The 72,089-nt window shown below is 32.3% G+C and overlaps 1 protein-coding gene across 1 annotated transcript; it reads left to right on the top strand.

Moving 5' to 3' along the window:
* The first annotated feature begins 46,029 nt into the window (after positions 1–46,029).
* Positions 46,030–48,077, top strand: LOC100250113 (RING-H2 finger protein ATL13). Its single transcript, XM_002269575.5, has one exon. The coding sequence runs from the start codon at positions 46,184–46,186 to the stop codon at positions 47,813–47,815; it is 1,632 nt and encodes a 543-aa protein (XP_002269611.1). The 5' UTR covers positions 46,030–46,183; the 3' UTR covers positions 47,816–48,077.
* The last annotated feature ends 24,012 nt before the right edge of the window (positions 48,078–72,089 follow it).

The raw sequence follows: 72,089 nt of genomic DNA, 5'->3' as shown, positions 1-72,089 counted from the left end.
AAAAGGCATAATTAATTTTTTTTTGTAAAATAAGTAATAATAATTTAAAATAATAATGACTAATAAGATTTTATTTAAAATGAATTTTTAAAAAAACAAAGTTTAATCCTTTTCAATATTTAAATAAGCCTAATTAATTCCGTATTTAGTTACAAAAAAAGTATTTTAGACTAATTTTGTTTTAGTATGTAATTAATCCTTTAATTTTTTTTAATTTCAAATTATTCTTAAAAATTAGTAAATTTAAGATAGAAATGACAACGGTTGGATTTGGGACAAGTTGATCCCATCCAAATCCCACCCCATTTATTCACATTAATTCTCATCCTCAGGTGGAATAGGAGAGGATGGGTGTGCAAATTTCTCATAGTTGCCCCACTTAACTTATTTTTTGAATTTTTTTTAATTATATAAAAATAAATATATTTTATAAATAATTAAAATATTATAATTTTTATAATTTATTTTATTAAAAAGTGTTTTATTATTATTATTATTATGTTAAAAATAGAAAAATAAATTTAATTTTATATATAATCGGGGTGGGGTGGGGTGGAATAAGGTAATACCTGAACCCACCCCGAACCCATCCCCCCATTTTAAAGAAAAATCTCAAATCTAGGTTCTAAAATAAATTTCAAATTCTTCTCAAATCCATTTATTAAAATTTCAAATTCATCTTAATAGGGGTAAGGCGAGGTGAAAACCCAAAAATACGCGCCTCATTACTATGCCTAGTTCTCATCAAGAATCTCCTAGCTTACAAGCTGAGGTTTAATAATTTAAGATAAAACAAGAATCGAAGGTGCACTAAATATCTCTTTTAAGGCTCATCCTACATTGGTTTTTCCTTTTTTTGTTTTTGTTTTTGTTTTTTAAATGAAGTGTGGGAGCCATTTACAAAGATTTTGAGCAGAAACTAGTGGTTGGACAGAATTTAGTATTCATTGAGGGCTTAATGTAAGTTAGAGGTGATCATTACAAGCCAACCTGCTCCCTTGTCGACCACTAGGACAGTTGAGTGCAAGCTTGCTAGACATTCTCAAAAGTGGGTATTTTTGAGCTATCGTCGTCAATATTACGATCAGTTCACTACTTGGTAGACTGCCCAAGCATCCATGACTAAAAACAGATGCTCTCGATGGTCCTAAGCTAAATGTAATTCATGTCTTTGTGCTTAAGTCATTTTTAAAAACTTTTTAAGCATGGTTTCCATTTATAAAGATTTTTTTTGTCCAATTTTAAAAAGATTTAAAATAAAGTTTGAATTTAATTGGATGAGATTTGGAGTGTTGAGGTTTTAATAAAGATAAGCATGCAATCCTAAATTAGTACGACCACGATGTTACAATAAAATAACCAAAATATAATTTTGATAAATTTGTTATTTTTTTATTTTCTTTTTACTTCATGCAGGTTCTTCTTTCAAGGAAAATTTCTTACCTATGATACTCAAAAATAAATGTTAGATTTAAGTCTTGTTTTGTAGTCATCAAAAGTTAGAATTACCCTCCATATGAAATAATATAAATAATTTGAAAATGTATAAATTTTTAATTAATTTTAATTATATTATATTATATTTTATTTTATTTTACATATTTTTTATAATAAAATCAAATATAATATTTTTCATATTATATTTGGTTAAGGATTTTGGGAACAAATTAAAAAAATATTCAATAAAATTTTGTTTGATGAATCAAATGTTAAAAATAGTTTTTTGATTTATTTTTACCAAAGGTACTAAGTACTTATATAAAGTATTATATTTTAAATTATTTTTAAAATATTTAAAAATATTTCATTTTTTTTTTTAATAAAAAAACTTGTTTCGCGGCAGACACATAATTTTTAAAAATCGTTTTCAAAAAAAAAAAAATTTATCATCAAACATTTTTTTTTAAAAAAAATATATTTTATTTTATAAAGAATGTAAAATTGTTTTCAGGGATGATTTATCCACAACAAAAAAAATCACTTTTTGTCAAATTTCACTTGACTTTGGCTGGGCCTGTTCTAGTGGAGGCAGGCTCAAGCCTGAATTACGGCCCGACCCACCGAGCCCCAACTTTACAGCTCTAGAGACCGTAATGATTTAAATAACTCCTAAAAGTAAGGTTGCAATTGATAATTTGTATATTCTACGGTTGAATTCTGAAATCAACAAAATAGGAGAAATTGGATTATGATGACGGGGCTGCGATTGATTATTGTTATGTGGGAATGCGAAGAATGGCAAATAATGAAGTCATGCATTCATCAAATTATTGGTGCAACAGGTGGGGAATGGCACATTAATTATGTATTCCAATCTCCATTATTCCTTTCTCTCCACTCAACCCTCAGTTTTATTATGACTCTTAATTTACAATAATTCAGTGGATGATGCATCACCTGTAGCATTCATATTCTCTCTCAAAAAATAAAATAAAATAAATTGGTTAAAAGGGATGAAATTCTCTTATATTTACGAATTCATCCCATCCTATGTTTTTATTTGAAGAGTAACTCGTTTTTTTTATATAAATATTTTTAACTATTTCAAGGATATTTACAGTGTGTTTTAAAAGAAATGATTATTTTTACAAGAAAATAATAAGAATATTTTTGTCAAAATGAGATTAAAATAAATAAAATGAAATGTTAGATTTTCAAAATTGAGTTTTTAATAACCCTTTTAATCAAATAACCATAAAAAAATAAAAAAATAATCATAATTTTATTCTTTGAAACCATGAAGTATGACTTTATTGGACAAAAGTAATGTTTAAATATATTTATTTTTTTAAAATGGGTTAATTTCATTCATCTCCTCTAAAATTTTGATTAAATACATTTGGTTCCGTAGATTTGGAATTTCATCAAATACCTTTCTTATTTTTTATTTTTTATTTCTATTTTCATTCAAAATAAGAAAGGTAAATGATGAAATTTCAAATTTTAGGGACTAGAAGTATTCGATTAAAACCTGAAGGGACCTTTTAAAATATCTATTTTAAATTAAAGAACAGTGACGATTATTTTACCCACTAGAGTCAAATATTCCTTACATTAAGAGCTTGCCCTCCTCTCCTTTCTCATTACTAATTATCAACCAGACAGACCTTCTTTGTCTCATAATTTGTTTAATGAGAATTGATATTTGGTGTCTTGGAGAAATTAATGCCCGATAAGTAATCATTCTCAAATCACAAAACTAAGAATCTCCACGGGTCGGCCCAGCCCAAAATCTTGAAGCCCCAGGCTAGACAGGCTAAGAAGCTCATTAATCGATCCATAGGACCAGTTGCGTTTCTTTTGAATCTAAAGCCCACAAGCCCAACCGCAGTTCAATATTTATAATCTTTTGTGAAAAAAAAAATGGCCTTTGTGAGGCTGGAATTCTGGAAAGTTAGGATTTGGCCATCAAAGTAAAGTTTGTTTTACTTATATTTCTATCATTAATTCATACATATATATAAATTCTATCTAGAATTTTTAAATACAAGGTTGTGTTTGGTTCTTGAAAAATTTGAAAGAAAATGTGTGAGAAAGAGAATACAAAAAAAAGGTAAAATAGATGTAATGTTCATAAATTATTTTTATATTATATTTCAAACTAATTTTATTTATTTTAACTCTTCTATATAAATATTAAATAATTTAAAATACATAAATTTCCCACCAATTTTATTTTTTTATGATAAAAAACTAAATAATTTCCATAATATTTTTTTTCTTATTATTTTTCAATAACCAATCAAAGTTACATATAGTCCAATCACGACAACAAATATTGGTTTTAGCCGTGAAGCATGTTGTAGCAAAAAATCATATATTTCATGGTAAAAAGGCTTTACGCACAAAATTTTTTTTGTGGCACCTTTGTGGATGCAAGTCGGATTTTTGATAAGAGTACGGTAGTTTTAAAAAATAATTCATAAATTACCATAATAGGAAAAATAATTCCAAATCTACCATAGTTTTGTCCAAATAAGAAAGGAAAAATAAATTGTAAGTGAAAAATCATATCTTCAAAAGACAATTTATGAACTTTTAAAAAAATTTTAAAAAAAAATCGTCTTTCCAAGACACGATTTCTAAAATTCTATATATGAGAAATTGTCTCTTAAAGAGACGATTTCAAAAAAAAATTAAGAAATGAGAAATCGTCTCTAGAAGAGACGATTTTCACAAAAAAAAGAAAAAAAAAAGAAAAAAAGAGGTGAGAAGTGAGAAATCGTCTCTTAAAGAGACGATTTCTATACAAAAAATATATATATGTGAGAAATTCTCACTTAAAAAAAAAACACTTAAGTGGGAAATCGTTTCTTAAAGAGACGATTTCAAAAAAAAAAAAAAAAAAGACGATTTCCATATAAAAAAATATATATGTGAGAAATTCTCACTTAAAAAAAACATCTAAGTGAGAAATCGTTTCTTAAAGAGACGATTTCAAAATAAAAAATAAAAAAATCAAGTGAGAAATCGTTTCTTAAAGAGACGATTTCCATATAAAAAAAATATATATGTGAGAAATTCTCACTTTAAAAAAAACACTTAAGCGGGAAATCGTTTCTTCAAGAGACAATTTCAAAAAAAAAAAAAAAAAATCAAGTGAGAAGTCGTCTCTTAAATAGACGATTTCCACACAAAAAATATATATGTGAGAAATTTTCACTTTAAAAAAAAAAAACACTGAAGTGGAAAATCGTTTCTTAAAGAGACGATTTCAAAAAAAAAAAAATCAAGTGAGAAATCGTCTTTTCAATAGACGATTTCCACAAAAAAAATATATAAGTGAGAAATTTTCACTTTAAAAAAAAAAACACTTAAGTGGGAAATCGTTTTTTAAAGAGTCGATTTCCACAAATATATATATATATGAGAAATTCTCACTTGAAAAGAAAAATTCAAGTGAAAAATTGTCTCTTCAAGAGACGATTTTCACACAAAAGTGAGACATCCTAAAAAAAAACTCAAGTGGGCAGCACAAAAGTGAGAAATTCTCACTTAAAAAAAATTAAAATAAAATAAAACCTTAAAAAATCCACTTTTTTCACTCCTTATTCTAGTTATACAATAATACAATTATTATAAATATATTATAAAATTAATTAATTTTATTTACTAAATTTAATATATAAATAATATACTAAATTTAATATAAGATAAATAATATTTATATATTATTTTTTTCTTTCACTTTGGAATTTAAAAAAAAAAACTATTATCAATTTTATGTGAAAATTGAGTTTAAAAAAATTGTTATTAATTTATTAAATAAAAAAGAAAAAGAAAAATAAAGACGTCAGAAATTGTGTTTTCAAGAAACGATTTTTTTTTTTAAAAAAACTTTAAAAATCCATTTTTCCATTCCCTATTATACTTATACAATAATACAATTATTAGTAATGTATATTCTAAAATTAATTAATTTTATTTACTAAATTTAATTTATAAATAGTATATTAAATTTAATATAAGATAAATAATATTTATCTATTATTTTTTTTCTTTCACTTTGGAATTAAAAAAAAATACTATCAATTTTATGTGAAAAATGAGTTTAAAAAAACAAATTGTTATTAATTTATTAAATAATTATTTACAAAATAAATAATTTTGTTTTGTTTAATTTTTAAATTAATTTTATTATATAAATTTTAAGATTAAAAATATTAATCTTTAAGTTAAAATTTCACTGTAAAATGAATAAAATATAAAAAATAAGTTAAATAATTTTAATTGTTCTTAATCTTCAATTTTTCTTTAAATTAATTCAATTAATTACAACTAATAAAATTAATTTAGTTTGATATTGTTTTTTTATTTATAAGATAAATAATGTTTATCTATTTTTTTTGTTTATGTGAAAAATGATTTAATAAAAAACAAATTTGTTATTAATTTATTAAATAATTATTTATAAAATAAATAATCTCATTTTGTTTTAATTTTAAAATTAATTTTATTATATAAATTTTAAAATTAAAAATATTAATCTTTAATTTCAAATTCATTGTAAAATGAATAAAATATAAAAAAATAAATTAAAATAAAATATCATGATTATAAAAAACCAATAACAATATTTATGTAAATGCTAAAAAACCAATAAACAACCAAACAATTAATAAAATATCAATCATGATAAAAATTCAATTATTATCATGAATGTAAGAAAACCAATAACCTTATTCATATGAACCATCGACAAAGAAAATATATATATATATATATATATATATATATATATATATATATATATACCGATAAGTTGTATTGATATGTTCAATCTCTAAATAATCAAACGTATTTGTAGACCCCCCTCCCCCGAGGAGCTTTAGCTTTTTTTTTTTATTATGATTTTTTGTTGTTCTTCTGACTGCCTCTCAAGTGGGCTGCTCTGGGGGCAGCTAGACAGGAGGAGAGGTAGCCACCAGATGGGACGGGTAGCAGCAGGGCGAAGGAGTGGCTTGTTGAGGAAGACACAAAAACAAGGGAAAAAGAGAAAAAGGGGTTCTTTTTTTTTTTTTTTTTATGAGAGAGGGGGGGAAAACATTGATCTTTTTCAGTAGGCGAGAGAGCAGAGGAGGAGAGGCTGGTGTCGAGAGCTTCCGGGGGAAGGTTCTCTGAGTTAGAGGAGGAAGTTTCGGCTGGAAGTAGGGTAGTAGACTGATCTTCTGGAGTAAAACTTAGAGTCCTGTTGGTCTTTGCTGGAGAAGGACTTCCACAGGTATGATAGTTATAGGTTTATTGATGGTTTTCGGCTGTTTATCACTCTTCTATATCTCTTGTTGATGTTTGACTATCTGTTGGTTTTGCTTGGGGTGGATAATGAAGGCCACCTGATCTTTATTTCGTTAATCTTGAACTCATGTTTGCCATTGTTAATCTTGGTATGCCTTGTCTCTATTATGAAAATGTCCATAGTTGCAGTTGAGATGGTTTTTATCACCTAATCGGAGGTTCACAGATGACTCATGAAGTAAAGCCTCCTTTGAGAACCTTTCTATTTGCTTTCTTCTATACTCTGTTTTCATGCATTTTTCATTGTTGAGGCCACCTCTGTTTCTGGATCTTGTTCGTTATACGGACTGTGAGAGAGGGAGTTGTTCGTTAGCATGAGGAGGGAGAGAAACAGAGGAGAGGAGAAACTCAGAAGCCTTCTTGTTCATTTCTGCTAGAGGGGAGCTCTCCCAGATCATCCGGAGGGCAAATGAGCTTGGAGAGAATTGTGGGTTTCTTGCTTGAAAGCGCTATGACTGAAGGTTCCAGGGGCAGAGTCCAATGCATCGAAGCACCTCAATAATGCTGTTTTGACTGGCTGGTTGCATCCTCGGATGAAAGTCCATCCAGAAAACCCACCTGTGAAGCAAGCCCCATGAACCCGTCACCACCTTTTCTCTCTCCCTAACCACCACCTCCATTTCATACTTGCATGCATGAAGCCCCATGCACAAGGCCACCTCCACCTAGCTCCATTTTCAACCTCCATACCCATCTTACCCTCTTTCATGCCCACGGTACCCATTGCTGGCTGCCCATTCCACTCATCATGCCCGTTTCCTTCAATGATCATACCCGTTGCAGCACCTTCACCTCACCACCTTCCCTAACTGCACAACCAATTCCCTTTCTCTCTCTAAGTCTTCATCTCCCAACACCCACTAAACTCATTTTCTTACTGATAATGGAGACACATCCCTACACCAGCTTGAGAACCTTTGCATGTGCTACACCCAAAACGGAGCACCATGGTGTACGTTTGCTAAAATTCCACGTTTCGGAAAGACATCATTGCTGGCATTGATGAAATGTGTATTTTCAATGGGCTCATTACAACTGCCATTGCCTATGGCTTTGATAAGAAGGGTGAGAAGAATGCACCAGCCACACGTTGATCTATATACAATAGGTTATATTTCTAGGTCAACCTATCATGCATTATTTTTTTTTTATATATTGGTTTTCTAAGTGGGATTTTCCAAGGAAAGTTGTTGGGCAGCCCATACACGGCTACTTTTGCATGCCCCATTCCTTTTATTTTATTTTATTATCCTACATGTCATAATCAAGACTCTTAAAGTTTTAGTTTTCAAATTTTTTTGTTTTTTTTCATTCCGTTTTTTTAGTTCTTCAAAACTCTGACTTTGGACGTAATTTTTTTTTTAAAATTCAATCTTTAAATAATTTTTTTTTTTCAAAAATTGAACTTCCAAATTTAATTTTCAATTTAAAAAAATTCCAAGTTTTACATCCACTTATTTAATCTTTATTGTTTCCGTCATTATTATTATTTCATATCTATTTATTTATTTCTTTTAAAAAAAATAAAATAAAATAAAAATTTTTCAATCATTAAAATTCAATTCTTCAAAGATCTGATTTCCAAATTTTATTTTCAATCTCAGAAATTCCACTATTCACATTAAGTTGTTTAATGATTATTTTCGTTATTATTATTATCCTATTCATTTATTTATTCACTTATTCATATATTTAAAATCTCATCTCCAAATAATTTCTCAAAATTTCAATTTCTAAATTCAAATCTCCAATCTCTAAAATTCTATTTTTTGCAATTATTTACCTAATCTTTATAATTTCACCATTATTATTATTCCATTTATTTATTTATTCACTCATCCGTTTATTAAAATTTTGTCTTTAAATAATTCTTCAAAATCCCGATTCCCAAATTTAGTTCTCCGAAATTCCAATTCCTTTCAAATTTAATTTCTAAAATTCTCATTCTTGTATTTAATTTCAAAATTCCAATTTTCAAATAATCTCTAAGACTCCAATTTTCAAATGAATTTCAAAAAACTGGTTTTCCCTTGAACAGTTTTTAATTTCTATTTGGTGACGCATGTGATATGTTTTGTGCTCTTTGTCATACACTGACTCTATTTTCTTGATAGCGCATTGTGGCTCGTGGCCGAGGTACGCATCCACTCTCATTCTAGACAATCTCTATTGCGTGTTTTGATTCTCATATTATGCATGATTTAGGTGAGTATCCATTGACTTTCTCGTTGATCGCCGCGTCAGTTTCATTTTATTAGTAGAGACTCACTTTAGGGACTTAGAGGGGTGCTACGGTCCTTACTGTACCTTCCTGATAAGTAACCTGACCCCCGAACCCGATCCGGTTTTTCGCAGACCACATTTTCCAAAATAAGGAGTCACACTTAGGGTTTTTCTTTCTTATTTTGTTTGCCCTTTAAAAATAAAACAAAAATAAGTGGTGACTCCAAGTCATTTTCAAATAATCAATAAAAAATCAAATTTTCAAATAAAATCGAGCTCGCCATCGAGTGGGAAACGCATGAGCCGAAATGCGGGGTCCACAGTATTCAAATACTAAATGATAAAAAATCAACTACTATTATGAATAAAAAAAACCTAATACTTTGTCCATATATATAAACTAATAAACCAACAAACATCCTAACAACTAACAAAATAATAACGATGAATACCAACAAAGCTAAAATATTAAAATTCAAAATTACTAGATGATAACTTCAATATTAGTAGACGATAAATTAACATATGTCACTAATAAACTAACAACCAATAAAAGTTAGCTTGCATCATCAATACAAATAAACCAACAAGCAACAAAAGAGTAACATGTATCATCAATTTATGTTTGATAAAAGATATAAAAGTCATCAATATGTGCCACATGAAGGAGACTTCCTTCTTCGTTGTGGGCGTTGGTGACATCTTTCCAACTCGGATATCTCAAAAATTTTTGAAATCGGATATCTCAAAATTCAGGTAATAATAATAAAAAATTTTAAAACATCACTTCGTATCAAGGTAATACCCTCCTTCTGACCAGACATAGTCTCCCTAACACGCCAATTTTTCGGCAAAAACGGATTACAAGTCAAGGGTTAAGACTAAAGACTCTAGTTTTAAAATCTAATTTTACATCCAAAATTTTCTAAATAACCCGATTTTTTTTTTTTTTTGTGTGTAGGATAGGGGGTGAATGTTTGAATGTTTAAGAAGAAATTATATGAAACGGTCAAATTAGTAGAGTATTAAATTGGTGGAATATTTCAGCATTTAAGAAGAAATGACAACACGTCTTCAAATTGGTTGAGTGCAATTGTAGTGTAATAGTGTGTGAAGTGATGGAGTGTAATAGGTAAGATTCTCTTATGGGCTATGAGTCTAATGCATTGTTAGAATTGGGGAAATGAAGCGTGTAGTGGAGACCTTGCAGTAAATTAAATTCTCCTATAGTGAAATTTTAATTTAAAGATTAATATTTTTTAGTCTTAAAATTTATATAATAAAATTAATTTTAAAATTAAAACAAAACAAAATTATTTATTTTGTAAAGAATTATTTAATAAATTAATAACAAATTTGTTTTTTTAAACTCATTTTTTTCACATAAATTGATAAATAGTTTTTTTTAATTGCAAAGTGAAAGAAAAAAAATAATAGATAAATATTATTTATCTTATATTAAATTTAACAAATAAAATTAATTAATTTTATAATATATATTTATAATAATTGTATGAGTATAATTAATTTTTTAAGCCCAAATTATATTTCTAATATATTTTTATATTAAATTGTGCTATTATTATTATTTTTATAATATATAGATAATTAATTGTATTATAATATATATTGAATTTTATTTATAATTTTTTTTTTGTGAAAATCATATCTTCAAGAGACGATTTCCAATTGCTAAATTATTATTATTATTCTTATTATTATTATTTTTTGGTGGAAATCGTCTCTTCAAGAGACGATTTCTAATTGCTTATCATTATTATTATTTTTTGGTGGAAATTGTCTTTTCAAGAGACAATTTCTAACTTCTTATTTTATTGGTAGAAATCGTCTCTTCTAGAGACGATTTCTCATTTTTAGTAATTTGGAAAGATGATTTTTTTTTAAAAAAGGTCATAACATAAATCGTCTTTTGAAGAGACGATTTAAAATATATATATATATATATCATTTCCTTTTACTTGGCAAAAACTACCATAGATTTAGAATTATTTTTTCCACTACGGTAATTTAATAATTATTTTTTAAAATGACCGTACTTTTATCAAAAATCCGTTGCAAGTCCATTAACCATGAAAATAAATTTTATAGCAAAAATTCACTTTTAACCACAAAAAACAATTTATGACAAATGGTAACTTTCTCTTAGAAAAGCTAGTTAATAGCAAAAAATCACTTTTAGCTATGAAAATAAATTTATAATTAAACATTAGGATGAAATAAATTTTTAGTTGAACACCACTTTTAATTGTGAAACCAATTTCATAATGAAAGATCATTAATTGCAAAATAAAGTTTGTAGCAAAAAATAATTTTAATCCCTAAAATCTAATTAATTTGTGGTGGAAAGTTATTTGGTCTTTGAAATTTCTATTTTTATTTTTTAATGTATAGAAATAACTTAAATTATTTGAAGCTCATCACTAACATATATAAATTAATCATTGAAAAAGTCAAAAGAAAATTTATTAAAATTAATTAACATGACCAAAATAAGAGTTGTTTGATAGTGACTTTAGGAAATGTTTCTAATATTTCTAATACTTGAAATATAAAAATTTTTAAGTATTAAAAAAACTAGAAACACTTTCTAGAATCATTGGCAAACACACTTTAATTATCTAAGGGCTTGTGTAGTTGATGTTTTCAAGAACCGTTTTCTGTTCTTGAAAACAAAAAACACTAAAAATATATTTAGGGAAAAGGGGTGTGTTTTTGTTTTTTATGTTTCCCGTGTTATCAAAAACCACTTTTTTGAAAACATTAAAAATATATTTCCATTGTTTTTTCACTATTCAAAGAACATATTGTACTTCGTGTTTTTTTTTTTTTTTTTTTTTTTTTTTTTGTGTTTCCCTAATTGCTTTTTATGTTTCCACAAAGGTGAGATCTATCCAACCACCACACCTCGACCCCCAAGTCCTTTCTTCTTCTTTAAATTATTGAAATTAATATATTTACACATGGTTACAAAGTTATCCTTTTGTAAAAATTTCAGAAGGGAATAATTTTTTAAATTTAAATGAATTATGCATATAAAAATTATTTATATATTTATAATATCAAATTAATTGAAGAAAATACTTTATTAATTAAAAAAACAATTTTCAAACATATTTTTTTGTTTTATTTGTTCTAAAAAACTTTTTTTATTAACTCAACTAAACATTTTTTTTAGAACAAAAACCGTTTTCCAAAATTTAGTTCCGAAACATAATTTTTTTTTTTTTTGAAAAATTGTTCTAAAAAACTATTTTCTAAAACAATTTTAAAAAACAACCACCAAACAAGCTGTAACATTTTAGTCTCCTTATTTTGGTTAACCAAAATGGACAAAGTTACAAAGTACAAATCATTATGACATAATCAAAGTACAAAGGAACCAATAACATGCATGCCTAATTTGGTCATCGATATGTAGCATATTATCCTCAAAGTATCATCCATACCTTGTCTCTACCCTCTACACCCAATAGTCAAGACGAACCAATTTCATATTTTGCACCTAATATCAACCTACATGAGAAAACAAAAAAAGAAATGTAAACCTCATCATAACAATTCACATTGCTTAAAATATATTATTAACCGAATTATGTTAGGTTTGGGAGAGGAGAAAAAATAATAGTGGTTTAGCAAAAAATAAAATAGATTTAATGTCTAGGATAAAATTTTAAGTTTTGAAGAGGAAGCAAATACAATAACAATACAACCTAAAGTATTTGTTGTACCCTATTTTGGTCAAATGCTAACTATAAATAAGAATAAGATGAAAGAAAAACGTGTTTGAAACCAAACCTTTTATTATGGAGACAAAATATAGGATGCACAAAGGAGAAACAGTCATAGAAAATCCTAATTGATATAACAAAGATGCAACATGGATGTTAGTTTGTATATGGAAGACAAAACACATTTTTTATTATTTGTTTTCCTCTACAAACTATTCTAAACTCTTTTTTGGAAAAAGAATAAGACTATAGAAGTCACATTTGACAAGGTTGTTCTAATGTTTTGAAATTGTTCTGCTTTGAAAATAAATATAGAGACCACAAGCTAATTTCAATGGGTTGGTCGAGAAATTTGTAGACTTATGTGTGCTAGATTGATAATACCTCCCATCCATAATGCTCATGAAGCTTATCCAAAGCTCGGAAACAATAGACTTTCAACAAAGTTTGATGTCATCATTGAAGTCATTAAACCACTAATTGATTCGAAGGAAAAAAAAAATGCAAAATAAACATAAGTTTGAGAAAGAAGACAATTATTTAGTGTAGAAGGTGAACATGGAGTTCAAGCTTCCAAGAAGAAGCCTAATTCTCTAGTGTGACATCCAACAAAATATAATAATAGAACGGTTGTCATATGAAAACTAAAATTCCAATAGGGAACAACTAGAAGGAGGAGAGGGGAGGAGGTGGAGACAGAGTGAATGGGTGATTTAAAAATTTTCAATAAATATTAATATATTATACCCAATTCTTTTACCCTGTGAGATGTTAGGGATAATCAATTCTATCAATTATGGGTAATTCAAACAAAATATCAAATATAAAAGATGTAAGCAATGATGTATAAGATTTTTTACGTGAAAAACCTCTACACTAAATGTGGAGATAAAGAAACCACGAGATCTAAGACCTACTAATCTAAATTCACTATATGAAATCAAGTTACACAAATTTGTCTGATGGCTTTACTCAAAGACTTACTCTCCAGTACTTATAACTTGGTTTACATTCGCGATGCAACAACCTTCAATTGCTCCAATGGATCACTTCAGCCTCGCCGAAAGAATGAAAGTCTTCAAACCAAAATTCACAAGTAAAAAACAAGAATGGTGTGGTACTTTAAACTTTCTCTTTAGGAGATTTTCTATAAAGAATGAAAGGTCTCTCAACAATCAATCTTCAATCTCTATGATCTCTAACCCTCAAGGGGTTAAAAGGAGGTATTTATAGGTAAAAACTCGAAGAGTTTCGATTTTGGAAGGTTTTTCAATTGAATTTGTGTGAAATACTTGTCAAAATCTACATGACTGCTGTTAACTCACCGAGCACTTGAGTGCCTTGGCCACTTGAGTAGCATGACTCGCTTGAGTGATCCTACTCTATTTAGAATTCATATTTAAAATCTTTTAGGCTGTTCTTCTTTAATACCTTAACATAACCCAATTTACCACAAACCAAACCTTTTTAAACATACCTGTAACTTCCCAATTGGACGAATAATAACTCTTGACCTTCAATGGAGAGTAAGTCACTATCTAAAGAGACTTTTATGACCAAACATAAAAAAGAGCAAAATTGCCAACATATAAATAAGACGCAATGTCCTAATAGTCTCTCTCTTTGGCAAGTTTGTTACAAAACATTGTTACATAAACCCACCTGAACTCTCATAATAAATTTTACATAACACACATTAACGTTCAATTAAAATTAGATTAAGGAAATGCTTTGCATCACTTTGTAGTAATTATCTTCCAATCTTATAACCTGTACACATATAGAAAACTACACCAAAGGTAAAGTAGTGTGAGGGAAAAGATATGATTAAGAAAATGAAATATGATAGATGGAGGTTTTGCTTGATGCCTTGTGAAAGCATGTAAGAGGAACAAATCCCTGTAATGTCACCAAGGTATGAGACAAAACTTGAGAGGAATATAACTATATGCAAATCAACCCAATATAATAGAAGCTGGATAAGACCTGATAATTCAATAGTAAAGCACAAGGGGCTTTTACCAACCAAAATATAAGCATTAAAAACCATGGGAAAAAGCTTCTGTGACTTAAAATAGTTCTAGAAAGATAGTTAATTCAAATATAAATATCCTGTAGGAAACATCCACGTTAAGTATTTCTCTTAGACTTCTAAGTTATGCTCTCATCAATTGATTTGGTTTTCTTCAACGTCTTAGGTTTAATTTCCTCCAATATTTCAATTAATTTCCCTTAATGAATGAATTGGACTAAAAAAATTCAAAAATATTAACTTCCCTTAAATGTTAAGGAGTTTCTTTATCTTTTCAAAATTATCTTTATGTCTATGTTCATGCATATGCTCTCCTTCTTTAAGTAAATTAAATATTTAATGATCTTTCTCTTTTTGTCACGAAAACAACAAAACAATTGAATCATAAACACGGGAAAGCACACAAGAGATAAAGAGAAAGGCAAACATCATATGTGAATATATCAAAAAATGATTCTGGATACATAAGATATGTAGAAAATAAATAAATCTAGAGCAAGAAAAATACAAAAATAAATAAATAAATAAACGTCTATGCATCTGGTGGTAGAGGAGGGATAAAACTTGAAGCGCCCTGAGAGTGGATCCATGAGATAATGTAGTCAAGTTGTCCCCTAATCTCTCAGAGCTGAAGGTTTTGAGAGTCCATCCTTTGATGGAGACTCTCTTAGGTGAATGGGTCGGTAGAAGTAGATGCCTTTTGTGCAGCTCGTGATGAACTCGTACGACCATGACTCGAGTGAGTTCTCAAAGTAGGCTTTGAATAGTTTGCCTTCGGAACTCTACCCTACTCTATAGCTCAAAGCTCATCCTCCTCAGCAATTGCCTCCTGATCTGCATGTTGGCTTACATCTTGTGGACTATGAGTTGTAGGTGACATTGGACTGTATATGTGATTGTAGTGCTTGGCCCAAGAGCTCCCATTTAGAAGGGTATGGGTAGCCTGGACCCAGTGTAGGTTCGATCTCGAATCCTATGTCCTCAAGAATCCACAAGATGAGGAGGGTGAAGGGGAAAGTACCTCATCAGAAGGATGGATCACAAAGAGGAGTGATCATATCTAGGTTGACTTAGCCAATGTCAAACTACTAGCTTGAAAGAATGACATGAACAAAGTGAGTAGATGATCGATAGATTTGGGTACGGTGAGAAGATGGGTAGAAGGAATAAGTGAAGAAAGTTGCAAGCAACTATGCTGGTTTAGAGAAGCAAACAATATGAATATAAGAAAAAAAAATGGGCGAGGAACGTCATAAAGAGAGGTTAGAATGGCGTCAAGCTTCCCTCGGGTGAGAGCCTGAACCTTTGGAGAAAAGGAAGGAACACAAGCCTTTAATCCTGACATGCTAAGGACACGCCAGATGGAGCGAGAAGAAACTAGGAAAGATAACTCATACATAGACACTTGAAAGGTGACTTCGACTACAATAGAATGAATGTTCACATAGAACATGACAAGATGGGGATAGTAAATCTCCTAGAAAGAGAAAAGAGTCTCCTAACCTTGCTCTTTGATGATGGTAGGAAGGACAGTGTCCTGGAAGGCTTGGAGGTCAACAACAAGCTTGACATCAAAAAGTCTATCTATGAAAGATGCATAATAAAACCTTTACAATAAACCATAGATAATGTTGCTAACAATGATAGGATAACATAACTACTAAAAGGTTATTTACAATTACCAATGTTGTTATGCCCATATTTTAAGTTTAATTTTGAAAGATGAATTAAATTACAAATAATGATAATAATAATAATAATAATAATAATAATAATAATAATAATAATAATAAAAGCATTGTTGTAATTGTTAATAGCTCTCAAATAAGATATGGATTATAGTATATGTTATCGAACATCTCATCGTGATCTAATATTTGAGATTATAGAAAAATTTACAAAATACTGGGGCAATAACATATGAAGATTATGGCCATTTGAAAATTGAGTGTATATATATCTATATATATATATATATATATATATATACTCAATTTGTGATGTATATTATTTTTAGATTTTTATGGTTGAGGAGTGAAAATGATTGATAAGCACTAAGTAGTTGTCAACCTACTTGCAAGTTGGAACATAAATACAATTTTTTTCAACTTGAAAGTGTACTTATTATTTAATAAATAAAACTGTAATTTATTTTTAAATACTTATATGTTTCTCATAAAAAAATTGTTCTTCAAACAACCATTAAATAAATTAGTTTAATATTCAAGTTGTTAACAAAAGAAAAGATAAGCTGCGCCTTTGTTTTTTTTTTTTTTTTGCAGGGAAAGAGAACATGGGCTGATGGGCTGTGGGCCTAAAAATGGGAAATTTTAGTGGCGGCCCAATGGTTATGTCTCAAGCTGACCCAATGGGCGGACTATGCACATCAGGGCGGAGTGACCCAATGGGCTGGGCCGAGCTTTAGTGCAATGGGCCTAGGCTGGGCTAAATCCCGGCAGGCTATGGGGGGCTCAGGTCCTGTGGAGATGCTAACAAAAAACCACTCAAACGTGTGAGCCTTCCCTTCAAATGTCACCCTCAAACCATACCAGTATGATCCCTAATTGTTTTTAGAGTTTGAAAAAATCAACCACTAAACATCTCTTATTCTCTCTAAAATTAACAACCAAGAGAAAAACTGGTGAATCAAATAAATAAAATAGAATTTGTATTCCGAAAATTACAAAGGGGAAGGTGAACGGGTTAGTTGAGGTGGCCAATAAGACACAATAATTGGGTCAAGACTCGAGAAAACGCAATCGTTGAAAGTCAAACCTGATCGGGTGATTGGTGCGTTTTAGTTTGTTCGTTAGGGGTTTGAGATAATCAATGTGGAGAAACTCGGAAAGATCCAACAACGTGGGGCTAATGTTGACGGATCTGGATTTTTAAAACCATGGATTAGTTTAGAAAGGGCAGTTCTTGCTGTACGCACATGGGGCTCCCTCAGTTCGGAAAGCCAAACCACACATCTATTCAAAAAGATGAGTTGATAGTTCACTTTTCACACTCTTTTTCACGGGGAATCCGAAAATACGACAATTCTAACTTATTTTTGGATAAAATGATTTTTTCAAAAGTTATTACACTTTCCGTGCAAAAAAGTCTACCGTTTGAAATCATATGGGACAAATAGTGGTTAAGGGGCAGGTGAAATATTGGATTAGTTGGTTGGTTGGGTGTATGAAAATTAAATTAAATATCTCCTCCGCCTCCTCTTCCTCTCTAAATAGGAACTGGGCGGTTGTTAAAGCCATCTACCATTTTATATTTTCCAGTCAACCCGTCATTTCTCATGTTTACTTTTTCAAAATTTCTTGGTAAACGTTTACTAATTCCAGTCCCGCAGGCTCTGGGAAAACACTGCCGGTTACCATCTACCCAAACCTATAACAAACCTCAGGGAACACCGCATGCCTCATTGGCTGTGTAGTAGTTTTCTTTCTCGCTGTACTAGTGTGACACATCTCCGCGAAAAAAGAAAGTCAGAAACAAAATGCCACGGTTTCCATTGATTCCCCTCTTTTTTTTTTTTCTGATGATGCTGGTATTGGACAGAGCAGGAGGTGATTAGAAAATGTCTTGCATATTGTCTTGAAGTGGCCTGTCCTGGCATGCTCAACCTGTTGACTATTGTAGAAAACTGGCTCTTGGGTTGTCATTTGAATAAGAATGCAGACAAAAGGATGGGAGTCGAGTAGATAGCGCCACGTCTACTCATCGGAAGATCCTATATATCTTGTTTTTTATTACATGCCAAACGGCACTGCCGCTGTGATGTCCTTGTAAGTGCATGGGGACCAAAATTTTCTTTTCTTTATTTACCGTGGCAATATTGGATTACCCGCATGCATCTTTTCAATTAAATTAAACTAAATGATTATGTATATGTATATAGTATTAAAAGACAGCCTGTAGAAGCTTTTATTCACCTTGGATAGTGTGCTATGCGGACATGTCTAGTGTGGTAGATGAAGGTTACAGATAACAAGGCATCCCTGCTTTAAAACGATGAGGCAACTTTTATAGAGTTGTGTAATGACTTCACTCTCTTCTTGGAAGGAAACAATAAAGAAAGGAAAAGAAGCATCCAAACTCCTTCAAGATCCATCTCCTATATGTCCATATTTAATTTGGCCTGCATTTGATCCCATGTATGCTGAAAAGTTTATTGGGAAAAACATCTTAATTCATTTAATAATGGAGTCTTGTTTCCATTATCACTCATCTTTGGAAAAACTATTCAACTGTTGCATTTGTTTCAGCATTAAAGAAAAATATGGATCTTTCTGCTTATTCACACTTCAACTTTTAGTTATTTAAAGCTATTGACAAATGCTGTGGGGAAGTATGATAACAAATTTTAGAATTATATTCAAACACCTTAGAAATTAAATTTCCCCTTTCAAACGTTGCTTTCAACATCCAGCCAAAATAATGTTAGGTGATATTTGTTTTTTTCATTTAAATTTAAATAAAATTTAATTTAACTTAATTTAATTTAGACACAACTTAATAGTATTAAGTTGTTTGTTTTTTTTATTATTTTATTTTTATTAAATTGAAATTATATTTTAGTTATTTCTAAAAAATATTTTTAGCATTCATAAAAAAAAAAATCTTTTGATTTATTTTATTCAGGAAAAAAAAATTAAAAATAAGTCATAAATTAAAAAACAATTAAAACCAAAATCTAAAAATAAATTGTATTTAATATTAAATTAAAAAGACAAACACCACTTTAAAGTTATTAATGAGTCTATTTGAGAATTGTTTTTTAAACTAAAATGTTTTTTTGATAAATAATTTATTTTAAAAAATAATTATAGAAAATGATTAAAAATAAACTATAAACAAAAGTTATTTTAAAACATATTTGAAAATATAAAAAAATAGTTGAAAAATTACAAGCTTGGACTTTTATTTTTTTTAAAAATGTATATTTTTCAAAAGCATTCTCGGACAATTGTATGTCTCAAGATGGAAACTATATTGCAAAAGTAGGTTACTCGATTGATGAGGACAACAATTATGGAAAATACTGAATTTGGTAAGATACATGTAAAAAATTTGTAGCAGGCACATTTACCAATTGCTAATTCATGGCCCCTTTCAAGGGAAAATGTCCAACCTACCAAATATTGCATAAAAGTAAGCATGACCTAAAAGCTTTGCAGTCAAAGATTGAGCCCCCAAAAATGGCCTACGTGTATCATCTATCCTCTAGTCAGCCACACTAGGGCTTTATACACCAAAAAATTAGTACAACCAAGATTAATTCAAGATTGAAATCCTAGCTACTCCCACTCCCACCCCCACATTAGCGCCACAAACTTGGTTCTCTCCTTAGATTAAATTTATATTTTAGTACGACATGAGAATTTAGTCTGTGTTAGTTGCATCAAGGAAGAAAAAGGGAAACATGTGAAGGTAAACACTGTGCTCTTTGATTTATTTAGCAATAGGCATGAGTAGATGGACCCAACCTTTTTTCAATCTAAACAAACTTTTCAATTTGGAAATGAAAGGTGGGTTTGAATATCTTCACAAGAAAATCTTGACTTCTATAACAACATACGAACAAGTCACTTTTACCTTATAATATTTTATATTAATATTGTTACTTTGATTGTTGTTTAAGTAAAAGAAAAAGACAGAACTAATTATTATTATCATGCCGTTAAATTTTACATTTGAAGGCTTCTTTTGGATTGGTTTTTGACCCATTCAAAGTTTTTATTCTTTGAAATTAAAAATTCATATGGTAGTAGTGTTTGAGAAATTGGGCATCAAGTGCTGGAAAAGGACAATCACTCATTCATAAGTCTTAACTAACATTTTTAAGACCAAAGAGTGAAGACGACAAATGGGGAATATGTGATGTTAATTTTTCTTAATTAGTGACATTTAATTGCTATTTATTTATGTTGGTTTAGAAATTAATATGATTTATAATATTTAATCTATTTTTAATTATTAGTTATTACTATTAAAATACACAAAATAAAGGAAACAAAATTAATTCTTTATATTCTATTTCTACCAAAGAGTCAATGTTTAGGATTGTGGAATAAATATATGACCGTTAATATGTTACTACCATATTTCCATGATTCACGGTATGGATATAAGAGAACACATCTTTTATTATAATATTTTTGTATACTTCCAATGTTTCTACATTATATCAAAGTTTCCCAATATTTTAATAATTTTTGTTGGAATAACTTTTGTTAAAAGAGAGAAATTTATGAAATATATGTGTTCCATATTTATGACTTTTATCAATATGGTACGACACATTAATAAATGCTAATAGATATGTTATTTGTCAATATAAATATGAAGTATACTTGTGATTTATAATTTATGTTGACTGTCATATGATATAAGAAGGATTATTCCTATCATTCTATTATGATAATATGATTTAAAATGAGTGACAATGATATAATTTGAATAGATCCTCAAACATATCTGTCATATGTCCTTTTGTTTTGGTAAATTAATAAAAATAAATTATTGCTAAATTGAACTATACCAAGTTGATGAATTTCTTGTTTGAGTTCAATTAATTTATTTCTTTAATGTATGAAATCAATTAGATTAATTTAGCTTGATTTTAATGTTCAAAACACAACTATCCAAACCGTACACACCTTGTATCTAAATCTCAAAGTTTCGAGAAAATAAAATAGAAGAAAAATAAATTATTAAATAGTAATTTTTTTTTTTTAAATTTAGTCATTAAGGTTATGTTTGGTTTTTAAAAAAGTTTGAGGAAAAATAGGATAGAAAGAAAAAGTTAAAAGAAAGAAAAAGTGAGGAAAAATAAAAAATTATTATAAAATGTGAGAATTTGTAGCATTGTAGAAACTTACGGATGATCATTAGTAATGTTGTTTATTTCTTTGTAACTCCTTATAAAAGACCCTTAATGAAAATCAAATCAATTTTCTCTGTGCATTCTATTCTTTTTTTTTTCTTATTCCCTTTTCACTTTGTTTTATAACATGTTATCAGCACGAATAATCTTTATAAAAGAAATAAAAAGATTTTTCTTTCTTTAGAAAAATAGAAAGACGTTTTTTTTTCCAGAGAAATAGAAAAAATTTTCCCACTTCTTTCTCATAGAAAAGTATGTCAAAAACTTATATCATGGTTTTCTTTTTTATTTATATATATATATATATATATATATATATATATGATAAAATTACCCTTTGATTCTCTATTTTCATTTATTTTATTTGAACACATAAACATGTACAAGTATTATTTAGAGAATATGATTTCTTTCTAGTTAAAAAAATCATGAAAAAGAAAATTCATAACTAGAAGTTATGAAAAAAATAAAATAAAATGTGCAATCTTTATAACTATAAGTTATGAGGTAAATTCATAACTAGAAGTTATGAAAAATATGTGCAATCCCTATAGCCAGAAGTTATGAGGTAAATTACAAAATTATAGGGTAAATTAATAGCTAGAAGTTATGAAAAATATGTGCAATCCCTATAACAAGAAGTTAGGGGGTAAATTACAAAATTACAAATATATGGTTAGAAGTTATATATATGATCCCTAATTATTTATTTTTGACAATATGATATAACTAAAAGTTATACCAAACAATATTATCTAGTTAGAAATTATAAAAATAAATAGTTCATAACCTGAAGTTATGTACAAATCTACATAATGAAAGTTCATAGCGTGAAACTATGTACAAATCTACATAACAAAAATTCATAGCCTGAAGCTATGCACAAATTTACATAAAAATAGTTTATAGCCTGAAGGTATGTATTAATTTGCACATTTTTGTTATGACAAAATAATAACCCAAAGCTATGAAAGATTAGCTTTTAATTTCTTTTTATTATATTGTATAACTGAAAGTTATACAAAATAAAATTTTATAGCCAAAAGCTAAACAATGAATATTTCATAACTTGAAGTTATGTATAAATTTATATATTTTTGTTATGATAAAATAGAATATTTAATAGAAACTATATAAAAAAATGTTTTCATGATCAAAAACTATATAAGCCATACTTTCTGTATTTAAGGTAGAAACTTGAAAATATTGATATCTTAATTTTGTATAGCCAAAAGCTATATAGAGAATTTTTAACTATGGTATAACTAGAAGTTATACAAACTAAATTGCCAATTAATAATTTTATGAAATTTTATAGCTAGAAGCTCTATAGAGAATATTTTATAGTTTGATACTATGCAAAATTTTTCATTTTATCATAGTAAAATCATTACTAGTAGTTTTGACAAATTTATTCTTTAGTTAATATTGCCTTGTTAGCTAGTTTCTTGAATTCATAGTAATTATTTTACTTTATGATAATATGAAAAATATTGTTTATCATGATCAACCTATGTAGAGAAAGAAAATATATATTCCTATATATTCTTATAATTAGAAGCTATATAATAATTTGTATTTGGTGGCCTGAAGTTACATGAAAAATAATTTGTACATCGTTATAGCCTAAAGCTATATAAATAGTTAATTTGCATATTCTTATAGCCCGAAGCTATATGAAAAAATTTAATATATTCTTATAGCTCGAAGCTATATGAAATTTTTTTATATATTCTTGTAGCCCAAAGCCTAAAGCTATATGGAAATTTTTTGTATATATTTTATATCTTGAAAAAAAAAATCTAAAATATTTTCATAACCTGAAGTTCTATGAAAGAAAATAGGTATTTCCTATAAATGAAAACCATAAAGATTATTATTTTGTATGTTATTATAGCTAAAAGCTAAAAAGAAAAAAAGAAGAAGGGTAATATTATATAATTTCTCATAGCTAAGATCTATGTTGAATAATTAATTTTATAATCTTTCATGGCTAGAAGCCATATAGAAAATTTATGATATGAAGTCATATATGTAAAACAAAATATATGTTATACATAAATAGAAATTATTGTAAGTATTATGATATAAACATTGTTGTTTCACTTATGGTCTAGAGCTACAAGAATTTTATATATTTTTATAGCTTGAAGATATGAAATATATGAATGCTTCTTTTTTAAGAATGCAGTTATTGAAATCCTTAATTTTGTATGTTTTGGATTTGAATGTATCATTAGTATTCTTTCTGGTAGATATGAAGGTTTAAATACCTAAATTTATAATTTTCATCCTTCATTTTTAAAGTAGTTGTTATGTTTCTTGAAAAGGCATAATTAAATGTTTCACATTTATAAATTTATTTAAATACTTTTAGTTTTCTATTTAGTTTTTTATCATAGGTAATTTCTATGCCATTAAAATATGTCAGCTCTTTAGTTTTTTAGAATAATATAAAAGAAATTATACCCACAAAAGACTATGAACCTCTTTTAAGTTCACTATAACTAGATGTAATTGAGAACAATGAATTTTTCATTCGTAACCACCAACATTTTCTAATCGGATTAGAATTGTTCCTTGAAGTGAATGTAACCGATTAGGAATACGATCATAGAATAAGATATGATCTAAATCTAGTATACAATAACTTCTTAATCCATGAGGGTCATTGTTTTCCCAAGAAGAAATCTAGACCTTACCACCAGAAGTGGTGAAATGAAAAAAAAGGTTAGGTTTGTAGAATAAACCTACCATAGTTGAACAAAAAATGATTGTTGATGCATACTAGTCATACGATAAAAAATTTCATTGAATTTTACCAAAATTAGAAGAAAAAGATTAGTAAGTAGAAGGTTAACATATCTAACCTAGATTATTATAACTTTCTTTAGAAATCCTAATCATCAAATTTATTGATTAATTGGTGATGAAAAAATGTTTATTCTCATGTAGGATCTTTACTTTCTTATGCTGTGTCTTTTTATCTAATATAGTACATATCATATTTTCTAATACATGTTTATGTTTTATTTACAAATATTATAAGATATTTGTCTCATTAATTATACAATATGTAACAATTGATGTCATTACCATATCAATTTATGGAAACTTGATTGAAAGCTCTTGAAGAGCTCATATTATGTCACTAGTTGATTGATGTCATTACTACATATATGAATTTATGAAAACCTGATTGAAAGCTCCAGACGGGCTCATACTATGTCACTAGTGGCACATGAATCCATATGAAGGATACTTGATATTCTATCATATCTAGAACAATTTGAGATGACCAACTTGGTCTCCCACGGTGAACAATGATGCATCAACTCCTTGAAATGTCAAATGGATATTCATTAAAGGACCAAAAGTTTCTTTAACTAGTGACTAGTATATTTGAACTTTTGAAGGATATTATTACATGTTATGCAAATTTTTAGTTTAAAGAGACAATTTTTCCACCATTAGGGAGAGGTAAGTCAATTCCAGAAGAATGGCGAGACATTACATGATACGTACCCTCTTTGTCTCATCTTTATCCCATACAAGGTAGAGTGAATTATAAGTTCAAAGGATTATTTATTTGTAAGGATTTGCAAATTAGTTACCTAATGCTTTCACAGATATAAAGAAAGTAACAAAGTCATATGTGTCGGCTGTGAATACCTTGACACATATTGATGTCCTTGAAGGACCATTGGAAAGGGCCATAACAAGTGAATCTAAGACATGCTTGAAGCGTGATAGACCTATTGGCTCAAAGAATTCAGTTCATAGAAAAAGAAGAGGAACAACATATGAAAAGTTTGGCACTCTTGAAGAGTTCACTAATATGAAATGGTCATATGATGAAACCCAACTTGATAAACAGTTAGCCCCTGAAAATGCACAAATTGATCAAATATATGTATCTAGAATTGAATAGATCTCAATGAATAACACGAGAGAAACAATGAGTCGTAGTGCCATTATTGAGAAAATAAAGGCTAATCTAAAAAGAGAAAACACCCAAGAGAAAGGAGGGGGAAGGTGAATTGAGATTTTTAAAAAATATTTTTAAACACAACAAATTTATGCACAAGAGGGGCAAATAAAAAAGATAAGGTTAGAGAAATTAAACTTAAATTTTATAGTCGTTCAACACTTCCTCACCTACATCCACTCTCCTCAAGCTCCTAACCGAGTGAGGGTTCTACTAACTTGAAGCTTCAACCAAGTTTCTAATCACCTTTACACTTGGATTCTAGTTTCAATGGACTCTTACACAATCTCTTCAAGTCTCAACTCACTTGAAGGCTTTATCACTCAAATAATAAGTTTAAGTCTCTCAACCTAGCTTAACAATGGCTCAAATACAACTCAAGGCTAGGATGAATCACAAAGGTGCACTAAAGAATATGCAAATGAAGATTTAATGCACCAAGAAAAGAATGAGAGCTTTTAAGGCAAGAACAAGTAGGTAAACAAATAAATGCAGATGTTTTATTTGCTCATAAATGAAATGGAGTTCTCTATTTATAGGTTTCTAACCTCGGGAGCCAAAAAACCAAAAAACAGTTTCGATCGGTCAAGCTTAGGGTCGACAGGTTCACTAGCCATAGGAGCATTTAATGCTTGGCAGGTGACCGTTACCCTTTATCGAACCTCAATCCAGAAGACAAATCCCTCAATTGAGAAAGAAAAGCTATTGGAAGAGAGAATTTTTTTTTTTTTGCATTTCTCGATCGGACCTCGACTGGGAAGGGGGAACCGATCAACCGGTACCTTAGTCGGTTGAGTCGATTTGGCCAAAGCCAACTTGCCTCGACTGATTCACCATTTTTTGCCCGAAAACCTATATTTTTCTAGTCTTTTTGCTTCTAGCACTTAGGCAAGGTCTTTAGGTAAAAATTTATGCCAATTTTGAAACATTTTACCTAAGGTTCATTTGATAGATCTTGGATTTTGATGGAAATGCAACTTTAAAGCATAAACCGAAATTTTCAAAGATGCATGAAATGATATGTAAATCCTAAGTGCACCCATGCATTCATCTTACATATGTTTCCTATGATTAAAGGTCTTCAAAAAGTCTTGATCTAGTATCCATTAGGTCCTTTGATGAATTTCCAAATTAACACTTGAAATTCTTTATAATTCAAACCAATTAGTAACTTAGCCATGGTTTGTTATTATCAAAACACGATTAGAAGAACCCTTAGGCTAACAATCTCCCAATTTTTGATGATGACAAGCCTTGCTTATCTAGGAGAAAAAAAAAATCTCCCTCAAATCAATCATGGATCAACAATCAATATTTACGAAGTTAAAACCAAGATAATCAAGACATGCTAGAGAGAATTTGTAATAAAAAACAATGTAAGTCATCAAACATATAGGCATATCATATATAAGCCTCTTATAGTCTCCAATATGTACAATCCAAAACAATGATATGCATGTAAGTCTCTTATAGTCTCCTAGATTCTAAAATATCTTCCCTTTTTGGCAACATAAAAAAAGAAGAAATGGGTCTCTAATGAATCAAGGTTGAGAAGGTGGAGGTGGAAACACAGAACACAGATAAGCCATCATCTCTTCATGTTGTAGCTCCAAGCGATCCTCAATATGCTCAATCCCCTACAGGAGATACTCAAATTGTGAAGTGAAGCTAGCCTAATACTGATCTGTACGATCCTTAATGGAGTAAAAACGTGTATCACTGACCACATCAAGCTCCTCCATGCGAGTGCCAAGAGAGTTGATCTGAGCAGATAAATCTATCCATGGAGCATGGTTAAGAGCAAGAGGTGCCTGAGGAGGTGGTATCTCAATATGAGTAGGCTTAGTGAATACAAGTAGAGAGAAAGGCTAAGTGTATGACGACTTAGTAGATGGACCCACTGTAAAAGTTAGCTTAGACAATATCGACTCAGAGAAGGTAGTCTCAAACTGAACACCCTTTGATTGGAGTGAAGGAATGTCAAGCTCAGGCTATCTCTGTTAATAGCCATTCTAAGGGTCTACTCCATTCTCTATCTCTCGAATCTCTACCTCCGCCTCAACTCTAGGATGTACCTGCCGTTGTCCCCAGGCCTGTGCTAGTGTTTTCTCTGCTTTCATTACCTAAGAACCATTTGGGGCCTTCTCAAATTTCATCATCCCCATGGATTGATCATCATACGTGTCATAAGTGTTGGGGGCCTTAAAGTCCGTCTCTCTACTCAAGTCAACACTAGCATCCTTAAATACTCTAGTAAGGAAACGACCATAAGGGAGTACACGAGTCGTGCTCTCGCAACATGAGATCATGTGCATCATCATCAAATACCCCAAATGAATCTGTCTCCCAGTTAGAATGAAGTAAATAAGGAATGCCTCATAATAAAAGACCTCATCTTAGTGTCTATCCCATGGTAAAAAGATAGAGTAAAACACATCATGTAGTGCTCTACTGATGACCATCAAGCTATGTGCTGAGGGTTTGCCCATCCCCTAGGCATTTGGAAGTCCAAAAATCCTCTGAATAGCCTCTCTAGGCTCAAATTTTGGCATAGTGGGCCACATCTTGGACTTGTATACTTTGAGTCCAACCGAAGCAATATCAAAGATACAACAGATGTTCTCTGGGTCCAAACGAATCTCAACTCCTCTAATAGTAGAAATGATCGGGCCACCCATGTCGTAAATCACCCTCAAGTAAAAAGCTCATACCAAAGTCAGGAAAACCGGCTCAGAAACAGTAACCACAAGCAACCAGCCCATCCTAGTGAATAAACCCTTGAATTTGAAGTGCTAAAGTTGGGGAAAATTAATATTTCTCCTAAGAACTACTCGTTTTTGAGTGAAGTGTTGTTTGTACCACTGGTAGTCCTCCACGAAATTGAACAAAGCGGTGTCAAACCATGCCTTTGGTCGAGACGCTCAATTGGGTGCTTACCCTGTGCCCTAGAGGCAGCAAACTCTTGTCTAGGAGCCATATGGAAGATGAAGCTCGAGCAAGAAAGGGAGTAGTGGATGGTAGAGAGAGAAAGGCTCACACTTGAAACCCTAGGTGTGCAGAAATGGAGAGAAATCAAAGCTCGAGCTGACTGTCACAAACGAGAGGAAGAGAAGGTGGCCCAAATCTGAAACCCTAGCCTCTAATCTTCCTAAAATCTAATCAAAAGTCTTCAATCTACTATAATCACACTCAAAATTTCTCCGTTACCACTAAATCGACTAAGCTATTGAAGAATTAGAGGAAAACGGTGAGAGAATGAAGCATGGGAGTCTCTTAATATCCCCAAGTCTCGACAAATCGGTCGACCGATCCTCGTCCAGTTGATCTCCTAGTCAACGCGGTCAACAAATTTGGAATTCTAAAAAATTGTGCAGTTTTTCATTTTATGATCCTCTCCATGCCCTTTTCAGTTGAAATCCCTAATTTTTGATGCTCAATGCTAAGGGAAATTTGACTTTTGGTCGAAATTTGACCATTATCTAAGTATATGTCTCTATGATGTGTATGACATGAAATTTATGCAATCAGAAGGTATATTCATTAAGAAAACATTAGATCATAAAGAAATTACTCTTAGTTGTCTTCTAATATCAAAAAATTGTTCTTCACTTAGAGGTTTTGTAAAAATATCGACAAGTTGATCTTTAGTGCTTACAAATTCAAGTGTTATGTCACCCTTTTGTGCATGATCTCTAAGAAAATGATGTCTAATCTCTATATGCTTAGTCCTAGAGTGTTGCACATGATTTTTTGATATACTTATGGCACTAGTATTATCGTATTTAATAGGCACATGCTCAAAAGATAAATCAAAATCATTAAGTGTTTGTTTCATCCAAAGGATTTGTGCACAACATAAATCGACTGCTATGTATTCGGCTTCCGTCGTTGACAAAGTGCTATCGAATTTTGCTTCTTACTATGCCATGAGACAAGTGAGTGTCCTAAGAAATGACAAGTGCCACTAGTGTTTTTTCTTTCAACCCTACAACTGGCAAAATCAGCATCCGAAAAACCAATTAATTCAAAGTTATCATTCTTAGGATACCATAAGCCTATGTCCATTATACTTTTCAAATATTTAAGGATTCTTTTTATGACACTGAAGTGAGATTCTTTAGGACAAGATTGAAATCTAGCACATAAACATACACTATACATAATGTCGGGTCTACTAGCAGTCAAGTATAGCAAAGAGCCTAACATGCCTCTATACATAGTAGAGTCAATGAATTTACCTTTCTCAGCCTTATTAAGCTTGATGGATGAGCTCATTGGAGTCTTCATTGTTTTGGCTTCCTCCATGTTGAACCTTTTGAGAAGATCTCTTATATACTTTGCTTGATTGATGAAGGTTTCTTCATTTAGTTGCTTGATTTGAAGTCCAATAAAGAAGTTGAGTTCTCCCATCATGCTCATTTCAAAGTCACTATGCATGCACTTAGAAAATTATTCACAAAGAGAGACATTAGTAGCACAAAAAATGATATCATCAACGTATATTTGAATTAAGACCATATTATTTTCTTTGGTTTTTATGAAAAGAGTTGTGTCAATTTTTCTCATTTTAAAACATTTTTCTAAAAGAAATTTACTCAATCTTTCATACTATACTCTAGGTGCTTGTTTCAAACCATAAAGTGACTAGATGGATTACCTATAATTTGACCTTGTGGGTGATTGATGACAAACTTCCAGTCTTTAGGAAGGTCTTGGCTTGATTCACCTTGTTTTTGTTGAGGAAGGGGTAGTGCTAATGGTGATCCTTCTTTCTTGGGATCCTCTCCATTTTCTTTTTGTTGTCTTTTATCTTCAATTTGCTATCTTCCCATGGAGGTCTCCAAACCTAAATCATCATCAACACTCTCTCTTTCTTGGAGAGAATTGTTAGATTCATAAAAAATAAAATGGATGGACTTCTCTATAGCCATGGTCATTTGTTAAAAATTTTAAAAGCTTTACTTGAAGTTGAGTAACCAAGGAAAATTCCAACATCCGATTTTGCATCAAATTTTCCAAGATTGTCTTTGGTGTTTAATATGAAACATTTGTATCCAAAGACTTTGAAATAACTAATGTTGGGTTTTTTGTTTTTCCAAAGCTCATAGGGAGTTTTCTTAAGTATGGGCCTCAATAATACTCTATTTAAAACATAACAAGAAGTGTTAACCACTTCGGCCCAAAAATATTTTGGTAGGTTGTTTTCATTTAGCATGTTTCTTGCCATCTCTTGAAAATTTCTATTTTTCCTTTCAACTACCCCATTTTGTTGAAGAGATGTAGGAGTCGAAAAATTGTGATCAATTCCATGCTCATTGCAATACTCTTCAAAATCGATATTTTCGAACTCTCTTCCATGATCACTTCTTATACAAGTAATTGCAAAACCTTTTTCATTTTGATCCTTATTGCAAAACTTTGAAAACTCATAAAATGATTCATTCTTTTGACTTAAAAACAAAACCCATGTGTATCTAGAGAAGTCGTCCACAACAACATATGCATAAGACTTTCCTAAAAGACTTGGTGTCCTAGAAGGACTAAATAAATCCATATTCAATGACTCAAGTGGCCTAAATATGGAAATGAAGTTTTTGTTTTTAAAAGAGTTTTTGATTTGTCTTCCCACTTGACAAGCTTCACAAACTTTATCTTTTTGAAAATTTATTTTGGGAAGACCTCTAACAAGTTCATCTTTGTTGAATTGGGAAATGAGGTCTATGTTAGCATGTCCCAACCTCCTATGCCACAACCAACTTTGATCATGCATGCTTGAAAAACATCTATCATGGACATCATATTTTGAAATATTTATAGTGTAACCATTATCACATCTATGGCCCATGAAGATGGTTTTATCATTTTGAATATCTTTGATGATGCAATGAGATGCTTCAAAAATAACTTAAAAACCTTTGTCACAAAGTTGACTAATGCTTAAAAGGTTATGTTTTAAACCATCTACTAATAAAACACTTTCAATGAGAGAGGATGTGCGATTACCAATATTGCCTTGACCAATGATCCTTCCTTTTGCATTGTCTCCGAAGGTAACATATCCTCCATTTTTCTTTGTAAGAAAAGAAAACTTGGATTCATCTTCGATCATGTGTCTTGAGCATCCACTATACAAGAACCACTTATCCTTCTTTGAACCCTACAACATAAAACTCAAGTTGATTTAGGTACCCATATTTTTTTGGGTCCTTGAGGGTTAGTGACCTTGGATTTTTCAATCTAAATCTTTTTAAATTTTGCATTTGAATTCTTTTAAAAACCATTTTTTTAAAAAGGCATGTACTACTACTATGCCCTCCTCTTCCACAAAAGTTGCAAGTAGTGGAAGGACTTGCATTTGTGGATTTCTTTACAAAATAGTTTTTAAAATACTTTTGATTTTTTGAAGATTTGAATCTTAGCCCTTATTTGTCAAAAACACATTTTTGGCTAGTTAGAATCATTTCAAAAGATTTTTGTCCACAAGAAAATATTGAAAGAGAGGAGGTCAACCATTCATTTTAATTTCTTAGAATCTCATTTTCCTTTTTAAGATGAGTTATAGAAACTTCAACATTTGAAAATTTTTCTTTTACTTCTCCAAGTTCTTTTTCAAGTTGTTGAACTTTTTTTTTAAGAGAAATATTTTTTAAACTAAGTTTTTCAAAATCCTCATACAATTCTTCAAATGTATCATGTATTTCTTCATCACTAAGGTTAGAGTTTACCTCATCAAGTTCATTTATTGCCATGAAGCACATGTTTGTTACTTCTTTCTCATTTTCTTCTTCAGAGGATTCATCTTCACTTTCACTCCAAGTGACCATCATTGCACTTTTTTTTTTCTCTTCTTGGCTTCACTTTTGTAGAGAGGGCAATCATATTTAATGTGTCCTAGTTTCTTGCATTTGAAACACACTAAGTCTCTTTTCTCTTTCCATCTCTCCTTGTCACTATGAAATGAATATTCATTTTTAGAAAAATCTCTTCTAGAAGTGAACCTACTTCCTTTAAACCTTTCATCCCTCATGAATTTGTTGAACTTTCTTGTGATGAGGGCTAAATTTTCATCTTCTTCACTTTGTTTTTCTTCTTCAAATTCTTCTTCTTCCTTAGTTATAGCTTTGAGAGCTATGTTCTTCTTCCTTTTGTCTTCACCTTCTTATTGTTTCTTTGCTAAATTGATCTCATATGTCATCAATGACCCTATGAGCTCTTCCAAAGGTAGCTTGGTCAAGTCTTTAACTTTTTGAATTGCAGTGACCTTTGTACGCCACTTTGATGGAAGTGACCTCAAGATCTTCATCACCTTTTCGGATATCTTATAGGTGTTTCCCAAGGCTTCAAGACCATTGACAATGTCAGTGAACCTAGTGATCATCTCAACAATAGTTTCATTATCTTTCATAATAAACAATTCATAGCTATGAACAAATAAATTGATTTTTGACTCTTTAACTTAATTTGTTTCTTCATGAGTTATTTCAAGTAATCTCCAAATTTCTTTAGCCGATTTGCATTAACATATTCTATTATATTCATTTCTATCCATAAAGCATTGCAAGTATACACGACCTTAGCATTTAATTGAAAATTTCTTTTATCACGCTCATCCCATTCTTGCTTGGCTTTTGGAACCATGACTCCATCAACTAGTTTTGAAGGAAAAGTTGGGTCATCTTCAATGATGTCCCATACGTCTAAATCGGTTGATTGTAAGAACCAAGTCATTTTAGTTTTCCAATAGGGATAATCGGTTCCCACAAAAAAAAGAGGTCTATTGGTTGCAAAACTTTCAATGTGAGATGAGCTTGATGGATTAGCCATTTCCTCTTAGACGATTAAGTCTCAAACAAGAGGCCTAGTTGTGATACCAATTGATAAAATAAAGGCTAATCTTAAAAGAGAAGACACCCAAGAGGGGGGTGGGGTGTGAATTGGGATTTAAAAAAAATATTTTTAAACACAAAAAATTTATACACAAAAGGAGTAAATAAAAAGAGATAAGGTTAAAGAAATCAAACTCAGATTTTATAGTGGTTCAACATTTCCTTGCCTACGTCCACTCTCCTCAAGCTCCTAACCTAGTGAGAGTTCCATTAACTTGAAGCTTCAACCAAGCTTCTAATCACATTTATATTTGGATTCCGGTTCCAATGGGCTCTTATATAATCTCTTCAAGTCTCAACTCACTTAAAGGCTTTATCACCCAAATAATAAGTTTAAGTCTCTCAACCTAGCTCAACATTAACTCAAATACAACTCAAGGCTAGGATGAATCATAAAGGTGCACTAAAGAATATACAAATGAAGATTTAATGCACCAAGAAAAGAATGAGAGCTTTTAAGGTAAGAACAAGTAGGTAAACAAGTAAATGCAGGTGTTCTCTTTGCTCATAAATGAAGTGGAACTTTCTATTTATAGGTTTCTAACCTCGGGAACCAAAAAACCAAAAAACAGCCTCGATCGGTCAAACTTAGGGCCGACCGGTTCACTAGCCGTTGGAGAATTTAATGTTTCGTAGATGATTGTTACCCTCGATCGGACCTCGATCGGGAAGGCAAATTCTTTGACCGGGAAAGAACATGTACCAAAAGAAAGAGTGTTTTTTGCATATCTCGATCGGACCTCGACTGGGAAGGGGCAATCGGTCGACCAGTACCCTAGCTAGTTGAGCTAGTTTGGCCAGTGCCTCGACCTGTTCACCATTTTTTGCCCGAAAACCTATATTTTTATGGGTTTTTTTTTTTACTTCTAGCACTTAGACAAGGTCTTTAGGTAAAATTTTATGCCAATTTTTAAACGTTTTGCCTAAGGTTTATTTGATAGATCTTGGATTTGGATGGAAATGCAACTTTAAAGCATAAACCAAGTTTTTCAAAGATGCATGAAATGATATGTAAATCCTAAGTGCACATATGCATTCATCTTACATATGTATCCTATTATTAAAGGTCTTCCAAAAGTCTTGATCTTGCATCCATTAGGTCACTTGATGAATTTCCAAATTAACACCTGAAATTCTTTATAATTCAAACCAATTAGTAACTTAACCATAGTTTGTTATCATTAAAACACGATTAGAAGAACCCTTGGGCTAACAATTATCATAGAGAATATATTTGCATTCCAAGTGGCTATGGATATCATGAGAAATGATGAAGATTAAGAACCATAAACTGTGGATGAATGTCGAAAAAGGAATGATTAGACAAAATAGAAAGAAGTAATCCAAACAAAGAAAATCATTAGCAAAACGAGAGGTATTTGGATCTGTAGTTCAAACACTTGGAAACATAAATCCTATTAGATATAAATGGGTCTTTGTGAGAAAATGAAATGAGAATGATGAAATCATAAGATATAAATCATAACTTATTCCCCTATAATGGACGCAATCAAATTTCGATACTTGATAAGTTTAACCTTCTCTGAAAGGCTAGATATGCGTCTCATGGATGTTGTTACAGCCTATTTATATGGGTATATAAATACTAACATATATATGAAAATCCTTGAAGGATTCAAATTGCCTCAAGCAACTAATCCAAAACCTTGAAACATGTACTATATCAAACTACTAAGTTCTCTATACGAATTAAAGCAATTCAGACGAATATGGTATAATCATTTGAGTGAGTATTTGTTAAAAGAAGAATATGTGAACAATCCAATTTGTTTATGTGTTTTTATCAAGAAATTAGAAACTGGGCTTACAATAATTACAATATGTGTGGATGATTTAAACCTTATAGGGACTCCTAAAGAACTCACAAAAACAACCAATTGTTTAAAAAAGGAAATCGAAATGAAAGATTTAAGGAAAACAAGATATTATCTCAACTTGCAAATCAAGCATTGTTCAAATGACATATTAATCATTCAATCGACATATATAGAGAAAGTATTAAAATGATTTTATATGGAAAAATCACATCTAGTCAATTCTCCCATGGTTGTTCGTTCACTTGAAGTGAACAAAGACTCATTTCGTCCTAAAGAAGAAAATGAAGAATTGTTTGGTCTAGAAGTACCATATCTTAGTGCAATCGGTGCATTAATTTATCTTGTAAATTGTACTAGACCAGATAAAGCATTCTCTGTCAACTTGCTAGCAAGATACAATTTTGCCCCAACTAAAAGGCATTGGAATGAGATTAAACATACATTGCGATACCTTTGTGGAACAAGTGACATGGGCTTATATTATTCAAAAGAATCAAAATTACAATTGATTGGGTATGTAGATGTAGGATATATTTAAGATCCTCATAAAGCTCGATCTCAAACAAGATATGTCTTTACTTATAGTGGTACAAGAATATCGTGGAGATCAGTTAAGTAAATAGTGGTAGCTACATCTTCAAATCATTCAAAAATTCTTACAATTCATGAAGCAATTCATGAATGTGTATGACTAAGGTTAATAATTCAAAATATTCAAGAAACATGTGGGCTACCTTCCATTAGAGGCAATGCAACCAAGTTACATGAAGATAATGTTGCTTGTATTGCACAAATTAAATGAGGATTCATAAAAGGTGATAGAACTAAGCGTATCTCCCATAAATTCTTCTATACTCACGAGCTCCAAGAGAAAGGTGAGATTGATGTTTAACAGATTTGGTCATACAATAATATAGCATATCTATTCACAAAGGCATTACCTTTGACCACCTTGAAAAAGTCAAGGTATGACATTGGAATGCAAAGATTGAGAGATCTATCTATTAAAATATTGAAGAAATCATAATCATGTTTACATGAGGGGGAGAATACTAATATGGATATACGACACTCTTTTTTCCTTCGTTTAGGTTTTGTCCCACTGGGTTTTATTGGCAAGGTTTTTAACGAGACAATTATCATATTCTTATGATCACCCAAGGGGGAGTGTTATAAAATGTGAGAATTTGTAGCATTGTGGAAACTTATGGATGATAATTCATAATGATGTTTATCTCTTTGTGACTCCCTATTGAAAATCAATTCAATTTTCTTTGTGCACTCTATTCTTTCTTTTTTGTTGTCTTCTTCCTTTTCCACTTTGTTTTACAACAAAAATAAATTTGAGGTCAATAAATTATTTTTATACAATACTTTAAACTTATTTTACTTATTTTAATTTTTCTATATAAAGATTAAATAATTTAAAAATATATAAGTTTCTAACTAATTTCAATCATATTTAACTTTTTTTAAATTTCATAATAAAATATATAAATTGCTTTTGATATTATTTTCTTCCATCCATTAAAAAAATGACTTCTTTTATTATTATTATTTTTTTTTGAAGTTAATTTCATTCACCTCTCCCGCAGTTTTGGCTAAATACATCTAATTCCCATAAGTTTGAAATTTTATCATATATATCATTTATTTCAAGTAAGAGGGAAGGTGAGTGAAAATAAGAAATGAAAAAGATAAGGGAAATATTTGATTAAATTTCAAACTTATGGGAATTAGATGTATTTAGCCGGAAACCTCAGGGAAGATGAATGAAATTAACCTAAATTGTATGACATTTACCGTATTCAATAGTTACCTTCATACCGACATCTATACATTGTTTTAATTATGTTAGTTTTCATCACTAATGTTTTATTATTTCCGTGCTAACAATTCTTAAGTTTTCATATTAATTTTTTAAATAAATTTTTTAATATTTGATGTTTCATTCATTTTTATGTAATTCAAAAATAAATGTAAATTACTTTTAATTTTGAAGTAGTAGAATGATAAGATCACCTCAAGTAAAAAATCTTCATGATACTCAATTATTTTATAATATTTTTTTGTTATTTAATATTTTGACAATTTATTATATTTAAGTAAACCAACTTTTTTTTTTATTTCTTACTATTATAATTCAAAATAAACTTAGTTAATTAGTGATACATAAGAAATAAAACCAAAATTTTAAACTTAATTTAATATTTATAATTTTAGTACTTATAATTCAACTTAGAGAATTTTTTTCATATTTAATTTTCAATTTTATCAAACAACATGTACGTGTACAAAATTTTCCTTTTTCATTCATGGAGTATAATTTTATTTTTTGGAACACTTTACTTTCTAAGGATGTAAGTGGTTAATTCTAAAAAAGGAATATTCGTATTTCATCAGAAATACATTAAGGATTTATTCCAAGAAACCAGAATGATAGGATATAAATCTATTAACACTCCAAGCTAACAAAATCACAAGTTGGAAGAAGAAAGTAAAGATGAATAATAAACTAAGGAAGTTATTAAATATTGGTGGAGTAATTAATATTATTGTCTTATATCATGCCATATTTTACTTTTGGAGTAAGTATAGTGTCTTAATTCATGCAAAATATTAGGAAAAACATATAGAAGCAATCTATAGAATTCTTATATACTTGAAAGCAATACTTAGGAAAGGACCGCTATTTCAAAGACTAGGAGAGTGGAAAAATTGAATAGGTTTTTATTATAAATCTCTATAGGGAGATACTATACTTTCCTAAGAGAAAATTTTATCATTTGGTGAAGTAAGAGACAAAATATGGTAGCTAGATGTAATATGAAAGTTGAATTTAAAGTAACTACTTAAGGTATCTGTGAGGTATCATGAGTACAAATTTTTGGACAAAAGGGCTACCAAACTCCACATTTCAATCTGTCCTTAACAAGCTAGACATGGGAGAACATTTTTGACCCTACTTGAATGGAAGTATAGGAGATGTTGTCCTGATTATGTTCAAGTCATCCCATATTAATTTTGCAACTTTCCTGATTATGACTTACTTTAATGATTGTGTACTAATAATTTTTTAATTAGTTGCTTTTTGTATATAGTTGATCCTATAAATTAGGTGGTGTTTTTTTTTTTAAATTATAAATATAACTTAATTTAACTTAAAACTAAATAATATTTAATATTATTAAATATTAATTTGTTTGTTTTTTTTAATATTTTATTTATATTAAGTGTTAAGTTATTTGCTTTTTATATGCTAAAAATATAACATTTAAATATATTAATAAAATTAATTTTTATACTAATTTTTATTTAACTAAAAAGTAATTTAACATATTTTAAAAATCTTAAAATAATAGAAATTATTATAATAAGTAATTTATCACTATCATCCTTTAATAAAATCATTTTTATTTTTATTTTATATAATTAAAATTAAATGTGGTTAAGTCATTGTTGCGTGCGTAAAATGAGAGTTGTGACAAGTGGGGGATGTTGATGAAAAGTTGTGGTAGCAATAGCAGTAGGGACATGTATTGAATAGGCAAAGCATGAAATTGAGTGGCTAAAACATGAAGTTGAGTGGTTAATAAATGAAGCAGAGTGACACTACAGGGGCATGGTGTTGAATACGACCAAGTATGAACCCAAGTAGCCAAAACATGACGCCGAGTATGAAATGAGAGATGAGTATTGATATTGTGTTTTTCTGGTCTGAGGATGACCGACGAATAAGTTACTTTTTTGTATTTAGAAAAAAGTAAAATATTTTGATATTTTTTATTTAATAAAAAAATTTAAGAATGAGTAATAAGTCATACAAAAAGTTCAAAACAAATTACTTAAAATTTGAAAGTAAATTACTTTAAGTAATAAATTAAAAAAACAAACTACGTCTTGGTTAATCATAGACGACTCTAATACTATGATTTAAAGTTGGTGTTTAGTAAACCAATTTAATAACTTAAAGTGACTTAATAACTTAATTTAAATGATTAACTAAATTAAGTATATTTGATAAAATAATTTAATAATAAGACTTAAAGTAAAAAATAACTTTAAATAATAAATAAAATTAATTAATTTATTATTAAATTTACATATTTATTTTACCTTTTTATCCTTATTTATCCTAATTATTTCCACAATCTCGTTTATTACTCTACCACCTCCAAAATTACTTGACTTTTTTTTTTTTACCTTAATTATAATTTGTGAGGATAAATATGTTAATTTGATGATTTAAAATATATTTTATGAAACAATTTTAATGCTTAAAGTAAAAATTAAAGTATTAAGTTTTACCAAATACCATGAATTCAAAAATTTTCCATTACATATTGCAAACAGAATAGGAAATGAATATATATATTTTTTATTCTATTATATATTTAAAACTGTATACACGACATCCTCTTTAAAGAGGATTTTTCTCAACACAAAAATAGGAAACAATTTAACAACCTAACAATATACAGTTGTCTAATAGATTACAAAAAAATAAATCTCCTAATATCTAGTACATTTAAGTCTCCTAATATCTTGCTAATTATCTTAGCCGATCCTATCTTTTTCAACACTCCCCCTCAAGCCGGCTTAAAGATATCTTCTATAGCCAGCTTGCCAATTAGTCTGTCAAACTGCTTTGTAGGAATTCCTTTTGTAAGCACATCAGCCACTTGCTTAGTAGTAGGAATATATGGCATGCATATTAGTCCATTCTCAAGTTTTTCCTTAATAAAGTACTTGTCTACCTCCATATGCTTTGTTTGGTCGTGAAGTACTGGATTATGAGCTATTAAAATAGCTGCTTTGTTGTCACAGTACAGTTTCATTGGTAGGGTACTTGAGATTTTCAATTCTTCCAATAGTCATCTAATCCACAACATCTCACAGATTCCAAGAACAACTGATTTGAACTCAACCTCTGCACTACTCCTAGCACCACATTCTGTTTTTTGCTTTGCCAAGTGACAAAGTTACCTCCAACAAAGGTGTAATAACTAGAGGTTGAACGCTTATCTACTACACTCCCAACCCAATTTGCATTTGTAAATGCTTCAACCTGAAGGTGCCCACAACCTTTAAATAGTAAACCCCTTCCAGGTGACCTTTTTAGATATCTAAGGATTCTATAAACAACATCAAAGTGTTGTTGTCTAGGTGCATGCATGAACTAGCTCACCATGCTTACTACAAAAGCAATATCCGGATGCATATGTGACAAGTAAATCAGCCTCCTAACTAGCCTTTGATACTGTTCTTTATCCTTCACTTCATCATCTTTGGAGGATAACAATTTTATGTTGGGTTCAATAGGTGTCTCAGTTGGTTTACAACCTGGCTGTCTTGTTTCACCAAGTAAATGAAGGACATATTTACGTTGGTTTACAAATATACCTTCTTTGGATCTAGCAAACTCCATTCCAAGTACTTTAAGGCTCCAAAATCCTTGATTTCAAATTCTGTTGCAAGTCTTCTTTTCAATCTCTCCAACTTTTTTTTGTCACTGCTAGTCAAAACTATATCATCCACATAAACAATCAGAATAGAAATCTTACCATCTTTACTGTGTTTGTATAACATAGTATGGTCAGCATGGCTGTGACAGTAGCCACAATTCTTTACAACTTTTCCAAATCTCTCAAACCAAGCTCTAGAAGATTGTTTGAGACCATATAGGGATTTTTTTTTACAAACTTTGTTTGATCCAAGCTTCTCCTCAAATCGAATGGTAGGTTCATAAATACTTCTTCCTCCAAATCTCCATTTAGGAAGACATTTTTTTTTTTATGTCTAACTGGTGTAAAGGCCAGTTGAAATTTACAGCCAAAGATAACAAAATTCTGATTGAGTTTATCTTGGCTACATGAGTAAAAGTTTCCTGGTAATCAATACCATAGGTTTGAGTAAATCCTTTTGTAACTAGTCTCGCTCTGTATCTTTCTATGCTCCCATCAACTTTACATTTCACAATAAAGACCCACTTACAACCTATAGTTCTTTTCTCCTTAGGTAAATCTACTAACTCCCAAGTACCACTTCTTTTAAGAGCATTCATCTCTTCCATCACTGCTACTTTCCAATTTGGATCATCAAGGGCTTCCTGAATGTTTCTTGGAACCAATATGTGTGAGATTTTTGAGGTAAAGGCTTTATGAGTTTTAGATAGTTTTTTATAGGATAGATATTTAGCAATAGGATATTTAGTGCAAGTTTGTGTACCTTTTCTAAGGGCTATAGGAATATCAAGGTCTAAAGAAGAAATGAAAGGAATTGAAGGTAGGTTAGGAGTAGGACTACTTGTGATATCGGGAGCTTCAGTTCCAGAAGGTCGAGATTGGTCATTACCAAGAGGAACATGTTGACTTTGACTCTTTTGATGAGTCTTTCTCCGAGTATAAACCAGACGCTCCCCCTATTTCAAATACAGTAATGTTTGGCACTATATGACTAGAATTTTTGTTAGTCTTATCACATTGTTTTTAGGATTATAAAAATAAGAGGTGGCAGAGTAGTTAAAATTGTATTTGGTAATGGAGTGGGAGATAAATCCTAAAAATTATCTTCCATTACATTATTCTCCCCATGAAGAGAATTTTTTGTTAAAAAAAGATTTATCTTCAATGAAAGAGACATCCATACTCACATACATTTTTCTGGTTTGGGGATTATAGAATTTATACCCTTTTTTATTAGAGGCATACCCAATGAAAACACATTTTTCTGCCCTTGGATCAAGTTTAGACTGGTTATGATTAGGTAGGTGAACGAAAACAATGCATCCAAAAACTTTTAGGGGTAAGTTAGAGTATATTCTAGATAAAGGAAAGATTTTTTGAAAACATTTTAATGGTGTGCTATACTTAAGAATTCTGATAGGCATTCGGTTAATCAAATAGGAGGCTGTCAAAACAGCTTCCCCCCAAAAGTATCTTGGAACATTCATGGAAAACATAATAGCATGAGCCACTTCAAGTAAATATTTATTTTTTCTTTCAGCAATTCCATTTTGTTGAGGGGTATTCACACAAGTAGATTGATGATGGATACCTTTTTCTTTCAAAAAAACTACCCAAAAATTCATTAAAATACTCAGTTCCGTTATTAGTGTGAAAAATGCCAATTTTTACTTGGAACTGAGTTTCAATCATGTTATAAAAAGTTTGGAAAGTTTTCCAACTTCTGATTTTTCCTTCATCAAATAAACCCAACATAAACATGTATGACCATTTATGAAGGTAAACAACCATTTTTTTTTTCCAGAAATAGTTGTAATTTTTGAAGGTCCCCACACATCACTATGTATTAAATTAAATGGTTTTGAGGGAACATAAAGTTTTGGATAATAAGTAGTACGATGACTCTTAGATAAATAACAACTTTCACAATAGAAAGATGAACAATCCAATCCTTTAAACAAAGTAGGAAACAAATGTTCAAGATATAGAAAACCAAGGTGTCCTAGTGTTAAGTGCCAAAAGCATTATTTGTTCATAAACAGAAAGAGAACTAACACTACTAAAGCCTTGAGGCCGTTTATTAGAGAAAACACCATCAAAGTAGTAAAGACCATATATCAACTTAGCACTACCAATCTTCTTCCTCGAGTTTTGGTCCTGAAATTCACAGTGAGAATCATAGAAAAAAAAATACGACAATTAGAGTCTTTGGTAAGTTTACTCATAGACAAAAGATTACATGCTAGTTTTGGAACATGGAGAACATATTTAAGATCTATGCTCTCGAATAATCTTATCAAGCCTTTTCTAGCTATAGGTGAGAAACTACCATCTGTAATCCTAATTTTTTCACTGCCAGAACATGGCGAATAAGTGTTGAACATATTTGAAAAACTTGTCATATGGTTAGAAGCTCTAGAATCAATTATCCATGGAGTAGAATTGAAACAACATGAAAAGGCATTGGGTGCACTACCTATTTGTGCTAGAGAAACACTAGGAATACCCGATGGAGAATTGGATTTTAACAGTTTTAGAAGGTGATCCATCTGCTCCTTGCCGAAGGGGCTTGACTTTGATTCATTGATAGTAGCATTGGCCTTGGGATTGAACAATTGCTTCTCTCTCTCCAGGCTTATTGTTTTTCCAATTTGCTAGTTTTCCAAGGATTTTCCAGCAGGTTTCTCGAGTGTGGTGCAGTTTGTTACTATAATCGCATTAAACCCGTGGCCTTTCTCCAGGCCCTCGCTGAAAACTGGATGTTTTATTGGCAGAACCTTCAACAACACTAAAAGCAGAACTTTCAACAGTTCCACTATTAGATTTCTTTCCTAACATTACATGTCGGCGAATTTCTTCTCTTCGAACTTCAGCACAGACTTCGTTGATTTTAAGAAGAGGAACTCTGCCAATAATCCGTCCTTTAACCTCATCAAACTCTACATTGAGTCAAACAAGAAACTTATAAATCCTATGAGCCTCCACAATTTGTTTGTAATGATTAGCATCATCAATGGACTTCCATTTGTAGTTGTTGAACAGATCCAAATCCTGCCAAAGAAGCTTCAACGAACCGAAGTACTTGGTGATAGATTCTTCTCCTTGCCGAATCTCACCAAGTTTAAGGGTCAGTTCATACACTTGGGATTGATTACCCAAATCAGAGCACATCTGATTCACATTGTCCCACAATTCTTTGGCTATGAAGTAGCCCATATAATTGGAGCCAATCTCCTCATTCATGGAGTTCACGAGCCATGTCATCACCATTCAATTTTCTATATCCCAGGTTGTGTATAGAGGATCCTTCGATGCCGGTGCCACCTTGTCTCCAGTTAAGTACCCGATCTTCCCTCTCTCTCTAAGATACATGCGAACTGATTGAGACCATCTTAAAAAATTGTCACCATTGAGGCAAATGGTGGTAATATGAACATGATGGGATTTAGTATTATGGGTTTGGGTTGCAGGGCTGGAAGAGGAAACAAGTGGGTTTGACTCAGAAGAAACGTCAGATACCATGCAAACAGAATAGGAAATGAATATATATTTTTATTCTATTCTATATTTAAAATTATATACACGACATCCTCTCTATAGAGGATTTTTCTCAACACAAAAATAGGAAACAACTTAACATCCTAACAATATACAGCTGTCTAACAAATTACAAAAAAATAAATCTCCTAATATCTTGTACATTTTAATCTCCTAATATCTTGCTAATTATCTCAGCCGATCCTATCTTTTTCAACACATATCTATGATTGAAAAATCACGATATTTTGAAACTTAGTTCGTTTATTAATTTTATTTCAAATATAATTTTTTTTACTTTTAATAATAGTGTCAATAATTAAGTTTATATGAAAATGTATAACTAAAAAATAAGGGACGATATGAATTTATATTAGATATTAGATTGATAAAACATTGATGTGAAATTATCATACGACTGGAGGATCAGAAAAGTTTTTCTCCGCCTACGGTCAAATTATTATACATCCAAATCCTATTTTGTCGATATTTATGTAATTAAAAAATGGGTGTAAAATGTAAATTGTCTTCGACTTTGGAGAAGGAGAATGGAGAATGAGGATGATTGAATGAAGCATGCCCATGGGCAAAGGGCAATCAAGATTGGGACATCATGAGTATGACAAAGATGGCCACTATTGCCCATTGTAAGCCCCATCACCACATCTCCAAATTACTGTCTTCTCTTACACATTTTTCACCAAATTAAGCAATTCATGAACACATTCCTCAAAAATGCCTGATTCCACAAAAAAAAAAAAAAAAATAGTATGGTCTCTTGTCACTCAATTGATCAAGAAGGAATATTGAAAAATCAAATGAAAATGGATCAATAATATTAATTTTGCATGTAACATGCAGAGGATGCGATTTTTTTTCATGATATTTTATATTTTTGCAAAGCACCAAAGCCAATAGGTGAATGCATCACTAAGGACTGAGGAGACATGAGGCACAAAGTAAACCCTTCTGCTATGTGGGTTGTGGTTCCATGATTGACTTCACTTTGGGCAACACAAAAAGCAAAGTACAAAAGCCATGAGATAGTGAAGAGATGTCCCAAGCCATGGGGTCCACTGCAGAACCCCCATTAACTGCCTTCCTTTTTGTTAATCTCAAAATGTCCCCCTACCCTCTGCTTCTTCTTCTACTCTTTCCAAATATTCCCTCCTTTGCATTTTGACTTTAACCTGTTTTTTTTGTCTTTAGTCTTTACCCACATGCCACAGGTCACTGGAATTGGAATGGAAGAACTGGAGGGGAATGTGATCAGAGATGGAAGGGGGAAGGGGGAAGGGAGAAATGAAAAAGGAAAAAAAAAGTTCTATATAAAATAATAATGCATTTGTTCATTTTTATCTTTTCAAATAAAGTTCTTTTTTTATTCACCTTTGGAGAACAAAATGGGCATTGGGTTTGATGCAAGGGTGGCTTTGAAGTCAACCTGAAGAGCCTTGCGTTTGGTGAAATTAGAAAGAGTCATCTTCTGTAATTTTTAAGATTTTCCTCTTATCCTTATATTTTTTTTTCCTTCACCATTGAGTGAGCATCCACTAATTTCTAGCTAATGACAGGCTAATCTCTTTAAGGCTCACTGTTGGTGGATTTATTGCTTTCTTTTTAAATCTTTGCATTCTGGCCAACATTTATTTCCATATCGCCCCTATCTATTTGACTTGCAGTTCCCTTTTTACAGTTTTAGGAGAAAAGACAGAAAAAAGCTTGGTAAACCATAGTCTCCATCACAACCCTGCCCATGTTCTACACACCACACATGATCATATATGCTCAAGAAACTGCCAGGGGTTCTCCATTTGGGCTTGGATTTCCTTGTGGTGGCTGATGGGACTCTTGATATCAGAGGATTCAGGCCTAAAGTTGCAGTCTTGGTGAGTTTTCTTCATCTTTCCTTTGAGAATATGGATTCGGTTCTCTTTCAAATCCAAGAGAAAGCCTTTAATTCTCCATCAGAGTCACCAGCTTTCCTTTCTCAGTCTCCGCCCCCTCCAGCCAATTTTCAGTCTGGTGATTACAATTTGAACAGCAAGGTTAGCCCAAGTATTTTGCTCATTATTATAATTCTAGCCATCATTTTCTTTGTTTCTGGTTTGCTTCACCTCCTTGTTAGATTTCTCCTGAGACAACCCAATAGAGAACCTGAAGATTTGGATAACGTGACTGCCCTTCAAGGGCAGTTACAGCAGCTATTTCATCTCCATGATGCCGGTGTTGATCAGTCTTTCATAGATACCCTTCCTGTCTTCCTTTACAAAGCCATTATAGGAGCCAAAAACCCATTTGACTGTGCTGTTTGTTTGTGTGAATTTGAGGCTGAGGACAAGCTTAGATTGTTACCAAAGTGTAGCCATGCCTTTCACATGGAGTGTATAGACACATGGCTTTTGTCTCACTCTACCTGTCCTCTCTGCAGAGGCAGCTTGCTTCCTGATTTCTCTCCAAATGATATCTGTTCACCCATTGTTCTTGTTCTTGAATCTGGGAGTGAGAGCTCAAGAGAGATTGTTTCAGACAGACATAGTGCCCTTGGCACAAACAATTCTGTTCTCAGGACAAATTCCCATCTGGGCTGTAATGACAATGAATTTGGGTCTATCCGCATTGACCCTTCATATAAATCATGTGAAATCGTGGCGAAGGAGGAGGCCCCTGCTGCGGCTCTACTGCTGGATTCAGGGGAAAAAGTTGTTCCCGTAAAGCTTGGGAAGTTCAAGAATGTTGATGGGGGTGGGGAGGGCAGCAGTACCAGTAATGTGGATGAAAGAAGGTGCTTCTCTATGGGGTCTTTTGAGTATGTAATGGATGAAAATTCTTCACTGCAAGTGCCCATCAGAACCCCGGTAAAGAAAACCTCCACTAAGAGGCGTTCTCTGCCATTAACACCCGGTGGCAGAATGGCCATGTCTGAATGTGATTGTGAATCAAGAAGAGAATTCAGTGGTTTTGATGCAGTTAAAGGCGGTGACACTCATATGGGTAGTAGTAGTAGTATTATTACAGGGAATAATGGAAACGGGAATGCTATAGGGAGGAGTAAAAGAGAGAGCTTCTCAATATCAAAGATCTGGCTCCGGGGGAAGAAGGAGAATCCAAGTTCAAGGACAGTGGATTCTTCAAGGCGGGCTTTCTCTTACCGATTTCCAGTGCATTCAAGTAGTGCTGCTGCTGATGATTTGAAGTTGAAGAATGTCAGTAGCAGTACTGGGAGGACTGTTTCTGAGCTTGAAATTGGGAGGTGGGAAAATGGAGGGAGTGAATTGGGTTGTGATGAGGAAATGCAGAGCTGTAACAGTTTGGATTCTCAAGCCAATCCGCCATCTTTTGCAAGGAGGACTTTGCTTTGGCTCATGGGAAGGCAAAACAAGGTTGTTCATTCATCCTTCCCACCCAATGTCTAAATCCTCTGTGTCTCTCTTTTGTTTCTTTTTTTTTTCCCCCTTGATAAATTGTCTCTTTGGTTCCTTGATTGTGGGATGCAAATTAGAAGATCAGAATTAGAAATGAACAAAGAAAAAGAAGGAGAAAAAAAGGAGAAGGGAAATTTAGAAAAAAATCTGAAATACTAGTTTCTGTATTGAACTGTAAAATGCTTGTTTTCCAGAGCCTATTTGGGGTGGAAGATTGATTATTCTTTTCATAATTATCCTCTTTTCTCTGTTCCATCTTTGTTGTTCTCGAATTTCTTTACTCCCAAATGGATTTATTTATTTCTCCAGATGCTCTCTCATGTTCCTTGATTTTTGAAACGAATGCTTGTGATTCCCTCTTCATCTTTATATTTTTCTCAAAGTTGTGGCTGTACATAAAATTCAAAACTAAATGCATAGACAACGACTCTATAGTCACTGGCTTATACCAGATCTTTGATTTCCTTTAATCCATGCTCATTTTGACCTCTTTCTTAAAGGAAAATTCAATAGTACCAAAACCCCAGTTTTTTTCAATTCTAAATGCGAGAGAATAGTTGGTTGTTAGCTGTCAATGTTAGTAGTAGAAGACCCCTGTTCCCCTGAAAGGGTCACTTGAACTCAAATCTATGGATCCAGGCATGAAAATTTTTGCCAGCACCTCCCAAACAAAAATCCATGCCTCTCAGTTTTCATTCTCCTGATGTACTTTCTAATGATTTTTTCTCAATAAGAGAAGTTGGTTGTTCATGGGTTCTCTCATTTTAAACAGAAAAGGCAGCTGAGGGCAGAAGTTTTGAAATATTAAAGTCAATATACAAATCTGCATACCGAATAGGTGGTTGTTGGGCCTATGATTTAATGGGCTTTATGGTGTAATAAATGTGACATGGATTCAAATTCAAATCTCCAATACCATTCCTCTATTTCCTTTCAAGACCTTGAATAAAAAGGTTGCAGGAGTAGGCCTAAGCAACGTCACTGTGGTTCCAGGCTGTTGCATTTAATACAAGGGAAAGCAATTTTCATTTTTCTTTCTTCTTTCTTTATTTTTTTAATAAATAAGGAAAAGATAGGGTATTGAGGGACTAAACATTAATGGCTGATGTTAATAAGCTCACGAGGACGGTTGGGGGCTGTTGTCTATGGTTCTATGTGACCTTACCCCACCTCGTGTCATGGATTGGTCTTTGCTTATGGGTGATAAGCCTTGACCTGACACTGCAATTGCCATTACACCTCTTTCTTTTCCTTTAATCGTTCATTGTTCCTTTCTGCTTCCAAGGAACATCCAGCCTCACCCTTTTCTTGTCTTGTACTATAGTTGTAAATTGTGGTATGGTGTATGGGCCATGTATTTTAGTAACCAACAACTTAGCGGCGTGTTCATGGTTTAAGATGAAGTAGGTGACTCAAGGATTTCCGGGTCCAGGAATGAAGACCGTTTTCGGAAAATCTTTCAGAAACGGTTCCTAAAAAAATGGTTTTGGAGAGCATTAAACATTGTTTAATTATATTTATGAACAAAATTATGTTTAGGAAAGTACTGCACATTTTAACATTTATTTTTTTTAAAAAATAGTATGTTTTTAAAACAAATTAAAAAAAAAAAAAATTGGTGGAAGTTTGTAAAAACTGTTTGTTTTTTTTTTCAAAGAATATAAAATTTTTTCAATAATAATTTCGTAGCAAGGGTTTGTTTTTGCAAGGAATATTAATTGGTTTTGGAAGGGATAGAAGCATATGATATATTGTCATTTAATTAGGAAATTGGTTATTTTTTTAACTTAATTAATCAATTTAGTATAGAATCACTATCAAATTTCAATTTGAAAAGAATTTTTGTTATTTCCATAACAAGGAAACGTTGATTTAGATTCCGAAGATCAAGCTAACTTTTTTTTTTTAAAAAAAAAATTCAAAGATCAAACAATTAGAAAAAAAAAATCCATTGGAATAAAAGAAATTAGTAAAAAGTCCCTTAATGGTAATAAAAATTAATGAAGAATGAGGAGGAAGGAGAAATTGGAGAAACTTTAGTAGTGTACCATTAGATTTGTTCAAGAAAATTCAACTAGTAGCAATTTTTATTGATAATCATTGGGATGTTAATACTTATACTGCTAACACAAACAAGGATATTGATAATTTTGATTAATCATGGTTAGCCTTATTTAGTATGAATTTAGCATTTCAAGTTTTCCTATTTGGATAATTGTAAAATGTGGGAATATAAATAAAGTCAATTCAATCAATTTTAGGGTAGAAAATGAATCGAATCAATATAGTCAGTTTTATATGTGATAAAAACCAAATTGACTAAATTTGAAGTGAAAAATGGAGTCAAATCAAACCTTTTTAAGGTCAATTTAATTTAATTTTTGGGCATCAGTTTTGATCCAACTTCATGATTTTTATTTTTTTTAACTCAGTTGTAAACTTGTGTTTGTTTTGAGCCTAAAATCCATTAATTTAAGTTTATATTAGACCCTAAGTCTAATTTATTTTTGAAATTAATTGAAACCAATTTGAATTTGATGTTAAAAATATATTAAATGTGTTTAGAATCAATTTGACCATAATATAAAAATAATGAATTATTTTAATAAAATATAATATAAAAAACTTATCAAATGTCAAACAATTATATATATGTTTTAGAATATCAATTTAATTCGGTTTTTATTGGTTATGAGACAAGAAAATAAAAAATTGAATCAACAAAGTTGGTTTTCAAAATTCTCAAACCCGAACATATCTTTTTTATTATTGAAAGTCAAACCAACATGATCGACTTCAGTTGATTTGGATCGATTTATCAATTTTTTCGCTCTTGAATTTATAAGATTCCACTACTCTCCCCAGAGGCCCGGACTCATGATTTTGTTCTTCACAAATGCCCTGGGTTGATAAAGCTGGAGCAACCTCACAGCTGCCAACTAGGACAAATAAAGGATATTAGATTGGCCACAATTTCAATCTCCAGAAAATGATGGTTTAAGAAGTTGGGAAATTTATCAGCTCAGGATTTGATGTTGTTTGAAGAAGATCAGTCCTTTCTAAAAAGGTTATAACAGTAAATGAAAGCTCAGTAAAGCATGGCATGCATTGATGCTGCAGAAGGTTAGCTGCTAGGATCCTTCACAAGTTCAGTCTAATTATGGCCTATTCACTAGCTAAATGCCTTCATGTGCTGTGAGTAGATAGCATACAAATTAACTTGACTTCACATGTTCTTAGAAATGGGATATGGACAGTTTTCAGAACAAGGGTAATTCAAATAGGCCATGCATGATGGGTTTCATGAGCACTCACCCAAGATTCATCTGCACTTTGAAAAGCTATATATATATATATCTGATCATATCCATTTTGCCACATCTGCTTCCGAGGCCCAACCTTGGGACTGTGATTTCATGAGCTCTCTCTTCTAAAAATGATACATGTAATTGGATACAGGTGATGTGCAGGAGATTCTATTAATTCATGTGGGCTGAAATTGTAGTTGGGAAATTCATTTTCCAGCTAGCTCAGGCCGTTAGAATCAGAACTGGCCCAGTGTACTGATCCTGTTTAAATGGAAATATATGTACAGTTGTAGTAGCTAGGCAAGCCAATGGTCCCCAGGCTCCCACCGCATCTGCAGGCCTTCCATTTGCAAGATCAGACTGTTGGGTTGGGTTATTTCCTTCTTGTGGAGGAAAGCCCAAAGCCCAAACATTTAAGGCTTCTTAGGCCTTAATGTATAAAAGGGAAGAAGAAACTGTTTTCTCTTCTTGTTCTTCATCTTTGTAGCCCTAGGAGGAGAGTAAGAAGAAAAAGGAAGAGAAAGTTAGAGAGAAAAAGAAAAAGAGCCACTGAATTTTTGAAGTTAGAGAGAAGAAAAACGCTGATTTTTTTTCTTCTCTTTACTGTCCAGATTTCATCAAACGGCAATCCCGCTTCGTGTGTGGTCCGATCAACCTGAAATTTGAAGGAGAGATTTTCAACTCATTGATCTCTAATTTGAACGGTGAAGATCAGATTTGGAGTTCCGGAAGGTTGTTGTTACAGTCCGTGAACGTCTTTGTTGTTGAATTTCTTCTCACCCGGGCAGTTCTGATCTTCAGCTTTGATCGAGATTGGTCTAATCGAGATGATTTTTGGTTAGCACGTTCTTAACTCATTGATCTTCATTTTGAACGGTGGAGATTGGATTTGGAGTTTGGAATAGTGGTGATTTGTGTCCGGGAACAATGACTCTGTTTTGGTGAGATCTCTCCATTGTTTTATGCAAGTTGTTTTGTATTTGCCAAGACTAATTGTCTTGAGATATGGTTGATGTAAACCTCTAGTTTTATCTAGAGAGAATTGTATAACCCATTGATTATATTAGTGGAGGGTTTAAGTGGCCTAAGGGTCCCGTGTTTTTTACTTCTCACATTTGGGAAGGTTTTCCACGCTAAAAATTATTGGTGTTCATATTCTTGTTGCATTTGGTGAATTGTTGTTACTCTATTAAATTGATTCTTATTAGGTTCTCACAAGAGGGGATAAAATCTAGTTGTGTATTGTTTGCGTTTATCCCATCACATACTACCAAGTTGTGCATGTGAGAAGTCTTTCCAAAGTCAAATTTACATCATTGAAATTATGGATAGATCTTAAAATAGGATTATTTTTTATATTATACCTGAAAGGATATTTTCCTCTTATAGTGGTGTGTTATTTATTTTTATATTCTTCTTGATCAATTTCTAGCAAGTATGTGATCGTTGGCTTGCGGTCCTTAGTTAATCCATAGGGAGAATTATGAAATGAGGGCCAATTTTGAAAATAAAAATAAAAACTAAAATAAATAAACATTTGATGGTACTACAATTAAGCATTCTGCCCGTAAGTACGAATTCCAAAATAATCCCTCACCCCTTTTATATTGCTAAATGTATCCATCTATGTATTGCAAAGTATACCCCTTTTATATTATTTTAAAATATTTAGTTTATAAACTCATCCGTATTACTAAATGTAACATTCTTTTGTTTTTATTTTTTAAAATATTTTTTTGTCATTTTTATTTTACATCCATTCATCTTTTTAAATGCACCTTTTTTTTTTTAAAAAAAAACAAATCTTTTTTAACTTTACAAATCCACTCATCATCCAATATGCACTTATCTTTTTTTATTTTTTTTATTTTTATTTATTTATTATTAATTTTAATTTAATTTTTTATCTTTTCTATTTTACAAAGTCACTTATCTATACTACTTTAAAAAGTGTGAGGTGTTTGTCAATATTTTTCGAGAATGTCTAACGAATTATCTTTTAATTGCAATCTTCCTAAATGTATCAAGATTCATTTTTTTTTCTTTTATAAAAAAAATTGTCAAATTGTCAAATTGTCAAATTTTTAAGTCAACATTGTTGGTGCAGTGTCAACCAGATCTGAGTTCGTCTAGCTTCTCTAGACTCAGATGAGCTTCTTCCTTACACAAAAGGATGTCCAGACAGGTGGTCCAGACACGACCCTCCGAAACTCAAGTCAGAAAGTAATAAAGATGGGTCTAATTATTTTGAATGGCCCTGTATGCGCACACTTTTTTCATGCTTCTCAAGGGGTTTTTATAGAGCGGATGACACCTTCGTCATAGCACTGATGGTGCATTCATGCATTTTTTGGGATGATGATTGCCATCAAGATGGAAATCAAGCCTTAGCAAGATAGTCAACGCCATCATTTCTACACAGATTGAGCAATCATAACAAACAAATCTGCTGATTGGTGCCATTTGTTGGTTGTCGAGCAAAAGTCTCGGACCATATAGTTGACTATGCATTTATGTTTGTCAATGTTACTGATTGTACGTAGCAATTAGTATTCATTGACTTTTAGGCATAAATTTCGTATAGGTCATTGCTCAGGCACTGGGTGTGATTATCCATCTGTTTAATGCTTGGAATCTCTGGTTGTGTTGGTTAATCCATCTAGGAATCTCAGTTAGCATGGTTTGTCCATTCTGTCTGGCATCTAGGAAGAAGGAAATTTCTTTCCTCTTGTGCCAGACAGAGTTTATTTTGGTTCAGACGGATCGATCTCAAATGGATCATCTACTTACCTTGGATGAACCAAGGGTTTTTGATTTGGGAGAGAACACGTAGAGGGAAACCTCCCACAATGTAGCCTTAATCAATCTGCTTCTATCCGGTCGAGTAGCTGGTGGGTTGAGGCAAAATGGATTCTCTGTCTCTTCAAGTTATTTGGGTGCTTAGGAACACATGTCATTTGGGGCTACAATGATGGGTCACATCAATCAAGGTTGGTTGTCAAGCAGCGCACCTCTTAAGTTGGCTTTAGGAAGCATTTCCAGGCAACTTGTCCCTTGGAATACCTAGGTTTTTGGATCCTTATAAATAGAGAGGCTCCATACTTTTTGGGTCACCTTTTGGTCTGCTTTGGAATTTCCTTGCCTGTGCTGCATCTTCGCCGCTACTGTGTTTGCCATTAGTTGTTGCTTTTTGCTTTCCTCGCTCGCCGCTATGGTTGCCACCGTTCATTGCTCTTCATCTCCCTTGTTATCAGCTATAAACTTGCTTCAAACAGATTTCTTCCCTAACAGTGGGTGTCCATTCTTGACTCCGGTAAGTTTTCCATCGTTCACTCTTTCTTTTGCAATGCTTGTTGTTCTTTCTTGGACCGCGTCGACAGTTGTTTGGTTAGAGAGAAAATGGACACTTCGGTGTCTGGATTTAGGGTTTTCTCTATGTTTTTGCTTGTTATGGGTGTTTTGCTTGAGAAAGGATTGGTATGTCGAGGGTTGGATTTAAGGCTTTTTGATTTCCTCTTTTGTTTTTGTATTGGCAAGGCATCTATGTTTTTTTCGCCAGTTCATATGTCTCATTGTCGTCTCGCTGGGGCGATGGGAGTGATTCTTCCTCTGTCATTGGCTAAAAGACTTGCTCTGCAAGTTTTGATAGCCAAGTTCATCTAGTTTAAGGCTTTTAGTTTATCTAGGTTCATTTTTTGTATTGCTGAGGCAACACTAAACGACGGATGGGTCGGGTGATTGGTTTTGATAACTGCGTTAACCCGCGTAGATTTCCACACGGCCTAGATCCACTTAGCATAATGGCAAGAGGAGGAGTCGTTTCTACTAGTGGAAGGCCTCATCAAAGTGGATGAAAAAACACTAGAGTCGGACATCTCAGACTAGAGCATCCAGTTGGTGTCCTATCTGAACAGGAATTCCAGGCTTGTTTTCATATTCCAAACAATATCTCAATCTAACTAACAGAGAGCGAGGCTTTATCATTTGCTGACCTTCCCAGCAACATGATGTATTTTACCAATGAACAATTTGTTGTTGGGCTTCATTTACCTATCCATTCTCTCTTCAAGCAATTATTTCATTTCACACAAATTCCTTTAACTTTTCTTCATCCGAATGTTGTCCGGGTGTTGATGGGGTGTAGTGTGTTAGACATGCTCTTCCAGCTAGATCTCTTCTTGTTGGAAGTCTTGTTCAATTTTTACTGTTAAGATGAGCCAAAAGGAAAGGTTCAACTTGTCTGCCCATATTCCTTCCCTCCAGTTGGTGACCGATCTTCCAAATTCATGCAAAGGTTGGGCCAAGGAGCATGTTCTAATATCCGATCCTTAGAGTGGTTCATCTAAGGGACTAGACGGGGATTTTTCTCCACAACGTTCATTAGAGATTCCAAGTAGGATACACTTATGTCACTTTCTTTGTATCTTGTAGTTATTTCTTCATTGTTATAAATTTACTAATGATTTTTCTGTTTGTATAATACAAGTAAGGAAAGACGGAGATGTCTTGTAGAGTGGGTGGAAAAGGCTTTATCCACCCAACTCAACAAAGTGTTCAAGATAGACTGGTCGAACGAGCTTATAAGGTTCTTTTATCGGACAAGAACTTGCTGGTGCTGATTGACAATCCCAAGTCGTTCATCATCCCCGTATTCTCTTGTCTAGCTGCCTCGTCTTTGGTGCTTGGTGAATACTTCGTGTTGAAGGATTTGTTCTTTTACGAGGTTACTCATTTGGCAGATTCTGAGGCACACCAGGATAGTTTAGAGGAGCAGGAGAGAAACTGTCAGGAGGGAACGTTGAGGCAAGCTTCGACTACTGGTCGTTTGTCCTCCAATTCCGCTATCCGCCCTCCCACTCAAAAGAAGAAGGAACCTGCTGCTAATACTGTCTGGAGGGCGAGAACTCCACCTTTTGCATCCCTGTCTTCTTCGTTAGCTTCATCATCTCCATCTTTTTCATCTTCTAGCGATGAATTAGCAACAAGGGTTGGCCGAATAGTGCCCCTTATTATTTGTAAGGAAGAAGAAGAAAAAAATATGGATTCCAACTTAAGGGCTGGATTTCGTGAGAAGGAGCATAAGCGCTCATCCGAATCCATTGTTGTCAATTATATCCCCTCCAAGAAAGCTTATCCGAAACCTGTTTTAGCTCCTCTGCCCATGCCAATATCTCTTGCTACTGCTTTGGTCGTCACTCCTAACTCGGATGAGAAGCCTCCCTCTACTGATGACATTTCTTATCATGAGATGAGGAAACCCTTCGTCGTCCCGGAAAACCTCAACAAGGAATCATTCGAGTGCATGACTTCTTCTCCTCTTCATTCAAAGCTAGCATATGTCCCCAACCAGGAGGAGATATCTGAGATTTTGAAGCGGATCTCTTCCTTCACTGAAAGAGAGCCCCCAATATAAAACAAAACATGAGGATGCTCTTTCCGGCTACTCAATAGATCTTAGTCGAGATAGACGACAATCTCAGTCGATCCTACATGGCACGACTTCCATACGGTACTCCAAACACCGCTATTGCCTGCATTTTCCATATGCAAGGCTACATAACTTTTGAAAGGATAGAAATGGTAAGTTGTCTTCCCCTTTTCCACTTGTTTTTGCCTTAGTCTCTCGTTTTATAATGATTTCTCTGTTTCCCCCAAGTGATAGATGAAGTTTAAAACCTTATGCGTAACGAGCTCACTTTTTCCATCGGTTGAAGCAACTGAGACCATGAGGGCATATGTTGCCCATAACATGAACGGGAATGAGGATCTTATCACCAGCTTGAAGATGGTAAACAACGAGGTCGTTGCTGCCCGGAAGCTTGATGAAGAAGGTGTTTGTTTGCTAAGGAAGGCCAAGGAAAATAAAGAGGCATCTCAAACTAAAACTCATCGGTTGGCTAAAGAGAAACAAGTTATGGCAACCGAGAAGAAGAAGGCTGAAGAAGAAGTTGCCCGATTGAGGTAGGAGCTATAGGATCTCCGGGTAGGGTTTGCCACTCAGAAGGAAGACTTAGAGGCAGACTACCAAAAACAAGTGGATGATATGTTCTTTTATAACTATTGATGTTGTATGGAGAAGCACGACATCGCCTAGGATACTCCCAACTTCCCATTCGGTGACGAGGACGAGGTTCTAAGTGGACCTACCCAAGGAGGATGACATGTTTCAGGAGACGATTCTTTTTGCGAGAGGGCTTGATTTTTCGTATTTATTTATTTTGATTCTTTGTGGCCTACAATGCTAAATTTGTAAATACAATGGATGCTTTTATTATTTTTTAATTTAAGTATACTTGTTTTAGCCATATGTTTTTGTTATATAATTTTCATAAGCAATCTTTATTGATAGTATTGCTCTAAGTTTGCTACATTCCATGGGCGGAGCAGGGGTACGTCATCTAGTGTTTGAAGATGGTATGCCCCTGGGTCTCCTACCTTAGTTACAACATATGGTCCTTCCCAGTTAGCTTTAAGCTTTTCGACTCCTATTTTGGCTATGTTCTCGAAGATTCTTATGAGGAATAAAGTTCCTAGCCATAAAAATCGTGGTCGTGCCTTTTTGTTGTACTAAGTGATTGCCCTCTGATGGTAAAAAAGCCATCCGAATAGCTACGTCCCTTGCATTTCATTTGCCCATTCTAGTTGTCTTATGAGTTCTTTATCACTGTCCCTTTGATCTTGCACGATTGTTTTGGTAATAGGCATGCCTATTTCAGTTAGAATAACGACCTCTATCCCATAAGTAAGGGCGAAAGGAGTAGCTCATGTTGTCCGTTTGGATGTTGTTCGATAAGCCCATAAGAATCCGGGCAACTCATCCACCCATTTTCCTTTTGCTCATTCTAACATTTTTTTAGTGCATTCAATAGAGTTTTGTTTATCACTTTCGCTTGTCCGTTACTCTATGGATAGCAAGGTGTTGAATATAGATTCTTGATGTTTAACTTTGAGTAGAAAGTTTGGAAGACGGTACTATCAAACTCTGGCCCATTATCCGTAACAATCGCTTGTGGAACTCCAAATCGACATACGATGTTTTTTCAGACGAACTTGGAGACATCCTTATCTTTGATGCTAGCATAGGCTTTTGTCTCCATCCACTTGCTGAAATAGTAAGTTGCAAATAGCAAAAACTTCTTTTGTGCTGCTGCAATGGGCAAGGAGCCGACCATGTCCATCCCCCATTGTGCAAATGGCAAAGGACTTGTGATCGAGTTGAGAGCTTCAGAAGGTACACGGAGGATGAGAGCGTGTCTTTGACACCGATCACACCCCTTAACATAGCTTTTCGCATCCTGCTTCATGGTGGGCTAATAATACTCTTTCTTGTAGGCGTAGTATGCCAAGGTTCGTTCGCCTGGATGATTACCGCATATGCCTTCATAGAGTTTGGCTAGAACATATTTGGCTTCCGACTTGCTCAAATACTTTAGGTATGCACCTCCAAATGATTGTCTATAGATTTGGTCATTAATCAAAGTGAAGCATGCTGCTTGTATGCGGAGTCTATGTGTTTGCTTTCCATTTTCTGGTAATTCCCCTGTCTTGAGGTATTTCATGATGTCATGCATCCAACCTAAGTTCGCTTCACTGGTATTGTATACTGGTTTTGAGTGTGATTGAGAGCGTGGTTTTGAGGTAGACGGGCAGCATTACTACTTCTTTTATGGGGAGAGTGCTCGCTATTTCGGCCAGTGCGTCTGCCTTCACATTCTCCTTTTGTGGTACCAGTCTAATGACCCACTCGTCTAGTTTTTTCAAGCGATATTCCACCATGGAGAGATAGTGAGCCATGCATTTTTCTTTTGCTTCATATTCCCATTGAATATGTCCGAAAATTAGTTGAAAGTCGCTTCTGATTTCCAACTTGGTTGCAACTAATATTAAGGCAAGATTTAGCCCTGTTAGGACAACTTCATATTCTACTTCGTTGTTGGAGGTAGAAAAGTTGAGACAGATAGATTGCTTCATCAGTTCCCTAGTTGATAATTGTAGGATCAAACCTACTCTAGATTCGGACACTTTGGATGCTCTATCTCCATGAAGTGTCCATCATTGTTCTCCAAGGCAACCAATCAGATGTGCTTGTTTTTTATGGAGTTAAGCTATAAAGTCAGCCATAAGTTGTCTCTTCAATGATAACCTTGGTTGATACTTGATTTCATACTCACTTAACTCGATGACCCATTTCAATATTCGTCTGGACAAGTCCTATTTGTGTAGGGTAACTTGGAGTGGCTGGTTTGTGAGTACGATCACTTGATGAGCCTAGAAGTATGGGTGGAGCTTTCTAATGGCATCCTTTAGTGTTAGAGCAGTTTGTTTTACCTGGGAATACTAAGTCTTAGCGCCTATCATTGCCTTGCCCACATAGTAGACGGGTCTTTGCCATTTGTCTCATATATGAAGAAACAGAACGACAATGACAACATAGTCAGATACAGCTAAATACATCTAGAGTTCTTCATCGGACTTAGGGTTGCTTAAGATGGGTGGTTTAGTGAGGTAGTGCTTGATTGCTCCAAATTCTTGCTCACATTTGTCTACTTAGTCGAACGTGCTTGCTCCCTTGAATGTGAGGAAGAAATATCTTAACTTGTTTGTGAAACGGGCTATGAAACGTCCCAAAGCTACGAGACGACTCGTGAGGCGTTGTAACTCTTTCTTATTGCTTAGAAGGGGTATTTTGAGGATAGTTTTCACTTGAGCCAGATTAACTTCAATTCCTCTTTGGGTTACCATAAACCTTAGAAACTTACCTACACTGATGCCAAAGGCACACTTAGCTGGATTGAGCTTCATGTTGTACGCTTGCATTAGATGAAATGTTTTTTCTAGGTGTTGGGCATGCTCAGCTTAGGTTTTGCTCTTTACAACAATGTCGTCAATGTAAACTTCCACAGTTCAACCGATCAGGGGCTTGAAAATTTTCGTCATTAGCCTTTAGTAGGTAGCACCAGCGTTCTTGAGCTGAACAACATGACTTTGTAACAGTAAAACCCTTGCAGTGAAACAAAGGTTGTTTTCTCCTCATTCGGCTGGAACATAGGGATTTGGTGATATCCAAAGAAAGTGTCTAGAAAAGAAAGCATCCCATGCTTAGCGGTGGCATTGACTATTTGGTCTATCTGAGGTAAATGAAAGCTATCATTTGGACATGCGTCATTTAGGTTGGTGTAATCAACACATACTCGCCACTTTCCGTCATTCTTTGGAACTACCACCACGTTCGCCAACCAGTCTGGATATTTGACTTTTCTGATAAATCTGATTGCTTATTACCTATCAATTTCTGTCTAGATGATTTTCTGCCTGTTTGGATGGAAACGCCGAATCTTTTTCCAAATAGGTTGCGAGATGGGTAAGACGTTAAGTTTGTGGGAGGCCACAGACGGATGGATTCCGGGCATGTCCGAGTGAGTCTAAGAGAAGATGTCCTTGTTGTGCTTAAGCATACTCTTTAGTAGCTCTAGTTCCTTCTGCATAAGCAGGGAGCTGGTATAGGTGATTTGATCTGTGTTGTGTGAGAGGCGTAGTGGTTGAAGTGAATCAGCTATAGATGGATCTTTCTCTGCTGGGCTTAGTGATTGCTATTGCTACCTTGAGTTTGATGACTTTGAGCACATTTTCTCACCGGTCGGATGTTCGGATTCTAGTGTCACCTGATAGCATTGGCACGTGGCTCATTAGCTACCAAGTAGATCGATTTGTCCCTCTTCTGTGAGGTAGCTCACCATCTAATGGTACGTAAAAGGAATAACTTTCATTTTGTGAAACCATGCACTCCCCATGATGACATTGTACGGGGACAAGTCGTCGACCACCGAGAATTGCACATTCAAGGTAATTGGGCTAGCTTGGACAGGTAGCACAACGTCCCCTAATGAAGTTGTTGCTCCATTGAATCCAGACATCAAATGCCCTGGGTTTTCTAGGACGGATGGTGAGTAGCCCATCCACTTGTAGGCTGACATTTGCAAGAGGTCAGTTGAGCTACTCGGATCAACCAGATTTCTTCTCACGTCAAATATGCCTATCAAATATGTCTACCCCTAGTGTTAGGACTAGGGCATTTTCATGTGGTTTCCACACTCAGTTAGCATCTACCGGAGGGAAGGTAACTGTGTTGTCAATGAGGTGCACACTCATTTCTGAAAAGTTGTGTTGAACGAAGTTAACCCGCTCTCTTATAGAGGCCGCGCGAAGCAACCTTTGCCTTTGCCGCTTAGAATTGTGTCTATCGTCTACGAGGTCTCCATGTATGTTGTTAACGACAGCTTTAGGAGCTATCGGAGATGCAGGGTTTGGACAATTGCCTTTTGCGCCATTTCTCTTTACTCGTAGGTTGTGCAGACATACTATTTTAGGTTCTCGACCTTGATTAGTTTCTCTACCAAGTAATGGAGACTTTTGCATTGCTTAATGGTATGACTGTGATCCTTATGATAGGAGTACCTTTTATTCTGATCTCGCCTAGCTTGATTTGTCTTGATGGGTTTCGACCATCTAAAGTTTTATAGATCGCAAATGATCGGGAGGAGTCTTTCATAGGAGATAATGAGGGGGGTGAGTCTCACTTGCTACTACCGGCTAACTTGCCTCGATTGGTTCGAGGGCTTAGAACTTCCTGCCTCATTATTCTTGGTTGGTCGACTAGTAACCAAGACCTGTTGAGACGCTGCTCGGACATCGTCTTCGAGCATAGAATATTTATCCGCTTGTTTGAATAGATCATCCATTGTTGTAGGCGGCTTCTTTGCAAGAGACTCAAAGAATGATGTGCCTGGGTTGATGCTTCGCTTAAAGATCTGTAGGATGACATCCATACTGCAAGATTCCACTTGGAGTACCACTTGCTCGAATTGCTTCATGAAGTCTCTGAGTGACTTGTTCCTCTGGAGCTTGATATTCTATAGGTTGCCTATGTTCCATTTTTAGTAAGTGGAACATAGGTAGAGTGGCCCACAAAGGCTTTCGAGATATCCCGGAACATGTTCAAAGAATTCTACGGGAAACTGTGGAACCATGAGAGAGTCGGGGTCGTGTAGGTTGGTCGGAAAGACCTTACACATCAGTGCATCATTCCCTATATCAAGGGTCATGAACTTCCTGAAGTGCATAATGTGATTGAATGAGTCGCTCGTTTCATCCTACATCATGAATTTTGGCATTACAAACCCCCTAGGCAGCTCATAGTTAATAATATGGGGGCCGAATAGCGTGGAGAACATGTCATCCAACCGTTGGCTAATAGAGTCGGGTGGAACTCACGTCGACGGTACTTCAGCTTGCTGCCTTGATAGTTGAGAGGGTCGTTCTAGCATAGGTGTGGTTGGGGGACCTAAACGAGCCCTTAGAGTCTCTGAGATACGTGATTGCCCTTCTATGCTTGGTGCTTAAAGTCTTAGTCAGGCTCGCATTGCATCTGATAAATGCGACTTTTTGTCACACCTTATTTTCCTAGATACCTGGGTAGAGTTGGTTCCTTCATTTGGTTGCATTTGGCAATTCAACGAAGATTCCTCCCTGGACTGTCTTGAATAACTGCCAGAGGAGAACTCTGAACCCTCGGGGTAGGATGCCTTAGTAGTTCGCCTCGAGGTTGTGTGTCAGCTCTGAGTGTGTTGACTTTGAGAGGGGCCCAGTGCTGACATTTAACCTTACAACTCTTTGTTTTCTTCTTTGAGTCGTTTCATTTTGTGGAACAAAGTCCGTATCTATCGATAATTTTCTCATTGACGTCTCTCCATCTTTTCACGCCATAAGAAATAGTCTTTGACGATTGACTTCTAAAGGGTGTTGACATCCTTAGTTTTTTCAATTCCCATAGACGGTGCCAATGTTGGTGCAGTGCCAACTAGATCTAAGTCCGTCTAGCTTCTTTGGAGTTAGATGGGCTTCTTCCCTACACAAAAGGATGCCCGGAGAGGTGGTTCGGGCTTGCCCCTTTGAAGCTTAAGTCAGAAAATAATAAGGATGGGTTTAATTATTTTGAATGGCTCTGTACGTGCGTACCTTTTTCATCATTCTTCAGGGGTTTTTATAGAGCGGATGACACCATCTCCATAGCGTTGATGGTACATTCATGTATTTTTTGTGATGATGATTACCATCAGGGCAGAAATCAAGCCTTAGCAAGACAATCAACGCCATCATCTCTGTGCGGATTAGGCAATCATACTAAACAAAATCCACTGACTAGTGCCATTTGCTAGTTGTTGAGCAAGAGTCTCGGACCATGTAGTTGACTATGCATTTACATTTATTAATGTTGCTGATTGCGCGTAGCAATTAGTATTCATTGACTTTTAGGCGTAAATGTCATCTAGGTAGTTGCTTAGGCATTGGGTGCGATTATCCATCTGCTCAATGCTTGGAATCTTCAGTTGTGTTGGTTAATCCGTCTGGGAATCTCAGTTGGTGTGGTTTGTCCATTCCGTCTGGCATCCAAGAAGAAGAAAATCTCTTTTCTCTTGAGCTAGACGGAGTTTGTTTTGGTTCAGATGGATCAATCTTAGACGGATCATCTGCTTACCTTGGATGGACCAAGAGTCTTTGATTTGGGGAGGACACGTGGAGGGAAACCCTTCACAAACATTATAACTATATTTTCCATTAAAAATGAATAATAATATTAGGAAATTTTAACAACAATATTTAGAAATTTTAAAACTTGTGAGATCTTCCTTTTTATCAAGCACCACCTTAATGCATTGCATTCTTTAATGAGTCTATTATTTTTTTTAAAATAAATTGAAATATGAAAATTAAGTCAATTAATTCTAGAATTTCTTATAGCAAAACCACTCAAGAATAACTATGATAATTTCTCCTCTAAGCCAATTTTGGTATTTATTGGCTTAATTTTTGTACTCTAAATTATTTTTAAAATTAATAAACTCATGAAAAAATCCAATATATTAAGTCTCATTTGATTTAGAGTTTTTGCCTAATGAGAAAATAAAAAAAGTTCTTAAAAATCGATTGAAAATTGAGTATAAATATAAACTCATTTACATATGTTTTATTCCTTATTTAAGCATATAATACCCCAAGTTCAGACATGTACTACTTTGATTGTTAAGCAAATATTTGTAACTCAATTAATTTGCTAATTTATTTTTGAGTTTTCTCACTATACAATAGGGATCCAAATCAGATGAGACTTGATGTTCTAGATTTGCTAAGGAATCTGGTAATTTTTAAAAATAATTTAGAATAAAAATTAAACCAACTAGCACTAGAATTTTTTGGACCAAAACTAGTAAAAAATTATTACATCAATTTTCTTCTACATACAACAATATTTATTTTATTTTTTTTCATTAGAAAAATAGATTTAAAATCATATGGGAGTTAATATGTATTTGATTTATTAACAATTCTAATAGTTTTTAAAAATAATTTAAAACTAAAAAATTATATAATTATTAAGAGAATTCAGACCAAATTGATTTAGAATATCATGATAATAATTGAGAAGGTAACTTACACATGTAATGAAAAACAAAATGGTTATTTTTATATTTAAAAAATAATTTATATTTGTTTTTATAATGATTTAAAATAAAATATTATTAGAAAATAAATACAATTTTATAAATTTATTTAAATATTAATATTTATTTTTTATATTTTTAGTAAAATATTATTATTTTTAACAAAAAAACACAATTTATTTTTTAAATTACGTTCAAAATTCATAATTACATTATTTATAGGAACAATTAATATCCAATCATTTTACATTTATTCTTATAATTGAGTGTTCATTTTAAAATAGATCAAATTTATGTGAATTTTTAAATTATGATTCATTGTTAAACTTTTTTAATGTTATTATTCATTTTTAATAGAAAAATATAGTCATAATGTTGATCTAAAAAGTTGACAAACTCAAAGCTTCTAATAAAAAAAAATTATTATTATTTTAAGAGGATTGATACATTTAGAAATATAAGTGAGTTTTTAAAGTAGAAAATGTAAGAAAATTAAGAAAAACGAGAAAAAAAGTACATTATTGAAAATGAGTGAGTTGTAAAATAGAAAAAAAATTTAAAATTAAAGAAAAAAGGGGTACATATGATAATATGGATGAGTTTGAAAAATAAGAAAATAAAAAACAATACTAGAAATGGTATGTTTAGAAACATACACGAGATTATAAAGTGTAAGATAGAGGTTCTTTTGAGAGTTATTGTTTGTAGGCTTATGGGTCTGGCATGGATACCAAATATTATTTGTTTTTTAAAATTGGGAGGCAAAATTATGATTTTCCATCAATATTTTGGATATATCAGTATAGGGGACTTCATACCCTTGATATATTGGTATGGTGGACCTAACATTTCAAAAACCTACATATATCATCTTCTATATATTATTTCAAACCCAAGGGCTTTACATCCTTGACTAAATGTGTTTTGTTGTTATAAGTTCACACCTATTTTCAAAACTTTATAAAAGGATATCAACAGGAGTATTCCAATTTAGGGGAATCAATAAATAATTTAGACATTTTTATGATAGAGAATTTAATTTCAAGAAAATTACAAAACTCAAATTTACATCTCTTATTTCAAAATATTAAGTAGGATGGGCCCTTGGCAAAACCAAAGCATTTATAAGCAAGCCCATCTTGATTTTAGATTGTCATTATCTTAAAGATGGGTTGGCCCAAGGAATTAGGGATATGAATTTTTTCTTTTATAGACTAAACTATATATGTTAGTAGTGGGGGCAACAAATCCTAAAGATGAAACTCTTTACTTGATAACATTGATGCCAAGGATCTTGATTATACACTAAACTTATATGTGAAGTGGTAGAATCACCTAACGTGTGGTCCTTTGCATAGTTTAAGGGTTAAATATAAAAGGTATGTTAATCATTGCCTTAGGATAACTTTTCAAGTTTAAGACAAAGTGATTAATTAGAGAGAATCTCTATCTAACAATAAGAATCATGACCTACTTAAAGTAGGCTTGATCCTCATGATATTAGGATACCTTGCTTGGATACATGTAGTTTGAGAGCACTATATTTTTGTTAAACTTACCAATTTGCCTTGAATGCTCAGACTTAATTAATGCATAGGTTGCTTCATTTGTTACAGGAATCATGTTTTACAACTCAATCATCCTTATTCTCATGTTAATTAATAAACTATCTAGACCAAATTAAGTTGATTGAAAAAGGAACCTACTAAAATGAGTAAGTTAAGAGTTTGCTTCACCCATTCCTAATGAATATTCCTTGAAAGAAGAGAAAAATTCTCAATCCAAGTGGCAAAAGACAAATAAGAAGGTTTGTTGTATTATCCTTAGGTCTTTGGATAATATGTCACAATAACAACACGTATATTGCCACTACTTATGAGATTCTCTTCAGTCTACACAAGATGTTTAGTGATAAGAGTAAATAAACTAGACAGGCTGCCCTTAAGACTATTATAAATATTAGGATGATAGAAGGAATTTTCGTTAGAGACATGATTCGTATGATTATATTCTTTAAAGAGATGATTCTTGTAGCTAAAATCAACGGTGAGACCATGGGTGACATGATCTTGGAGACCATGTTGGATTCCTTTAAATAGTTTAAGCTCAACCATATTATGAATAAGTTGTTGATAAGCTTACCAAAACTAATGAGGAAACTTTAGACAACTAAGGGGGTTCTAAAAATCAACAAGGTGTTCATATGGCAATCAAAGGTTTAAGTTATTCTACCAAGAAGAAGAAAAACAATTTCAAGAACACCAAACAAGAAAGGTCCAAGACTAGGAAAAGTAAGAGAAAAGGAAAGGGAAAATGTTTCCTATTCCAACGTTTCAAGCATGCTTTAAAAAAAAATTCTCTTGATCAAATGACCATCTTTGTAGCTATTTGGAAGCCACCTTCCTAATAACTATAGCACCAAGGCCTTGTTTAGTTTGATTTAACCCTTACATTAGTACATAATTATTTAAATTTAATAAGAGTTTATGTTTGTCTAACCAATTTTATTTAAAAATTTGACTTACAAAAAAAATAATTTTAAATGAAAGTTAGGAAAATGTTACTTCTTTTAAATACTTTATTTTAACTTATTCATATTTGATATAACTTTTACAATATCAACATTGCCTTTAAAAATTGTAACTTTGATTTGGACTTCATCTTCTTAATAAAATAAAGAAAATAGAAAACTATCCAATCAAGGCCTAAATATCTAGTAGAAATTTTTTATTGTCGGCACATAGCACCATTGTGGTTTGAAGATGTTAGGAGTTGAACTCTTCGATGGTGAATTCTTTGGATGCGAAATTTTGAAAGAGTTGTAATCGAGAAATAAAAAAAATTAGAAAATAGAAGAAAAGAATGACCAAAATAAACAAAAAATAAGGTTAAATACATTTCACATTTTCAATCTTGACAAGTTTTATGCTTTAACCCTTCACATTTAAAATCTAATACTTTGCCTCCTCTCAAAACTTGTTAAAAAGTAATACTATGCCCTTAACTATAAACCCTATATAAAATTATAAAATGAATAAATTTTTTTTGTACATTGACTCAAATATTAGTTTTAACTTAAAACCAATTTTGAATTGGTAAGCCTAAAGTGAAATTTTCAAATATTTTAAAATATTGATTTTTTATTTTACAAAGATATTTATATGACTATTTATACTTTTCACATACAAATGCGAAGAATGATAACTTTGACTTTGGATAACAAGTGATTTTCTTTATATTTTAGTATTGTTTCTTCACTTATATAACAAGCTGCTCATTATGGGGTAAAGTAATATTTTTAACAAATTTTAGGGGGCAAGGTATTTAAGTTTTGACTATAAGCCAAATTAATTTTCCATTCTGCAAGCACTTTGTGCACCAAGAATGAATTGTCTGCTCAAGAAGTATATTGGTTTTTGATTTTTCCAGCATTAGGTTCAACAATCTGGGAGAATGCCTCTTGAGAAATATCAATAGTTCCATGGCGTAAAATTTTAAACAATATTATTTAACAGAGAATGGATTCATATGAAGTAGAAAAGCCAAGTTTTATTAAAATTCGAGAGCAAATAATACTCTTTGATATCTTTATACTATAAAAGCCAAAATCCACATTTTGTTATAACTTTTTTTACTTTTTCTTATCTTTAATTTCTTCGAATATTTACCAAATTACCATTATGTAACATCCCAATTGATCTTTGAAGAATGACTTACTATAATTTCAACCAACTTCAATCATCTTTCCGATTTAGACACCTTTATTATATATGATGATATTTCACCTTTATTTTTATATTATATTTACCACATTGCCATTCATTTTGTTTAGTGGGGTTATTCTTGTAACTTCAACCGACTTCAACCCTCTTTCCCAATTAGACATCTTATTGTTCTGATTGTATTTTATCCTTATTTTTATATTATATTTAATAAATTTTCATTCTACTTGTATAGGGCCACACCATTAATAATTACATTCGTATAATTTCAATAAAATCCAACCCTCTTTTCCCACTTAAACACCATTTCCCTATGCCCCCATGCCCACATCACTTGCACCCTTTTGCATATAGTAAAATGGTAAAAAGAAAAAATAAATAAATGAAACAAATTTTACACAAAGTGTAAAAACGTATAATTTCTCAAAATTTTATCCTTGATTTAGCCTTTTTACCCCATTATGCAAATTGTACATGAAATCTCAAAATTATAATTTGTCGACCCTCAAATTTGTCCTATTTAATTAATTAATTTATTTATTATTATCTTTTTAACCCAATATTTTGAAACCATTTTATTTTTATTTTTATTTTTTTAATTTTAATTTGATTGTTATTATTATTATTATTATCATTTATTTTATTTTCTTTTTCTTTTTCTCTTTTTTACTTTCTTTTTTTTTTCCCCTTTTTTTCTTTCTCATTTCCCCTTCATTTCCCTTCCATTTTTCCCCACCTACCTTAACCTACCTCTCATTTTCCCACACCAGGAGACTTTCTCCCATTTCCTCTCCTCTAATTTCTTTTCCCATTTTTTTTTTCTTTCCATTTTTCCCACACCTATAGCCATCTCTTCCCATTTCCATACTCATGCCTCTCACAACCTCATACCCACAACAACAGCTACCCCTCTCACTATCGGTTGACAGTCGCTCACTTCTTTGATTGCATTTTTCTTCTTCTTCATTTTTTTTTCTCTTTTTCTTTCTTTCTCTCTCTTATCCGCATGAAGACTGCCATTGGCCTACTACCGGTGGCACCACTGTTGATCGATAGTCTTCTTCAACGCCGACAGTCACCTGTGTCACATCCCCATTTTCTCTCTCTCTCTCTCTCTCTTATCCACATGACGATTGCCATTGACCCACTACTGTTGGCACCATTGTCGACCAATAGTCTTCTTCAATGCCGACAGTCCTCTATGTCACATCCTCTTTCTTTCTTTCTCTCTCTCTCTTTCTTTTCCTACCATCATCATCCACCACATCACCATCCATGGTGAAACTCACCATAGTTGACTGTTGTCATCTCGTCATTGGAAGCACTGACACCGTCTCTTCACCACGACACCCATTATTTCCACTTTCATTTCAAAAACTTCAAAAATGGTAAGTTTCCTTTTTTTTTTCATTTAGATCTTCATAGTACATTGTTTAGAGACTTTGGTTACGTTTATTGGGCTTTGGTTTTTTTATTTTTATTTATGGGCTTTGAAGATATTGAGTTTGCATGGTTTTGATTTGAGTTGCTAATTTGTTTTATTCAGGCTTGCATATTTATAGGATATTAAATTGGACCTAAATTATTGGATATTATTATTGGGCCTACTTGAATTTCTCTTATTTTTGTTGATTGGGTTTTTCTTAGTGTTTGGACGAGTGTTTTGTCACTATGCTGAGAATGGGAAATACATTAGAGTAGTTGGAGTAGGTGAAGACAGGGCATAGGTGGAATTGAATGAGGACCAAAACTTTTGGATTAAAAAGGAAAAAATGAGTAGAAAAGGTAAAAGGGAAGGACAACTCTTAGGACTTTTTCTAAATCTTCTCTGTATTTTCTATGATATTTGTGAGAGGGTTGAGAGTTTTTTTTGTATTTTTTAGCTTCATTTTGGAAGCTTTTGGACGGTCATTACTGTTATTGGGACTGCACTTCTAAGGTTACTCCTTCATCCTTGTCCTCCAAGTTTTGCTGTATATTCATTTCAGTTTTCTTCTTATACACATGTGAATGGATTATTAATATTTAGATTTTTATTGTATATGTATGTTTAATTTGTTATTCATGCATTTATTTTTGCTTCCATTTATTTATTATCCTTATTTAATATACTCTATTAGCCTTTGTTTTGAGCATGAAAGAAAATATTGGGATATATAGATGATATATCATGTATCGAAGGCCGTCGACACGATATTTCGTGGAGATTTATCAGAAGGGAGAAATATTGCAAAATATAGGTAAAAATCGTCGATAAATCGATGATATATAGGGGAGAGACAATAAATCGCCGATAAATTGAAAAAATTGGCGAAGACGATGGAAAATCACTTATTTTTTGGCCATTTTTTTTGTTTTTTTTTTTTTGCGTGATCTGATGACTCAGATCACGCCTGCGTTGATCTAACGGCCCAAATCATGCCCACCTCCAATGATCATGCATCCGATGCCCTAGATTGAATCTGGGTTTTATCCAACGGTAAAATCATGATCCAATGGTCAGATTTCGCCCAGATTTTGATCTAATGGCCAAAATTGTTTTTCAATGGTAAAATCATCTTTCAACGGCTATTTGACCAAAATTTTTCCTATAAATAGCCCATTTTGCATCCATTTCATCCACCTTAAATTTCAGTCTTCATTTACTCTCTATTGCTCCAAATTTTTCTAAGGTTTCTCAATTATTCAATTATTTTAAGGTATGTTTGTTTTAAATTGTAATTAATTTTGTTTTCAATTGTATTTCATTCATGTATTTTCAATTAATTAGTATAATTGCAATATGGATGATTTAATGTTATTTTTACATTCAATTGTAATTAATTTGTATATATTTATTGAATTAACTTAGGTTAATTTGATTATTTAATTATAGATGGATATGTTTATTTTAGATGATTATTTAATTTTATTTTAACATTCAATCTAGTTAGAATTAGATTCAACTAGTTAACTTAACTAAATTATTTAATTAATTTAATTAACATGAATTAGTATATTTAGAATATCAAATCTGTTAATCTTTTATGATTATTGTGATTTATTTTCACATTCAATTATAGTTAATTTTTATATTTAGTAAATATTTCATAGAATTAGATTTAGATTCAAAAAATTAACTTAGTTAAATTATTTAATTAATTTAATTAACATGAACTAGTATATTTGGAATATCAAATATGTTCATTTTTTATGCTTATTGTGATTTATTTTCACATTCAATTATAGTTAATTTTTATATTTAGTAAATTTTTCATAGAATTAGATTTAGATTTAAAAAATTAACTTAGCTACATGATTTAATTAATTTAATTAACGTGAATTTCGTGAGAACAGAGGGTAAAACACGGTGAAATTCTAGAATCCATGAAAAAAATTGGTTTTCTGAGCCGCTTATCCAAAAGGATTTTGGTTCCTTGAGGACTTTCTTTCAGGTTAATTCCATGGGCATCTATCTTAACTCAAAAGCAACCAAATATTATATAAGTTTCAATAAAAATGATTTGCTACCTTAATTTTTTAAAATTGTTTATATCAATATGATATACCAATTTTTGACAATAAAAAATTGTCAAAACTTGTCAAAAGTATCTTAACTCAAAAGTAATTTTTGACAATTTTTGACAAATATTACATAATTTAGTGAAATATTTACATTTTTAAGTATTGTCAAAAGTAAAAAATAAAAAATTTTAAAAGTGATACAAGTAAAAAAATAATAATAACAATATCAAAC

This window comes from Vitis vinifera, chromosome 11 (assembly GCF_030704535.1).
Source record: "Vitis vinifera cultivar Pinot Noir 40024 chromosome 11, ASM3070453v1".
Taxonomy (NCBI): Eukaryota; Viridiplantae; Streptophyta; class Magnoliopsida; order Vitales; family Vitaceae; genus Vitis; species Vitis vinifera.
The sequence above is the reverse complement of the archived record's forward strand: the minus strand, read 5'-3'. Positions and strand labels throughout refer to the sequence as shown.

Coding starts and splice junctions, on each gene's coding strand:
- LOC100250113 (XM_002269575.5), top strand. CDS start 46,184: ATGCTCAAGAAACTGCCAGGGGTTCTCCATTTGGGCTTGGATTTCCTT.